This window comes from Mustelus asterias, chromosome 10, assembly GCF_964213995.1.
Source record: "Mustelus asterias chromosome 10, sMusAst1.hap1.1, whole genome shotgun sequence".
NCBI lineage: Eukaryota > Metazoa > Chordata > Chondrichthyes > Carcharhiniformes > Triakidae > Mustelus > Mustelus asterias.
In genome coordinates, this window is record NC_135810.1 from 1,689,767 (window position 1) to 1,759,778 (window position 70,012).

The 70,012-nt window shown below is 46.4% G+C and overlaps 1 protein-coding gene across 1 annotated transcript; it reads left to right on the top strand.

The window, feature by feature from the left end:
- Positions 1–4,886: 4,886 nt before the first annotated feature.
- Positions 4,887–60,553, top strand: cdc16 (cell division cycle 16 homolog (S. cerevisiae)). The gene is made up of 18 exons (XM_078221486.1): positions 4,887–5,016; positions 8,233–8,287; positions 12,290–12,387; positions 14,966–15,004; positions 15,893–16,033; positions 18,788–18,947; positions 22,548–22,642; positions 23,869–24,002; positions 24,558–24,637; positions 25,059–25,108; positions 26,072–26,145; positions 27,777–27,902; positions 34,635–34,787; positions 37,529–37,592; positions 53,114–53,175; positions 56,245–56,380; positions 57,700–57,790; positions 59,952–60,553. The coding sequence occupies exons 1-18, from the start codon at positions 4,951–4,953 to the stop codon at positions 60,239–60,241; spliced, it is 1,914 nt and encodes a 637-aa protein (XP_078077612.1). The 5' UTR covers positions 4,887–4,950; the 3' UTR covers positions 60,242–60,553.
- The last annotated feature ends 9,459 nt before the right edge of the window (positions 60,554–70,012 follow it).

Here is a 70,012-nt window from a genome sequence, read left to right on the forward strand (position 1 = left end):
ACTAGTTGGGGTGGGAGGCCTCAGTGTGCCAGGGGACACAGTGTGCTCCCTCACCAGGGACCCCACGCACAGACAAAGTGGGCAGTTAGGCCACACCCTTGACTGCCCTCCCAGTGCATCAGTTGGTTAATGGCCGCCTTACCAGGCCCAGGAGCAGCCCTGGTCTCCTGATCTACACCCTGCCCTCCCCCCACAAGTTCAGGAATAGGGGCAGCAGATCAGCAGCCAGGAATTGAGAAGCAGCTTAACACGACACACAGCTTCCTGCAGAATTGGCTGAACGGACTGACACTTGGTCCTTTGGCTGACAGCACCATCTTCTGCACGAATGTGGTAGTACAGGAGAAAATAGCGCTTTGCCCCATTCACTGAGCGGTCCAAAAGAGAAAATGCTGGAAAATCTCAGCGGGTCTGGCAGCATCTGTAAGGAGAGAAAAGAGCTGACGTTTCGAGTCCAGACGACCTTTTGTCAAAGCTAAAAGGCAGAGAAAGTGGGAGATATTTATACTGCAGGTGAGGGAATGAAAGATGAGTCATAGCCACAGAAACCAGGGGAAAGGCTGCTAATGGCAGCCCATAGAGAGAATAAAGGGTGTGAATGGCCAAACGGCAGAGAAACTGTAAACTGTGACAGATGAAGATGTTGGGGAAAGGGGAGGAATGGGACAGAGGTAGAATATAGAAAAGGGGAAGCGGGGGGGGGGAAGGTAAGGGAAGGGGGATGAAGTAGGGGGAAAGAGTGGGAGGGGGGAATGAAAAATGAAGAAAGACTAAAACGTAGAGAACAATAAAAAATTAAATAAAATAGAATGAAAACAAGGGGGTCGAGGTGGGGTCGAGCAAATCATCTGAAGTTGTTGAATTCGATGTTGAGACCGGAAGGTTGTAAAGTGCCATGCTGGAAGATGAGATGCTGTTCCTCCAGTTTGCGTTGAGCTTCACTGGAACATTGCAGCAGGCCAAGGACAGACATGTGGACATGGGAGCAGGATCGTGTGTTAAAATGGCAGCAGCCGGAAGGTCAGGGTCCTGGTTGCGCACAGACCGGAAGTGCTCAGCAAAGCGATCACCCAGTCTACGCTTGGTCTCTCCGATATAGAGGAGGCCACATTGGGAGCAGCGAATGTAATAGACCAAATTGAAAGGTGCAAGCGAAACGCTGCTTAACCTGGAATGAGTGTTTTGGGCCTTGGATGGGGAGCACGGAAGGGGTAAAGGGACAGGTGTTACACCCTCTGCCATTGCATGGGAAGGTGCCATGAGTGATGGGAGAGGTGTTGGGTATAGTGGAGGAGTGGACTAAGTTATCCCGGAGGGAACGGTCTCTGCGGAATGCTGACAGAGGGAGTGAAGGGAAGATGTGTTTGGTGGTGGCATCACACTTACCCCACACTGAGCGGTCCGCTTGTCTAACATTCTAGTGCGTTACTGAGGGGATGCTGCACTGTCGGAGGTGCTGCCTTTTAGATGAGATGTTAGGCTGTGGCATTGCTTGCTCTGTCTGATACGTGTGAAAGATCCCATTGCACTGTCCCGTGTCCCGTGTCCTGGACAATGTTTGTCCCTTAATGAATTTCACTGAAAAATACAGATGATTTTGTTATTTGTGTTGTTGTTTGTGGGATCTTGCTGTGTGCAAATCAGTTGCAGGTTTCTTACAACAGTTGCTGCACTTCAAAAGTAAGTTTAAGTTTATTTATTTGTGTCACAAGTAGGCTTACATTAACACTGCAATGAAGTTACTGTGAAAATCCCCTAGTCGCCACACTCTGTGCCTCTTCGGATACACTGAGGGAGAATTTAGCATGGCCAATGCACCCTAACCAGCACGTCTTTCGGACTGTGGGAGGAAACCGGAGCACCCGGAGGAAACCCATGCAGACACGGGGAGAACGTGCAGACTCCGCACAGACAGTGATCCAAGCCGGGAATCGAACCCGGGTCCCTGGCGCTGTGAGGCAGCAGCGCTAACCACTGTGTCACCGTGCAATGCATAAGTAGTTCATCGGGACGCTCTGAGAAGTGCTGAGGATGGGAAGGGTGCTATAGCCATGCAAGTTCTCTCTTTCTTGTTGTTTTTGAGAGGCTGTGACCACGCCAGTGTGTGCAGTCAGTGGGAGTATCAGGTTCCTAGGGCAGGTGGGTCCAGTCAGCACTGAGGGAACAATGCTGAGCTGTGAGGCATCTATTTGTCATGAGATGGCTGATTTCCCGAGCCTCAGCAGCCTCATGCCGCGAGCCAATCGAATATCGCTTTCCCCTGTCCTCTGGGCTTGGGGCTGGAGCCTGCTGTAAGGCCCAAGTCTCACATTGCCAAACCGGGAGCGGCAGTCACTCATTGGGAGCAAAAGAGAAACTTGCATTTATATAGCACCGTGAACAGACTCAGGATGTTCCAAAGTGCTGTCCAGCCAATGAAGGACTTTGTGAAGTGCGGTCACCATGGTAATGTAGGAAGTGAACACAGTAAGAAGTCTCACAACACCAGGTTAAAGTCCAACAGGTTTATTTGGTAGCAAATACCAGTCCAACGCCGGCATCTCCACATCATGTAGGAAGTGCACAGAGCAGCCAATTAGCATACAGCAAGATCCCACAAACAGCTCTGAGATAATGATCAGATAATCTGTGTTAGTTAAAAGATAAATACCGGCCTAGACCCTCCTGGGAGGGAAGGACCCTCCTTTCTTTAATAAAGCCATGGGATCCTGAGAGAGCCTGGGTTTAATCTGAAACACAAGCACTTGTCTCAGTGCAGTGTCATGGTGCTGTGCTAGTATTGGATGCTGAAGGGAGAATATTACCCACGGACCGGCCTGAGCCAGAGTAATGAGAGGCGGACTTTCATTGGCTCTCCATAGCGAGGTTTTTCTGGACCAGGTTGCTTGTCTGTCACCAGAGACTTATAGCTTGAGGGGGCGTCATTCCACATCAAGCGTGACTGACCAGGAGTCTCTCCCGTTCTTACTGCCAGCCATTGGTGTTGGAAGGATTTACAGATTGACACTCAACCTGTTTTTTGGCCGTGTTATGAACGCACCTTCCTCGGGCCGTCAAGTCCTGGGGTGGGACTCGAACCCGGAGCTTCTGGCTCAGAGATAGGGATGCTAACCCACCGCGCCACAAGACCTCCCCTATTAAAAGTGGCAAACACTAATTAGATGTTGTAATCAAGTCAACTAAACCCTAGTCATCTATAAATCCATGCAATCTATATTGAATTTATACCCCAGAAACAAGCCATTTGGCCCAAATAGAACAACAACTTATATTTATATAGTGCCTTTAACATCCCAAACTGCTTCACAGGCGAATTATAAAACAAAGTGTCATAAATTGACTCCACCAGTTAAGAACAAACTATAGACATTTATTCATGAACAACAACTATTTGCAGGGTATGAAGGTTAATTGTTTCCAGTTATGCCTCCAGGATCCAATTGCTGGGACAAGCCCAGACAGGTTAGAGTGAAGCCCCAACTCGGTTTCCGATTGGTCAGCCAGAACATTTGACCCCCTCAGAAGATTGGCCTTTAAAGGGGCCAGGCACCACACAAAGTGTGACACTGGGCCACATAGGGAGAATTCAGGTCTGATGACCAAAAGCTTGGCCAATGAGGTAGGTTTTAAGGAGAGTTTTAATGGAGGAAAGTGAGGTCTGGGTGGGGTATCGATCGATCGATGGTGGAGCAATTAAAATTGGGGATTTTAAAATCAAGACATTTATTAAAACGGGAGACACTGGAGGTCCCTGAGAACAGAGGCGATGGGGGAAGCAGTCCCCCACAGGAAGCGGTGTTTTGGTTGACCTCAATGGAAGGAAGGAGGCCAGCCAGGAGTGAGTTGGAATATATGTCCAGGGCAAACAAAGGCATGGATGAGACTTTCAGCAGCACAAGAACTGAGATAGGGGCAGAGAGCAACAATGTTGTAGAGATGGAATTTGCTTCTCTTTGTGATGGTGTGGATATGAGGCAACTCCTCCAATCACAGTGTCCAGTCATTAAAGGAGGGATTGAGATCAATCTCATAGAATTACATAGAACCCATTCAGTGCAGAAGGCGGCTGTTTGGCTCATCGAGTCTGAACCAAATCTCCAGCAGAGCAACCCACCCAAGTCCTATCCCCGTAACTCCACATAAGTACCCCACTAATCCCCCTAACCTCCACATCTTGGGACACTAATGGGCAATTTAGCATGGCCAAACCCCCAACCAGCACATCTTTGGACTGTGGGAGGAAACCGGAGCACCTGGAGGAAACCCATGCAGACATGGGGAGAATGTGCAGGCTCCCCACAGGCAGTGACCCAAGGCTGAAATTGAACTTGGGTCCCTGGCGCTGTGAGGTAGCAGTGCTAACCACTGTGCTACTGTGCCATCCCATAAATTTGCTAAAATCTGAATTTCTCTTCCATTGATGTGAAATACTCAGTAACCTGCAAAGTTCTCTTTACTAAGTATATCACTGTTCCTTCACTGTCACTGGGTCAAAATCCTGGAACTCCCTCCCTAACAGCACTGTGGGTGTACCTACACCAGGTGGACTGCAGTGGTTCAAGTGGCAACTAGGAATGGGCAATAAATGCTGGTCGAGCCAGAGACACCCACATCCCATGAATGAATAAAATAAACAGCAGCAATTGTGATTTAAGGCAAAATACTGTGATAATACTTGTGATTTTCTGGGATCAGCCTCTGGTCAAAGATGCTGCTGAGTGATTTCCAGCATCTATTTGAGTTGAATGTTAGTTTGATTTGACATTTGGGCAATGCTGGGGTAGTTTCTGTGGCTGAGGTTTGCAGGCTGGGACTCAGGGAGCTGAGCTGCTGTGTGAGCAGTGCTCGGGGGGGCCGCTTTGCCCGGGGCCGCGGGTTCCGGGGGAAGGATTTGGCAGCCGGACGGACGGGGACAGGAAGTGGCGGCGCGGGCGCGGATCGGCGGCGGGAATGAGTCAGAAACAGAAACCGGACCGAGAGCGGCTGCGGCGGCGGGTCCGACATTACCTGGACCAGGTACAGCACCGAGCCTCCGACAGAGCCGCGCCCCCTCAGCACCGAGCCTCCGACAGAGCCGCACCCCCTCAGCACCGAGCCTCCGACAGAGCCGCACCCCCTCAGCACCGAGCCTCCGACAGAGCCGCACCCCCTCAGCACCGAGCCTCCGACAGTGCGGCACCCCCTCAGCACCGAGCCTCCGACAGTGCGGCGCCCCCTCAGCACTGACCCTCTGACAGTGCGGCACTCCCTCAGTACTGACCCTCTGACAGTGCAGCACTCCCTCAGTACTGATCCTCTGACAGTGCGGCACTCCCTCAGTACTGACCCTCTGACAGTGCGGGACTCCCTCAGTACTGACCCTCTGACAGTGCGGCACTCCCTCAGTACTGACCCTCTGACAGTGCAGCACTCCCTCAGTACTGACCCTCTGACAGTGCGGCACTCCCTCAGTACTGACCCACTGACAGTGCGGCACTCCCTCAGTACTGACCCTCTGACAGTGCGGCACTCCCTCAGTACTGACCCTCTGACAGTGCAGCACTCCCTCAGTACTGACCCTCTGACAGTGTGGCACTCCCTCAGTACTGACCCTCTGACAGTGCGGCACTCCCTCAGTACTGACCCTCTGACAGTGCAGCACTCCCTCAGTACTGACCCTCTGACAGTGCAGCACTCCCTCAGTACTGACCCTCTGACAGTGCGGCACTCCCTCAGTACTGACCCACTGACAGTGCGGCACTCCCTCAGTACTGACCCACTGACAGTGCGGCACTCCCTCAGTACTGACCCTCTGACAGTGCGGCACTCCCTCAGTACTGACCCTCTGACAGTGCAGCACTCCCTCAGTACTGACCCTCTGACAGTGCGGCACTCCCTCAGTACTGACCCACTGACAGTGCGGCACTCCCTCAGTACTGACCCTCTGACAGTGCGGCACTCCCTCAGTACTGACCCTCTGACAGTGCGGCACTCCCTCAGTACTGACCCTCTGACAGTGCAGCACTCCCTCAGTACTGACCCTCTGACAGTGTGGCACTCCCTCAGTACTGACCCTCTGACAGTGCGGCACTCCCTCAGTACTGACCCTCTGACAGTGCAGCACTCCCTCAGTACTGACCCTCTGACAGTGCGGCACTCCCTCAGTACTGACCATGTGACAGTGATACACTCCCTCAGCACTGACCCTCTGACAGTGCGGCACTCCCTCAGTACTGACCCTCTGACAGTGCGGCACTCCCTCAGTACTGACCCTCTGACAGTGCGGCGCCCCCTCAGTACTGACACTCTGACAGTGCGGCACTCCCTCAGTACTGACACTCTGACAGTGCGGTACTCCCTCAGTACTGACACTCTGACAGTGCGGCACTCCCTCAGTACTGACCCTCTGACAGTGCAGCACTCCCTCAGTACTGACCCCCTGACAGTGCGGCGCCCCCTCAGTACTGACCCTCTGACAGTGCGGCACTCCCTCAGTACTGACCCTCTGACAGTGCGGCACTCCCTCAGTACTGACCCTCTGACAGTGCGGCGCCCCCTCAGTACTGACCCTCTGACAGTGCGGCACTCCCTCAGTACTGACCCTCTGACAGTGCGGCACTCCCTCAGTACTGACCCTCTGACAGTGCGGCACTCCCTCAGTACTGACCCTCTGACAGTGCGGCACTCCCTCAGTACTGACCCTCTGACAGTGCGGCACTCCCTCAGCACTGACCCTCTGACATTGCGGCACCCCCTCAGTACTGACCCTCTGACAGTGCGGCACTCCCTCAGCACTGACCCTCTGACAGTGCGGCACTCCCTCAGTACTGACCCTCTGACAGTGCGGCACTCCCTCAGTACTGACCCTCTGACAGTGCGGCACTCCCTCAGTACTGACCCCCTGACAGTGCGGCACTCCCTCAGCACTGACCCTCTGACAGTGCGGCACTCCCTCAGTACTGACCCTCTGACAGTGCGGCACTCCCTCAGTACTGACCCTCTGACAGTGCGGCACTCCCTCAGCACTGACCCTCTGACAGTGCGGCACTCCCTCAGTACTGACCCTCTGACAGTGCGGCACTCCCTCAGTACTGACCCTCTGACAGTGCGGCACTCCCTCAGTACTGACCCTCTGACAGTGCGGCACTCCCTCAGCACTGACCCTCTGACAGTGCGGCACTCCCTCAGTACTGACCCTCTGACAGTGCGGCACTCGCTCAGTACTGACCCTCTGACAGTGCGGCACTCCCTCAGTACTGACCCTCTGACAGTGCGGCACTCCCTCAGTACTGACCCTCTGACAGTGCGGCACTCCCTCAGTACTGACCCTCTGACAGTGCGGCACTCCCTCAGTACTGACCCTCTGACAGTGTGGCACCCCCTCAGTACTGACCCTCTGACAGTGCGGCACTCCCTCAGCACTGACCCTCTGACAGTGCGGCACTCCCTCAGCACTGACCCTCTGACAGTGCGGCACTCCCTCAGCACTGACTCTCTGACAGTGCGGCACTCCCTCAGTACTGACCCTCTGACAGTGCGGCACTCCCTCAGTACTGACCCTCTGACAGTGCGGCACTCCCTCAGTATTGACCCTCTGACAGTGCGGCACTCCCTCAGTATTGACCCTCTGACAGTGCGGCACTCCCTCAGTACTGACCCTCTGACAGTGCAGCACTCCCTCAGTACTGACCCTCTGACAGTGCGGCACTCCCTCAGTACTGACCCTCTGACAGTGCGGCACTCCCTCAGTACTGACCTTCTGACAGTGCGGCACTCCCTCAGTGCTGACTCTCTAACTGCGGATCCAGGCTGGGAATGACAGACTGGACATTGTGCTTCATTCTGTTTGGTGGGTCTCGCAACCACAGTTCCCACGCAGGTGGAGGTTTACCCATTGAGCCGTGTTGCTCGGACAGTGGCACAATGGTCAACACTGCAACCTCTCAGCACCAGGGACCCGGGTTCGATTCCCGGCTTGGGTCACTGTCTGTGCAGAGTCTGCGCGTTCTCCCCGTGTCTGCGTTGGTTCCTCTGGGCGCTCCGGTTTCCTCCTGCAGTCTGAAAGACGTGCTGGTTAGATGCATTGTCCCAAACAGGCGCCGGAGTGTGGCGACGAGGGGAATTTCACAGTAACTTCATTGCAGTGTTAATGTAAGCCCACTTGTGACAATAATAAATAAACTTTGTTTTGGACACTGATTCAGTTCTCTCAGTGAGCCGGGTAATGAAGTTCTTTGTTTTGTTTCCTTACAGCAACAGTATCAGAGTGCGCTGTTCTGGGCCGACAAAGTTGCTTCACTCTCACACGGTGAGCTCACTTATTAGTTTAGGTTTCGATTTGAAGGTTTAAAGATTAATTAACTTGATGTGAACAAGTTGTGAAAATGTCCTATGCCCTGGTCTTCTGCCTAGCTGGAGCTTCTGTCTCCCACTGATTTGCTGTGGCTGGGTGCTCCTTTTGGTCATCTTGTATTGATCCGTGGCCCTATCGTGGCCATAGCCTGTCTGATGCTCTGTTCCTTCCCATTGTTCTCTTGTTATCTATGTAGAAAGATGATGTATCAACTGGTGACCTTGAATCTGTGCTCTGTGGATTGGTATTCTGCTATTTCAGTTTCTGAAGGTTGGGAGATACATTTGCTGTTCTCCGGGTGCTGCTGTGAACATCTGTCAGTAACAGATTCAGGGCCGACTTGTTATATTAGTTTGAAATCAAGCAAGAGTAAAGTTCAAAGCAAAAGGGTCAGAAGAAGTGAGGGAGCAGAAATAGTTTATCATTTTGGATTTTAAATTTTGAATCGTCTTTCTCAGCTTTATGAAGTTATTGTAACTTATGAGGTAATAGAATCATAGAAACCCTGCAGTGCAGGAGGAGACCATTCGGCCCATCGAGTCTGCACCGACAACAGTCCCAGCCAGGCCCTATCCCCATAACCCCTCATATTCACCCCGCTAATACCTCTAGCCTATGCATCCTGGGACACTAAGGGGCAATTTAGCATGGCCAGTGCACCTAACCTGCACATCTTTCGACTGTAGGAGGAAACCGGAGCACCCGGAGGAAACCCACCCAGACACGGGGAGAACCTGCAAACTCCACACAGACAGTGAACCAAGCTGGGAATCCAACCCAGGTCCCTGGAGCGGTGAGGCAGCAGTGATAAACACTGTGTCACCATGCTGCCCCATGTGCTACCATGTCGCCCCTTTTATGATCATGATAGAATCATCGAGAGTTACCGTATAGAAAGACGCCACTTGACCCATCATGTCTACACTGGCCCAAAAATGAGCCATCCAGCCTAAACCCACTCTTCAGCATTTGGTCTGTAGCCCTCCAGGTTACAGTATATGAGGGGCAAATCCAGACACCTCTTCAATGAGGTGAGAGTTTCTGCCTCTACCACCCTTGTAGACAGAGAGTTCCAGACCCCCACTATCCCTTGGGTGAAAAATAAAATGTCCTCATCTCCCCATCTAATCTTTCTATCAATTGCTTTAAATCTATGTCCCCGAGTCACTGACTCTGCTGTAGTAATCAGGCCCTTCACTCTATACAAGCCCCTCAGAGTGTTGTACATCTCAATCAAATCTCCCCTCAGCCTCCCCTGTTCCAAGGAGAACAACCCCAGCCTATCCAATCTTTCCAATCATAGAATCTACAAGGAGGCCATTTGGCCCATCGATTCTGGACCGACAACAATCCCATCCAGGCCATAACCCCATATATTTACCCTCCTAATCTCCCTGACACTTAGGGGCAATTTATCATGGCATATCTTTGGACTGTGGGAGGAAATCAGAGCACCCGGAGGAAACCCACACAGACCGTGAGAAAGTGCAAACTCCACACACACAGTCACCCGAGGCCGGAATTGAATCTGGGTCCCTGGCGCTGTGAGGCAGCAGTGCTAACCACTGTGCTGCTCTGGAGTCCTGGAAACTTGCGTATCAGTCTCCTCCGTATCCTGTCTAATGCAATTACACCCTTGGGGCAGCACGGTGGCACAGTGGTTAGCACTGCCGCCTCAGTGCCAAGGACCCGGGTTCAATTCCCGGTTTGGGTCACCATCTGTGCGGAATCTGCACGTTCTCCCTGTGTCTGCATGGGCTTCCTCCGGGTGTTTCAGTTTCCTCCCACAGTCCAAAAGACATGCTGGTTACGTGCATTGGCCATGCTAAATTCTCCTGAACAGGTGCCGGGAGTGTGGTGACTAGAGGATTTTCACAGTAATTTAATTGCAGTGTTAATGTAAGCTTACTCGTGACACAAATAAATAAACTTTAAAACTTTAAACTTTTGTAATGAGGTGACCAGAACAGCGCACCAGACTCGTGACAAGATCAACAATGACTGAGCTTCCACAACCCTCCTGGGGTAGAGAATTCCAAAGGTTCACAACCTTCTGTGTAAAGACATTTCTCCTTATCTCAATCCTGGGGACTGAGAGTACTCTGAGACTCAGCCCCCGTATTTTAGATTCCCTGGCCGGGGGAAACAATCTGTGTTTACCATGTCGAACTCCTTCAGAGTGCTACCAACTGAGTCATAGCAGGTACCTATTGTCTGATAGATTAAGAGGTCCAAGCACACCTCAGTTCTATCCCAGGGCTTTATTATAAAAGTCAAGTCTGACACTGAGGGAGTGCTGCACTGTTGGAGGTGTTAGTATTCGAATGAATTGTTAAACCAAGACCCTATCTGTCTCGGATCGGTGTAATACATAGAACATAGAACAGTACAGCACAGAACAGGCCCTTCGGCCCACGATGTTGTGCCGAGCTTTATCTGAAACCAAGATCAAGCTATCCCACTTCCTATCATCCTGGTGTGCTCCATGTGCCTATCCAATAACCGCTTAAATGTTCCTAAAGTGTCTGACTCCACTATCACTGCAGGCAGTCCATTCCACATCCCAACCACTCTCTGCGTAAAGAACCTACCTCTGATATCCTTCCTATATCTCCCACCACGAACCCTGTAGTAATATATCTCTCAGAACTATTTTGGAAAAGATTTATCCCTCACTAAGTTTATCTCAGTAAAAATAAAATATTATCACCTGTGTTTATGTGAGTATGATGTGAGCAAATTGACTGCCACAAAAGAGTACCTGGATCTGCACCTTAAGTGCTGTAAGCTACAGAACTATGGGCCAGGTTCTAAGAGCACCAGGGTGTCCTCAGGCTGGCATGGGCAAGATGGGCCAAATGGCCTTCTCCTGTGCTGTAACTTTTCCATGGTGCTATGGATTCCTAAATTACTACAGTGACGACACTGGCTTCATTGGCCGTAAGGCACTTCAGAGATGTTCAATCGTGAAAGGCAATGCATAAATGCAAGTTTCGGCCTTTCTGTTTGATTACAAATGGGAAGAAGGAATGAAGCTGGGCAACAAATGGATTGACTCATTGGACATTGAGAGAATTTAATCAATTATACTAACCCCGAAGAAATCAATTCAAACTGGCATGGATTCTGGAACTAATCAGAATTCTTCAGAGGATCTCAGTACAATATAACTAAGAGCCATTTTTAATATCAAAAACCCAATAATCTGTGTTCTGGGGTCAGGCTGCAACACAAGCACAGAATCCCTACAGTGCAGAAGGAGACCATTCAGCCCCTCGAGTCTGTACTGACTCTCCGACAGAGCCTCTTACCCAGGCCCTATCCCCATAATTCCACATATCTACCCCACTAATTCCCCTAACCCATATTCATTATACATCTTGGGACACTAAGGGGCAATTTAGCATGGTCATTCAACCTAACCTGCACATCTTTGGAACATAGGAATTAGAAATGGGAGTGGGCGATTCAGCCCTTTGAACCCACTCCGCCATTTAACATCATCATGGCTGATTTTATCCTGGTCTTAACTCCACTTGGTCTGCTCCCCATCGCCCTTTATCCCACGTTTCATCAGTAACATATCTATCTATCTCTTGAATCTGTTGAATGATTCTGGCTCCACTGCATCTGGGGCAGTGAGTTCCACAGATGTGGGAGGAAACCGGAGCACCCGGAGGAAACCCACATAGACACGGGGAGAAAGTGCAGACTCCGCACAGACAAAAGTGACCCAAGGCCGGAATTGAACCCGGGTCCCTGGTGCTGAGGCAGCAGTGCTAGCCACTGCGCCGCCATAGTGATCATTCTGCAACCTGCACTTCCTTCATGTAAGCCTCTACTAAACACACTGAGTTCACAAAGGTCGCTGTGCGCTGGCCCTGCCTGTAAGACAGCCTGCATTTTGGTGCCCAATTGTTGATATGTTAAATGTTGTGATTCTGTTTTGTGTTGTAGAGGAGCCCCAGGATATCTACTGGCTGTCCCAGTGTCTTTACCTCACAGCCCAGTATCACAGGGCTGCCCATGCTATTCGATCTCGCAAACTCGATAAGGTACGATTTCTTTCCCACTGTCCACGCTGTAAGAAATTTCTGTATAATAACTTCAGAAAATCCTAAAGAAGTTAACTGAATATTCTAGGATTAGCTCTCTCCCTTTGAAAGAAAGGTTCTGTCGCAGCTTCCTGGCTGATAAACACAAGACAGTGAAAGCCAATACCTTGGCCAGGACCTGTCCCTCTAGCACAGACTCTGAAACAGTGGCTCTGTGATCCATAGGGAAACAACTGTCTGAAGGTTAAACAGAACATCCTAGCAAGTGATGAGCTTCAGTTAAACATCGTGAGCTTCTGTCGGAAATAGGAAGAAAATAATGAATAACTATTAAAAATAAAGTCTTGAAAGTAAAGATAATTTGTATGCATTTTTAAATAACAAACAGACAAAGCCACCTTGAATACCTGTCCCTTTCCGATGGACAATTGAATAAATGATTGACATAAGCTTCCCAGAAATAAGGTATTTAGACGGACTCTTGAGAAGGAAAAATCTCTTTGGACAGAAGCGAGCTTCTTGAGGTGGATCGATGCTGGCTCCAGCTGAACATCTTGGTTAGTCCAAGAAGACTTCAGACAGAGGAGAGCTTTTTGAAATGATCCGTATTGGCTCCAACACTATGGCTAGCTGAAGAAGACAGAGAACAGCAGAGACTGCCACTTGCTCCGCTGGAAATCAGCTTCATCCATTCATTTATCTCATCTGGGACCAATAAACCCTTCTGCAGAGACTGTCCCCAGCAACCCTGTGATCAGCCAACCCCTGCTTCCTTCACCACAACCAGTCACCCATTCTCACCTGTTATAGGTCGTAAAGAGTCGTATGTCTTTTCAGCTTATTTAAATTGTGTGTCACATCCATCGAAACTGCTGCTTCTTAATTAACTGCCTTAAAATCACTTACCAATTCTTGACACCTATTTGATTTGATTTGTTATTGTCCCATGTATTAGTATACAGTGAAAAGTATTGTTTCTTGCATGCTATACAGACAAAGCATACCGTTCATAGAGAAAGAGAGTACAGAGGGGAGAAGGAAAGGAGTGGATGCAGAATGTAGTGTCACATTCAAGGCGAGGGTGTAGAGAAAGATCAACTTAGTGCGAGGTAGGTCTGTTCAAAAGTCTGATGGCAGCAGGGAAGAAGCTGGTACGTGAGCTCAGACTTGTGTATCTTTTTCCTGATAGAAGAAGGCGGAAGAGAGGATGTCTGGGGTGTGAGGGGTCCTTGATTATGCTGGCTGCTTTGCCAAGGCAGCGGGCAGTGTAGACAGAGTCAATGGATGGGAGGTTGGTTTGCGTGATGGGTTGGGCTCCACTCGGGGCCCTTTGTAGTTCCTTGCGGTCTTGGGCAGAGCAGGAGCCCATACCAAGCTGTGATACAACCAGAAAGAATGCTTTCTATGGTGCATCTGTAAAGGTTGATGAGAGTCGTAGCTGACATGCCAAATTCTGGATAGTCTGAGACTCCCGAACTGTAAATCTTGGAATACTTATAATTATTCAGGTAACTTCAGATTGTGCAACAGTCCACTTGCTTTCTGTAGATCTTGCCCCTTTTGCTTTGTCTGCATGTACTGTAAAGGAATAAGATCGAATTTACTGCATAGAAACAGACCACTCACTCCACCTGCTCCATGTTAAAGAGAACAGTTTGGGTCCCCTTATCTAAAAAAGATGGACTGACCTTGGAGGCAGTCCAGAGAAGGTTCACAAGATTGATCCTGGGTATGGAGGGATTATCTTATGAGGAGAGGTTGAGTAGGTTGGGCCTGTACTCATTGGGGTTTAGAAGAATCAGAGGAGACCTTATTGAGACATATCGGATTCTCAGGGAGCTTGACAGGGTCGATGCTGAGAGGATGTTTCCTCTTGTGGGGGAATCTAGGACCAGAGGGGATATTCTCAGAGTAAGGGGTCGCCCATTTAACACAGAGAGGAGGAGGAGGAATTTCTTCTCTTAAAGGTTAGTGAACCGGTGGAATTCTTTACCGCAGAGGGCTGTAGAGGCCGGGTTGTTAAGCGTGTTCAAGACAGACGGATTTTTAATCAGTAAGGGAACGAGGGTTATGGGGATAAGGCGGGAAAGTGGAGTTGAGGATACTCAGATCAGTCACGATCTCATTGAATGGCGGAGCAGATTTGATGGGCTGAATGGCCTACTTCTTATGGTCTAATGCTTTGCATGGGCCTCTTCACACAATCTCATTCTATCAGCGCATCCTTCTATTATTTTCTCCCAAATACATTTATTCAGCTTCCTCTTCAGTGTATCTACACAATTCACTTCAACCTTTGGTACCAAGTTCCATATTCTCACCACTCTCCAGGTAAAGTTTCTCCTGAATTCTCTGGATTACTAGTGACTATCTGATATTTATAGCCTCCTAGTTCTTGACTCCCACAAATGGAAAGATAATCTCTTGTCTTTATTTCACTGAACTACTTCATAATTTTTAAAGACCTCTATTCGGTTATAATAATGAACTTGCTGCCTTTTCATTGGACAGTTTAATAACCGTTTAGAATATTCTGCAACTTGGTGCTGTAAGTATCTGTTGTTCCTCCTGCCCACAGATCTATGGAGCCTGTCGGTACTTTGCTGCCCAGTGTCATGTGAGTAAAATAAATTTTAACGCTTTTTTTAACTGTTGCTAACAGAATGTGAGGAGTGCTTTATTATTGACCCTTACATCTTTCTATTTTGTGTTCTTGTTCTGATTTATAAATGATATTTAGCTCGCTGTGAAACAAATGTTTGATTTGGAGTCTTGCTGAAGTAAGTTCATAAACCATAGAATCCCTATAGTGCAGATGGAGGCCATTCGTCCCATTGAGTCTGCACTGACCCCCCGAAAGAACATCTTACTCAGGCAATAAAGCAATCAAGTTAGTCCTGACACGGAAGATGCTTTTATGTAAAATGGTATGTTACCTGACCTCCTGTTTACATTTTGGCAACGGATTAATAATTCCCTTTTGTGCGAATGTTCAGTAACTAAAGCATCGGCTGACTGAATTGCAAGCAGGATATTTGAGTATTTACTTAAAGAAATGTTGGCCATGGCTCAGTCTCTGAGTGAGCTGGTTGTGGGGTTGAGTCCCAGTCCCAGTCCCAGTCCAGAGAACAGGTAACAGGAGATCTGGATTTAATGTCTCTTCCACAAGATGGATCCTTTGTTGGGGTAGAATTTAAATAGCTCGTTAGCATATGTTAGGAATGGGTTAACTGCAATCTTCCACTTTAGACCTAATTTGTATGTTAATTCTTTAATAGCACTCACCAGGATATATAAAGGGGTTACAGGTGGTGTTGGGTGTGTGTATGTGGAGTCATAAAAGAGAATAAAGTGAGTTTGTGAATAAGCTGGACTTGCGTCATCTCTTATTTCTGGACTGCAACTGAGAGGCTAAACAGCATGTCCCTATAGCCCATTAAATACACCTGATGACTAAAGCTGCATTGAAATCTTATTTCTCCTTTTATTTTTCTGTCACAAAAAGTATGCAGCCAAGGAATATCAGCAAGCCCTTGACATTCTGGATATGCAAGAACCAATCAACAAGATAATCGTGGAGAAGAATGCCAAAGTTGACAACAAGATCAAAGAAGCCTCTATTGACTGGGGATTGTCTCCTGCTGCAGTGAGTCACGTAGTTCTAGCACAGCCTCTGCTGCTCAATAGGAAGAATATAACCTCCTGTCCCTCCTGGTTAAAGGGTGCACAGTCCCCTTGTGGTTCTGAGATTTTATCTGATATTACTGAGCCCTCAGGCTGCAAGTGGTTCAAATTCAACCCCTACTCTGTGGAGAAGTAGCTGTGCTGAGCCCTGGGGCTGTAGCTGGCTTCAGCACCCTGGCGTTAATGAGAGGGAAAATCGGCCAGCGTTCCTGCCCTGCTCAGTGATTCCCTGCTGGTCCTAATTGATTCATCTTGGGGAAAGCTGCAGGCATCTGCAGAAGGTTGGAATAGGAATGGAAGAAATGAGGGAGTACGGTCAAAATGGAATTTCAAATGTGAAATTCAAATATTGATAAATGTGAGGTGATTAATTTTGGTAGGACTAATTTAAATGTGGATTACAGGGTCAAAGGTAGGATTCTGAAGGCTGTGGAGGAACAGAGAGATCTTGGGGTCCATATCCACAGATCTCTAAAGGTTGCCACTCAAGTGGATAGAGCTGTGAAGAAGGCCTATAGTGTGTTAGCTTTTATTAACAGGGGGTTGGAGTTTAAGAGCCGTGGGGTTATGCTGCAACTGTACAGGACCTTGGTGAGACCACATTTGGAATATTGTGTGCAGTTCTGGTCACACTATAAGAAGGATGTGGAAGCGCTGGAAAGAGTGCAGAGGAGATTTACCAGGATGCTGCCTGGTTTGGAGGGTAGGTCTTATGAGGAAAGGTTGAGGGAGCTAGGGCTGTTCTCTCTGGAGCGGAGGAGGCTGAGGGGAGACTTAATAGAGGTTTATAAAATGATGAAGGGGATAGATAGAGTGAACGTTCAAAGACTATTTCCTCGGGTGGATGGAGCTATTACAAGGGGGCATAACTATAGGGTTTATGGTGGGAGATATAGGAAGGATATCAGAGGTAGGTTCTTTACGCAGAGAGTGGTTGGAATGGACTGCCTGCAGTGATAGTGGAGTCAGACACTTTAGGAACATTTAAGCGGTTATTGGATAGGCACATGGAGCACACCTGGATGATAGGGAGTGGGATAGCTTGATCTTGGTTTCAGATAAAGCTCGGCACAACATCGTGGGCTGAAGGGCCTGTTCTGTGCTGTACTGTTCTATGTATTTCGAGATTATCAGCTCTTCACTATTTTGTTAAATTTGTGATAATTAATGAAAATAATGCAGGGTGGGGAGAAGGTTTCCTCTCTGACAGTTAATATATTCTTGCTAAGCTGCAACATAACGTTGATTTCCAAGTTAATTTATGCAAAATTCCTCGAGTTTTGTAAGCTCCAGACTGAAAAGTACTGATCATCCATGAATGGTTCTCAACGTATAACGCGGCAATTTAACTGGTGACCTGAATTATCTGATACAATGAGACTATCTTAATAGTTTCCCAGGTAAATATATTAGTCACTGCATACGAGAGGGAACATAGTCTAAAAACAAGTGAAGAGGGCACTCAGTAGAGTGCATATCTCCGCCTTGATGTGTTAACAGTATTACAATTATGCAGTTCTTCCTTGATCTTTTTTCCTGTCTGGTTGATGTTCTGTAACTACAAAGCCAAAAAGAGAAATAATTTTATTTAGAGTCTCCATGAGGAGGGTTCAGATCAATTTGTATCCAGCAACCTGCTCTGAAAACTCTGCTCATATTTTGGCCGATGTGACAAGTTGCACCACAGGTGCTGAGATATTCCACAACATTCAACATCGAACAATCCACAACATTCAACATCGAACAATCCACAACATTCAACATCGAACAATCCACAACATTCAACATCGAACAATCCACAACATTCAACATCGAACAATCCACAACATTCAACATCGAACAATCCACAACATTCAACATCGAACAATCCACAACATTCAACATCGAACAATCCACAACATTCAACATCGAACAATCCACAACATTCAACATCGAACAATCCACAACATTCAACATCGAACAATCCACAACATTCAACATCGAACAATCCACAACATTCAACATCGAACAATCCACAACATTCAACATCGAACAATCCACAACATTCTTTTTTTAAGAAATCAATCCTTCCTAACTCCCAATGTTATCAAATCCATTAAAAGAAAGTTTTAATATCTGGGTGCACATTGCCAAAAACTAATCAGTTTTCCCTTGGCTCATACCCCATCTCTGTACCAATTTCCATTGAAATCCATTTGTTGGTTTTGGAGATATATTTACACACGTACAAACTAATGGGCAAAACATTACTTCCGCCCACTGTCGGTAGCGACTATAATTAGGGCTAAACCATTTTGGAGCAAAATCAAGAAAGACTATTTCCACTTGAAGGGTAATATAAATCTGGAATTCTGTCCTCTAGAAGGCTATGGGTGTTGGGGAAGGCATGGGAAGCAGTTGGAGCTTTCAGGACTGGTTTAGATATGAGGCAAAGATAATAAAATGGAGTTGAAGTACAGATCAGCCATGATCTAATTGACATGAACAGACTCGAGGGGTTGAATGGCCTGTTCCCATCTTTCTAGGAGAAGGGACAGCAGTTAGTTCATTGAGTTGCGACTTTATATGGTACCGATTGTAGTTTAAAAATAATTTCTGCTGTGGATGGTGTAAAGTAGCTGATGTGAAGGTGATTTGGTTTGTTGTGCATTCGTTGACTTGTTATTTGTTGAATAATATCGATTGCATTTTAACCTCCTGGAATGTTTCCTGTCAGATCAAGAGCTCGATTTGCCTTTTGCGAGGGAAGATCTATGATGCTATGGATAACCGACCCTTGGCCACGAACAGCTACAGAGAAGCACTGAAGCTTGATGTGTGCTGCTTTGAAGCATTTGATCTGTTGACGTCACACCACATGCTGACAGCACAGGAAGGTTTGAGCATCTGTTGCTTTGCTACCGTTTGCTGCGGTCACTGGAACTTGTTGTGGTCAGATATCAAATTAGTGGGAAGTTAGTTTCATTCACATATATTTGTAATAAATTCTGTACATTGAGGCTCGGAGCCTGTCCCTCTCCAAGCCTTCAGGCTACTCAGAGAAACGTCTCTGCTACTCTCGTCTCATCAGGATTGGCCATGATCTTCATTGAAAAATGTTTAAAGCACAGATACAAGTCATTGAGAACAAGAGGCCTGAATGTTTCTGCTCCACCTGAACCTCAACTAATCCTAACATTTCTGATCCTTTCTCCTTATTCTTATCTGGTTTCACCTGAAGTGGATTTATTAGTTGAATGGTAAGACAGGCTTGAGGGGCTGAATGGCCTCTTCCTATCAATCTAGGAGAGGGGTGGTGGTTAGCTGACCTTTAGTGGCTGTGGTGCATGTCTTCCAGTGCAAAATTAAAATGAGGATAATGACTGGATTCGAGGCATGTAACCCGATTAAAGATTTAACCACAAAACAGAGCACTTTTACTCACAGGCTAAGTGTTCTAAGGTTAGCACTGCTGCCTCACAGTGCCAGAACAAAGAACAGTACAGCAAAGGAAACAGGCCCTTCGGCCCTCCAAGCCTGTGCCGCTCATTGGTCCAACTAGACCATTCGTTTGTATCCCTCCATTCCCAGGCTGCTCATGTGACTATCCAGGTAAGTCTTAAACGATGCCAGCGTGTCTGCCTCCACCACCCTACTTGGCAGCGCATTCCAGGCCCCCACCACTCTCTGTAAAAAAACGTCCCTCTAATATCTGAGTTATACCTCGCCCCTCTCACCTTGAGCCCGTGACCCCTCGTGATCGTCACCTCCGACCTGGGAAAAAGCTTCCCACTGTTCACCCTATCTACACCCTTCATAATTTTGTACACCTCTATTAGGTCTCCCCTCATTCTCCATCTTTCCAGGGAGAACAAGCCCAGTTTACCCAATCTCTCCTCACAGCTAAGACCCTCCATACCAGGCAACATCCTGGTAAACCTTCTCTGCACTCTCTCTAAAGCCTCCACGTCCTTCTGGTAGTGCGGCGACCAGAACTGGACGCAGTACTCCAAATGTGGCCTAACCAGCGTTCTATACAGCTGCAACATCAGACTCCAGCTTTTATACTCTATACCCAGTCCTATAAAGACAAGCATACCACATGCCTTCTTCACCACCTTCTCCACCTGTGCTGCCACCTTCAAGGATTTGTGGACTTGCACACCTTGGTCCCTCTGTGTTTCTATACTCTTGATGGCTCTGCCATTTATTGTATAATTCCCCCTACATTATTTCTTCCAAAATGCATCACTTCGCATTTATCCGGATTAAACTCCATCTGCCACCTCTCCGCCCAATTTTCCAGCCTATCTATATCCTGCTGTATTGTCCGACAATGTTCATCGCTATCCGCAAGTCCAGCCATCTTCGTGTCATCCGCAAACTTGCTGATAACACCAGTTACATCTTCTTCCAAATCATTTATATATATCACAAATAGCAGAGGTCCCAGTACAGAGCCCTGCGGAACACCACTGGTCACAGACCTCCAGCCGGAAAAAGACCCTTCGACCACTACCCTCTGTCTCCTGTGGCCAAGCCAGTTTTCTACCCATCTAGCCACCTCCTTGTATCCCATGAGCCTTAACCTTCTTAACCAACCTGCCATGAGGGACTTTGTCAAATGCCTTACTGAAATCCATATCGACGACATCCACGGCCCTTCCTTCGTCAACCGTTTTTGTCACTTCCTCAAAAAACTCCACCAAATTTGTAAGGCACGACCTCCCTCTTGCCGGGTTGGCACTGCTACCTCACAGCGCCGGGTTGGCACTGCTGGCTCACGGCGCCGGGTTGGCACTGCTACCTCACAGCGCCGGGTTGGCACTGCTGGCTCACAGTGCCGGGTTGGCACTGCTACCTCACGGCGCTGGGTTGGCGCTGCTGGCTCACAGTGCCGGGTTGGCACTGCTACCTCACGGCGCTGGGTTGGCACTGCTACCTCACGGCGCCGGGTTGGCGCTGCTACCTCACAGCGCTGGGTTGGCGCTGCTACCTCACAGCGCCGGGTTGGCACTGCTACCTCACAGCGCTGGGTTGGCGCTGCTACCTCACAGCGCCGGGTTGGCACTGCTACCTCACAGCGCCGGGTTGGCACTGCTACCTCACAGTGCCGGGTTGGCGCTGCTACCTCACAGTGCCGGGTTGGCACTGCTACCTCACGGCGCTGGGTTGGCGCTGCTACCTCACGGCGCTGGGTTGGCGCTGCTACCTCACGGCGCTGGGTTGGCGCTGCTACCTCACGGCGCTGGGTTGGCGCTGCTACCTCACGGCGCTGGGTTGGCGCTGCTACCTCACGGCGCTGGGTTGGCGCTGCTACCTCACGGCGCTGGGTTGGCGCTGCTACCTCACGGCGCTGGGTTGGCGCTGCTACCTCACGGCGCTGGGTTGGCGCTGCTACCTCACGGCGCTGGGTTGGCGCTGCTACCTCACGGCGCTGGGTTGGCGCTGCTACCTCACGGCGCTGGGTTGGCGCTGCTGGCTCACGGCGCCGGGTTGGCGCTGCTGGCTCACGGCGCCGGGTTGGCGCTGCTGGCTCACGGCGCCGGGTTGGCGCTGCTGGCTCACGGCGCCGGGTTGGCGCTGCTACCTCACGGCGCCGGGTTGGCACTGCTACCTCACGGCACCGGGGACCCGGGTTCAATTCTGGCCTTGGGTGAATGGCTGTGCACAGTTTGCACGTTCTTCCCATGTTTGCGTGGGTTTCCTCCGGGCGCTCCGGTTTCCTCCCACACTTCAAAGATGTGCAGGTTAGGTGGATTGGCCATGCCAAATTGCCCCTTCGTGTCTCAAAATATATAGATCGCGGGAATAGCGGGGTAAATACATGGGATTTACTGGGTAAGCCTTGGTAAGAATCAGTCCAGACTTGATGGGTTGAATGGTCTCCTGCACTGTCAGGATTCTATGGTCAGCTGTGCTTAAATATGGTGGTAAATTGACAACACTGCATGCTGTCCTTGCTGAATGGGAGCTTAAGGTCAGAACTGGAGCTAAAACTTTCATACAGCCAATTCTCCAACCTGTGCCGCTGACCCTACAGCCTCTGATCCCAATGAGACTCCACGGGCCACTTCTCCAACTCCCTGCTATCGAGGTTCTGTTTGTCCCAGAGAAACCTCACCAAGACATCCCTGTTTAATTTAGACTTTTTCCAGACTGGCTGAAACTTGAATCTTGGAAAAGGTTTTGCGTCAACAAATTCTGAGGTGATTGACGCAGCAGTCAAATGAGGGAGTGGTTGGAGGTTTTCCATTTGCAGTGTGTCTCTGTAAAGAAAAGCTTTGAAGTGAATGAAGACTGGATTCCAGTGTCCTGTCCTTCACTCTGCTGTCTGAAGTGTAACAGTGCATTGAGTTAAATAGCCAAGGGACAAAGCTGGGAGAATCCCATGGCCAAGCAGTCAGCGAATCTGAGAATGACCAGTTGCAATGATGAGAGATACTCTGGGGCTGTCTTAGTACTCGTGAGAATCACATTTCAAACTTTCTTTGCAGAAAAGGAACTACTTGAATCGTTGCCTTTTAATAAACAGTGCACTGAAGAAGAACGCGATTTGTTGTACTTTCTGTACAAAAATAAATTGAAAAAGGTAAGGGCATTATTTATTTTAATTAGTCAGATTTCTTTGGGAGAATAATATTCTTTGAATATTTGATTATTTGTTTTTAAAGGATATATTTACAAAATATTTGTTCATCTTGCTGCATATATTTGTTCATCTTGCTGTTCAGGTGAAGTGTAGACAGAGTGTAGGGGTAGTTAGACAGGGCACTCGGGTAATATCATTCCCATTTTAAAGTTGTATATTCAGTGTGAATTGTCTGAGCAAACTTTTCACACTGTAATGACATCCCTCAGCCAGTAGAGGTGCCGCTGTACCTCCACTGGCAAAAGCATGCGATCACAGCACAACAACAACTTGCAGTTTATGTGGCGTAGAAAAACCAGCAGAAGGCCCTTCGCAGAGAAGCAATTTGACAAAGAAAAATGAGCAAAAGAGAAAGAATTGGGGGATCCAAAATCAATGTCAGGGAGGGCCTTGCAGGAGAAAGGGGGAGATGGCAGGGTTTAATGAGGGAATTCTGGAGTACAAGGGACTGAGACAGGTGGGTCAGCAAGGACGGGGGGGGGGTGCACGGGACATTTACCTGCATGCTGTCAACATCATCCAAGAACACATCAGGTTCCACAGGTATGCTGATGTCTCACAACACCAGGTTAATTGGAATTTGGAATTAGTGATTCCAAATAAACCTGTTGGACTTTAATCTGGTGTTGTGAGACTTCTTACTGTGCCCATCCCAGTCCAACACCGGCATCTACACATCACAGGTATGCTGATTGCACTTACTTTATCTCATCCCTGCTCTCCCCATCACCACAGTCGCTGTGCTGTTTAAAGTGGTTGTCCAGCATCCGTTTTTGGATGAGCTGCAGTTTCCTTCTGTTCAAGGCTGGGAACTCCGTTTCCTCACACTTTCCACCAGTCCCTCACCTTGGTGCACTTTAGTTAGGTTGTATCAGACTGTTTTCAGCCTCTGTATTCTCAATAACCAGAATATGTCTCTGCAAAAAGCTCCTCTTCATAAATATTGAGAAATGTCGACAGAAAATGTGCAAAGACGATGCAAGATTTTAATACAGGCTGTGCGGAGGACATATTCAAAGTATATTTCTTTAGAACTAGGTATCAGTAGTTTCACATCCGTTTCTCCCTCAAGCTATACCATGTCTTCTGATAGCTTAAGTTTCTTCAGTAATATAAAATATCATCTTTGTTTTTACGCTCTCACCATTTTATTTTTGCTCCAACAGTATAATAAACCGAGTGAGACAGTAATTCCTGAGTCAATAGATGGGCTTCAGGATAATCTGGATGTTGTAGTGTCGGTCGCAGAGCGGAATTACTACAACTGTGATTTTAAGACATGTTACAAACTCACTTCAATGTAAGTACAGGCTGCATGTCATAAATAAAATGCTTTACAACCGATGAAAAGCTCTGGAGTATAGTCATCGTTGTGTGTATGTTTTACTGTTACAGTGTAGAATATGTGGCAGCCAAACTTGGACAACAAGGTCCCACAAACCGCAATCTGCTAACTAGATAATCTACTTTTGGTGATGTTGGTTGAAGGATAACTATTGGCCAGGGTAATGGATTGAATGCCCCTATTCCTGTAGAGGATGGTGGCATAGGATCTTGTATGTCCAACTGAGAAAGCAGGCAGGGCTTTGGTTTAACAGCTCATTTGAAAGACGGTCCCTCCAACTGTGCAGCACCCCCTCAGTACTGCGCTGGAGTGTCCGGCTGAATTATGGGCATAAGTCGCTGGGGTGGGACTTGAACCCACAAGGCGAGAATGATGCCCCCTGAGCCGTGGCTGACAATGCACGTGAAGCTGAAGAGTATTCACAGTTGTTTAAAAAGTAATTGTTTGTAGACGGGGGGTAATTTCAAAGGAACAGATGTGACGTTGATTTTGGTGCATGTTTCTTGACAGGGTGATGAATAAAGATCCCTACCACGCAGTGCTCCTTCCCGTCCATATTGGAACATTGGTGGAATTGAACAAAGCCAATGGTAGGAACTGAGTCCGTCCTTTTTCGTTCTGACATTCGTTTTTTTCCCCTAATTTACCTTGTTGAACTCCGAATCCCTGTCGACAGGTCCCACCAGTTTCACCTACATCCGCACCTACAACTTTCTTAAGCCTTATGCTCCCTCTGCCCCTCCCTCTCTGCCTATCTGCCCTGGTTTCCTTCTGTTCCAGCATTGGCGAAAGAGTCTTTTGCTGCCTCTGTCCTACTCGGTGTAACCCTCCTCTTTACTCCCTTTTTGAAATGTCCGTGGTAATTCCTGTATTTTATCAGCTTTACTTTAGAACGTGACGTCCTGTTGGTTCTGGTTTCTGTAATTTTTCTCACTAATTTCCCGAGGTGTAAAATAAAACATTTGCATATGCTTGATCTTTTATTTAACTGATTTTCTTTCTGATTTTCAGAACTGTTCTACCTTGCACACAAGTTGGTGGATTTATATCCCAATAATCCAGTAAGTAGCTGGTCTCATTATTAATTATTTCCTTTAATTCTTTCTCGTGCAGCTGCTAACTCCGAGCTGCAAAATGGTCTTCAAGGGTTCTATCCAAAATGGTCATTTATTCATCTTGATAATATCAGCAAGCGAACTGACTACCTGAGGCATCACAAGTCAGCCACATCCAATGTTTTCCTTGAGGGGTGTGCGACCCACGGGAATCGGGCCTGTATTGCACACTGCACTAAACTGGTCACACTGCAATGAAAGGGAATCTTGCTCACATCCTCCTCCTTAGTTGATTTCTGCACTCATGCATTTCCACCTTGGGGCCACTGGGCAGTTATTAGGGTGGGGATACCGCCGTTGTTTTCCCCCTTACTAATCTGGAGTTATTGAGGTCAGTTGAGCTCTTGTTGCCACCCAAACATGGACCAGGGGTCAATTCTGGGGTCTATCTACCCCCCCCTGCAGCTCATCTTCACACTGGGTGAGCATTTGTGAAATCACTTTCCGTGCCTTTTCAGTTACGCAGCGAGAGGAATTACTTGCATCGATTTCCCCGGGTTCTCAGTGCCGTGGGCTGCTGTCTGCATGGACAATGTGCGTTCTTCCTTGATGTCATTGAAAAACCCCCATGTGGCATTGTCTGTCCCCAGAGAATCAATACAAGTCTGCACTATAACAAATTTCTCCAGATTTCAGCACAGAAACAGGCCATTCGGCCCTACTGGTCACTGCTGGTGTTTATTGGGGTTCCACATGAGCTTCCTCCCATTCCTCTTCTGTCCCTATCAGCATACCCATCTACTCCTCGTGTGTTTATCCAGCATCCACTTAAACATATCTGTGCCATTCGCTTCAGCCTCTCCTTGTGCTGGAGAGTTCCACCTTCTCACCACTCTCTGGATAAAGAGGTTTCCACTCCTGTGTGTTTTATTAACTTTCTGGGCACTGATGGTTGTGATTTACCTGCAGGTGTCCTGGTTTGCTGTGGGCTGTTATTACCTCATGGTAGGCCACAAGAATGAACATGCCAGAAGGTATCTCAGGTGAGAATGTTAGTGGTGTTACCTGGGTTTATGGGGTAGTTTCCTGCATCTTTACAAAAAGCTATTTCTCATTTTCTTTCTTTGTGTTTTCAATTTTGTGTTAAAAATAGTTGCCCTTTGCTGATTTTCTATTTTCCAGTGAACGGTTCATTAAAATTAATGCTGGAAAATCTCAGCAGGTCTGACAGCATCTGTGGAGTGGGTATGGAGCCAACGTTTCAAATGTTGGCTCTGTTCTGTCCCCACAAATGTTGCCAAACCTGCTGAGATTTTCCAGCATTTGTTACAGATTCCAGCATCCGCAGTATTTTGCTTTTACATTAATATCAATGTTTTATAATCTCATTTTGTAGTTAGGTGTACAAATGTTTGCAATTTATTGAGAGTAACTTTAAAATGAGAGGCAAACCAGTCAGGAGTGAAATCAGGGAATGCTTTTTCACACACAAAAGATGGTAGAATTCTGGAACACGCTTCCCAAATAGGCAGAGGTTGAAGGTGGAGTCAAAATGCCAAGTCATTGAGTTTGGCTTTTTTCTTTGGGGTGGTTAGCACTCCTGCCTCACAGCGCCAGGGACCCAGGTTCGATTCCCAGCTTGGGTCACTGCCTGCGTGGAGTTTGCACGTTCTCCCCATGTCTGCGTGGGTTTCCTCCAGGTGCTCCGGTTTCCTCCCACAGTCTGAAAGACATGTTGGTTAGGGTGCATTGACCTGAACAGATGCCGGAGTGTGACGACTAGGGGATTTTCACAGTAACTTCATTGCAGTGTTAATGTAAACCTACTTATGACTAATAAATAAACTAACTTACTTAGATGTTTTTATGGGAAACAGAAGGATATGCTGAGGGGGTGAGATGCAGCTGATTGGGAACAGGCTTGGGTGACACAGAAGCGCAAATCTGGATTAGTTGGATTTAATGGCCTGTTTCCGTGTTGTAAATATTTGGTAATTCTATATTGATTTGTTCACATTTCCTATTGAAACTGCTTCCGTCAGTGAGAGGGTCTGCTGTGGTGAAAGGGAATGAGGAAAAGACAGAGTAAGGTCAACTTCATTGCAGTGTTAATGTAAGCCTACTTGTGACTAATAAATAAACTTTAAACTTCAATGACCTCTGCTAGACAGCAGTTATCACAACTAGAAACAATGTTCAGGATACTTAAGGGTCAGGACAATTTACACCCAAACAACGTGTTTGTTTTATGCCAAAAGTTCCAGAACTAGGGGCCTAGGATCAAGCCTAAATGTTCACAGCTAAGACACATTTTCAACGCCTAAGATTGACAGATTTTTGTGAGGCGGGGCTATCAAAGGATACAGGTGATAGAATTAAGGGATTGGGACAGGTTTGAGGGGCTGAATGGTCTCTTCCTGTTCTATTCACAGGACATGCAATGATTGAAGCTATTGACTGTTTGAATGTGATGGAATTGTGCTGAGCTGAAGTTGTGTGTGCTGACTCTCTGAGTAATCCTATTGGTTAAAATACTTCTTCAAAGTGCTTCTCTGATGATAAATCTTTTTCCTAATCTAACCCAATCTGATTCACTAATGATGTCTCTGATAAAGCCTACTCACTGGGATTTTCTTGCCTTGCTTTTCTAATCGGAGCTTTTCTAACCTTTCAGTAAAGCCACCACCCTCGAACGAACCTATGGGCCAGCGTGGATAGCCTATGGCCATTCCTTTGCAGTGGAAGGGGAGCATGACCAGGCAATGGCAGCTTATTTCACAGCGGCACAGCTAATGAAAGGGTAAGAGTTGGTTCTCCACTGGAATCGTCAAATCTCAGTCAGTATTTTAACACAAGTTAGATTACTCACCTCACTGTTGATCTCCATCAGTAACAAGCAGGGGTGGCACAGTGGTTAGCACTGCAGCCTCACAGCGCCAGGGACACGGGTTCGATTCCCGGCTTGGGTCACTGTCTGTGTGGAGTCTGCATGTTCTCTCCGTGTCTGTGTGGGTTTCCTCCGGGTGCTCCGGTTTCCTCTGAAAGACGTGCTGGTTAGGTGTATTAACCCAAACAGGCGCCGGAGTGTGGCGACTAGGGGAATTTCACAGTAACTTCATTGCAGTGTTAATGTAAGCCTTGCTTGTGACTAATAAATAAACTTTACTTTTTAACTTTTTTTTTGCCTTCAAATGCTTTGTTTCAACCTTGCTTGCTGGTGTAATCTGTGACCAACATGGTCTTCAAAGCTGATGTCAACACCCCCTCTTTTTTAAATAACAAGCCTACTCTTCACGCTGGTATTTTTCCAGCTCCTACCCATTTCCAATCTCCCAGCCACTCCAGCTCAGTTGATGGTACCCTGACCTCCAAGCCATAGATATGGATACAAGCCCCACTCTAGGATTTGAGTATATAATAAAGAACAATAAAAATTACAGCACAGGAACAGGCCCTTCGGCCCTCCAACCCTGCACCGACCATGCTGCCCGACTTAACTAAAACCCCCTACCCTTCTGGGGACCGTATCCCTCTATTCCCATCCTATTCATGCATTTGTCCAGACGCCCCTTAAAACTCACTATTGTATCTGCTTCCACTACCTCTCCTGGCAGCGAGTTCCAGGCACCCACCACCCTCTGTAAACCTTGCCCCTCGCACCTTAAACCTGTGCCTCCTAGTAATTGACTCTTCCACCCTGGGAAAAAGCTTCTGACTATCCACTCTCATGCCCCTCATAATCTTGTAAACTTCTATTAAGTCTTCCCTCAACCTCCGTCGTTCCAGTGAGAACAAACCAAGTTTCTCCAACCTCTCCTCATAGCTAATGCCCTTCCTACCAGGCAACATCCTGGTAAATCTTTTCTGTACCCTCTCCAAAGTCTCCACATCCTTCTGGTAGTGTGGCGACCAGAATTGAACACAATATTCCAAGTGCGGCTTAACCAACATTCTATAAAGCTGCAACATGACTTGCCAATTTCTAAACTCAATGCCCCGGCCAATAATCTAGGCTGACGCTTTGGTTCTGTACTGAGGGAGTGCTGCCTTGTTGGAGACCTCGGGACAATCTTACCAAAAACATTCTCAATGCTGAATGAGCGAGAAAACAACTGGGGAGTTTCAGACTGGTTTTTTTTTTTGGTGAGTTGAAAAATGCAATCTTATGGCACTTAGTCAAAAAAAAGTACCAGGATGCGATTCTCACCAGTAGGGGGCGCACGGAGCCTAATCTTGCTGGTGAACAAAGGACAGCACAGGAACAGGCCCTTCAGCCCACCAAGTCTGTGCTAACACAGATGCCTCTCTCATCTAATATTTTCCTGCCTCTACATGGTTCGCATCCCTGCCTATTCATGTATCTATCCAGGTGCCTCTTGAATGTTATAGAATCTGCTTCCACCACCTCTTCCGGCAGCGCGTTCCAGGCACTTCCCACCCGCTGTGTGAAAAACTTGCCCCTTGTATCTCTTTTAAACTTTTCCCCCTCTCACTTCCAACCTATGCCCCCGAGTAATTGAACCTTCGATCCTGGGAAAAAGACTCTGACTATCCACTCTATCCAAGCCTGTTATAATCTTGTAAACCTCTATCAGATCCCCCCTCATCCTTCTAAACTCCAACGAGTACAAACCCAATCTCCTCAGCCTCTCCTCATAATGCAAACCCCTCATCTCCGGTATCAACCTGGTGAACCTTCTCTGCACTCCCTCCAATGCCAATATATCCTTCCTCATATAAGGGGACCAATACTGCACACAGTATTCCAGCTGCGGCCTCACCAATGCCCTGTACAGGTGCATCAAGACATCCCTGCTTTTATATTCTATCCCCCTCGCAATATAGGCCAACATCCCATTTGCCTTCTTGATCACCTGTTGTACCTGCAGACTGGGCTTTTGCGTCTCATGCACAAGGACCCCCAGGTCCCTTTGCACGGTAGCATGTTTTTATCATGTCTGGTCCCCATTTGTGGTTCAGCTGTGATCCTTGTCGGTGAGGATCTCGACTGGTGAGCGGATAAGGGCAAGTGAGCCCGGACAATAGGGCCAGTAATATCGCAAGAGGCGAATAACTAGGAGCAAACCCGATTTTCCGCCTCTCGCCCGATCTTACTGGCTCGCCCGGCCGATTGGCCGGCGGAACGGGCCAGTAAGATTGCCCCCCCCCTTGTCTTTCAGGTGAGTGTTTAAACAGAGGGTCTGTCTGCCTGTTCTTGTGTAAGAAATCTTGTGACAACATCTTGAGAAGCGGGGGAGCCCACAAGTGTCAGCATAGCACTTCAAACTAATCAAAGTGCTTTGGGAAATTCCCAAATACAATTCTCAAATTTATTCATTTCTCAAGTCCTGGAATAAGTCATTTCCTTGCAGTCACATCCCAGCGTGCCCTGAAATGGTGGGTAGTCCAGCGGTAGTCACCTATATTTTACCGCATTTATTCAGAAACAGAACATTTAAAGGTTTATTTATTTATTCTTGGGATGTGGGCGTTACAGCCATGGCCAGTGTTTACTGCTCATCCCTAATTGCCGTTCTATCGAGTGGCTCGCTCAGCTATTTCAGAGGGCATTTAAAAGTCAACCACATTGCTGTGGCTCTGGAGTCACAGATGAGAAGGGGAGGCAGTTCTATTCACCAGAAACTATCGAATCCACTCCCACGCTCCAGCTTTTTCTTCTTAATCCTGTAAATTATTCCTCTTCAAATACATCTGATTTCTTTTTTGAAAGTTCTGATTCCAGCATCCTTGCCGATCGTGTGAATAATTTTATCCTCGTTTCCCCTCTCGTTCTTTTGCTAATTATTTTTAATCAGTGACTCTGGTTACTGACCCACTTGCCAAGGGAAACAGCTTCTCCTAATTTACTTCATCAATATCATGCATGATTTTGAACACCTCTATCAAATCCTAACCTCTGCTGCAAGGAGAACAATTCCAGGTTTTCCAATCTCTCTTCGTAACTGAACTCCCCCCTCTCTTGGTATTTTTGTGATAAATCTGCTCTGTACCTTCTCCAAGACCTTGACATTCTTATTAAAACGTGGCGCCCAGATCTGGCCACAGTAATCAAGCTGGTTATAATCAAGAGAATATAAAGACTGACAAATCCCCAGGGCCTGATGGAATCTATCCAAGGCTGCTCAGGGAGACGAGAGTTGAAATCGTTGGGCCTCTGACGCAAATCTTTGTCTCGTCACTGGACACAGGTGAGGTCCCAGAGGATTGGAGGATAGCCAATGTGGTCCCGTTATTTAAGAAGGGTAGGAAGGATAACCCGGGTAATTATAGGCCGGTGAGCTTGACGTCCGTGGTGGGGAAGTTGTTGGAGAAGATTCTTAAAGATAGGATGTATGCGCATTTAGAAAGGAATAAACTCATTAACGATAGTCAACATGGTTTTGTGAGAGGGAGGTCATGCCTCACTAACCTGGTGGTGTTTTTTGAAGAAGTGACCAAAATGGTTGACGAAGGAAGGGCCGTGGATGTTGTCTATATGGACTTTAGTAAAGCGTTTGACAAAGTCCCTCATGGTAGGCTAGTGAAACAGGTTGGATCCCATGGGATAAAGGGGGAGGTGGCTAGATGGGTGGAGAACTGGCTTGGTCATAGAAGACAGAGGGTGGTAGTGGAAGGGTCTTTTTCCGGCTGGAGGCCTGTGACTAGTGGTGTACCGCAGGGCTCTGTATTGGGACCTCTGCTGTTTGTGATTTATATAAATGATCTGGAAGAAGGAGTAACTGGGGTGATCAGTAAGTTTGCGGACGACACAAAACTGGCAGGACTTGCAGATAGTGAGGAACATTGTCAGAGGCTACAGAAGGATATAGATAGGCTGGAAATTTGGGCAAGGAAATGGCAGATGGAGTTCAATCCTGATAAATGCGAAGTGATGCATTTTGGTGGGAATAATGTTAGGAGGAGCTACACGATAAATGGAAGAAGCATAAAGGGTGTAGAGACGCAGAGGGACCTGGGTGTGCAAGTCCACAGATCTTTGAAGGTGACGTCACAGGTGGAGAAGGTGGTGAAGAAGGCATATGGCATGCTTGCCTTTATAGGACGGGGCATAGAGTATAAAAGTTGGGGTCTGATGTTGCAGATGTATAGAACGTTGGTTCGGCCGCATTTGGAATACTGCGTCCAGTTCTGGTCGCCACACTACCAGAAGGACGTGGAGGCTTTGGAGAGAGTACAGAGGAGGTTTACCAGGATGTTGCCTGGTATGGAGGGGCTTGGTTATGAGGAGAGATTGGGGAAACTGGGGTTGTTCTCCTTGGAAAGACGGAGGATGAGGGGAGACTTAATAGAGGTGTATAAAATTATGAAAGGCATAGATAGGGTGAACGGTGGGAAGCTTTTCCCCGGGTCGGTGGTGACGTTCACGAGGGGTCATAGGTTCAAGGTAAAGGGGGGGAGGTTTAACACAGATATCAGAAGGACATATTTCACACAGAGGGTCGTGGGGGCCTGGAATGTGTTGCCGGGCAAGGTGGTGGAGGCGGACACACTGGGAACATTTAAGACTTATCTAGACAGCTATATGAACGGAGTGGGAATGGAGGGATACAAAAGAGTGGTCTAGTTTGGACCAGGGAGCGGCGCGGGCTAATTGTTCCTTGTTTCTCGTTTCATGGCTTCATTCTATGATCATCTTGCTGGTGCCAGTACAGAGCGAGACTGCGGATAGTTGGGAACCTGTCTCGGGGGCAGGGAATTCATATGGTGTTCGTGGAAGTGGAAATGACTAGGGTTGGGAAGCATTTTCCGATCAGGGCCATTGTGATCTCCTGGACTCGTTTCGATCGCCTCAGGGGGTCGGAGAGGAATTTCCCAGATTTTTTTTCCCCATATTGGCCGTGGGGTTTTTCACTCTGGGTTTTCGCCTCTCCCTGGAGATCACATGGTCGGGAATGGGGGGGTGGGGGTGAGTTAATAGGTTGTAATGAACAAAGCATCGTAGCTGTGAGGGACAGCTCGGTGGATAGGATATTGGTATGTAGATAGGCTGGAAAATTGGGCGGGGATCCTGGATTCAGGATTCAATCCTGGACCGGGGAGCGGCGCGGGCTTGGAGGGCCGAAGGGCCTGTTCCTGTGCTGTATTGTTCTTTGTTCTTTGGTGCCTAGCTCTGGAGTTTGTGAAGGATTTGCGTTGTTTGTTATATTCAGTGCTCCTAATTACAAAACCAATATCTCGCACACATTCTTAATCAACTCACGAATTTTCCCCACCACCTTCAAAGATGTGTAGAGATGCGCTCCAACTGAAATTGGCCTTCTTGCCATTGAATACTTTCACTATTAGTTTTTCCTGTGTCTATTTTCATAACTCTGTGAAATGTATTGGTTATGATCACCGTCAGAAAGGTGCTTTCCCATTGCAACATCCATCACTTCCCCTCATCTAGATCCAGTTCCCGGAGAGAATTACTCAATCAGGAAATTCTTGTGCATATATTGTAAGAATTTCTTGCCCAACCTGTTTTTCTTAAATTCTCTTTTGCCCGCTCACAGGGTAATTGAAGCTTTCTTTGGTTACCACTTTATTATTTTAATGTATCTCTGCAATTTGTCAAAGGCTTGCTCCTCTTCTCCTCCTCACGATTTTTGGGGTCTGTAGTAACACCCAGCAGTGTAACAGCTCATTTTCACTGCCTTAATTCGAACCAAATAGATTCAGCCATTGAGCCGTCTGGTATGCTGTCACTTGGGTGGAACTGTAATGTTACCCTTGGTAAATACTGCCATGCACACCCCAATCCTATCCCCTTCCTCGGATTTTTTGCTGTCCTGAATCCATTCTAACCATGTTTAAGCTCAGTCTCTGGTGCATCCATTATCTCAGAATCCCCATGTGTAAGTTGTGCCTGTAGCTGGTTAAGCTTATTTTCCCCTCGTTTTAAGATGCATGCACTCCGACACCATGCTGGCCAGCTTTGCATTTTCCCTCTATCTTAATTCCTGCTTTTTGTTTGATTCTTTTTGATCCACCTTGTCTCCCCTTTCTTCTGCTGCATATTGGTGCCTCTCCTCTTCTCAAATTAGTTTAACCCCCTCCCAAGACATTGATTATCTCAGGTGCAATCCATCCGGCTGAACAAATCCCAAAGCCCCCAAAACCTGAGGCACTCCCTTCTGCCCCACCTTTCCAGCCACACATTCATTTGTGCTATCTTTCTGTATCTGTCCAAACTAGCATATGACACTGCGAGTAACTTGGAGGCTACTACCTTTTGAGGTCTTGTTCTTACCTATCTCCTGAAACTGTGTGAAGAATCTCACCTTTCTCCCTTAAGACATTGGTATTAAACCAATTGATTTGAGTCAGTGCTTGTCTAATATATTAAAAAAATTGATTCCAGTACCTATGTGGCAATGGGTTAGTTTTTGTGTGCAGAAAGCAAGGTTTGGTTGACAGCTATATCTGTGCCACGTCTGTAATGCCATTGTTGTATTCGCTGGTTTTGATTTTATTTACACCTTTCAAAGGACGGCAGTGTTACAGAAGTTTTACATTCTGTTACCCGCAGGTGTCACTTACCAATGTTGTATATTGGACTCGAGTACGGACTGACCAATAATTCCAAACTGGCGGAGAGATTCTTCAGTCAGGCCTTGAGCACTGCACCTGAGGACCCTTTTGTCCTTCATGAGATGGGTGTGGTGGCTTTTCAAAACGCAGAGTAAGTGGGTCAAAACTTTTCAATGTACACATATGCCAGCTTATAAATTACACAGCAAATCAACTTTCACTAAACCACATTCTTTCAGAAATTCTGGGTGTACAAATAGAAAGAATGTGTTGATCTTAAAAGAAATCCTTCAATAGCTACCAGCCGGAGACTTTTTAAAATTCTAAGTCAGGAAATGGAATTAGTGGAGTTGGGTTCAGGCACCAACATAGACACCACAAGTTAAATGGCCCCTTTCTATACTGAGCCTGATGTCTGGGTATCCAAGCCTTGTTCACTCTTTTGCACTTTTTCTCACAGATTCTGTGTCACACTGTCTCTCTCGCTCTTCTCTCTTTCTCACAAGCTGTGTCACACTGTGTCTCTCTCTCTCTCACATGTCACACTGATGGTGTCTCTCATTCTCTCGCACTGTTTTTCTCTTAAACTCTGTCACACTGTCTCTTTTACACACTTTTTCTCTCTGACTCTGTGTCACACTGTTTCGCACACTGTCATCCTGTTTCTCTCAGACTGTGTCACACTGTGTCTCTTTTGTTCTCTTGCACTGTCTCACACACTCTCTCTTTCTTTCTCAGACTCTGTGTTACACTGGCTGTTTCACACATCATCCCTCTCTAAATGGCTCTCACCATTTTATCTTTTTTGTCATGTTTGGTAGCTGCCTGCATTAATGCCCACAGGTCATGAAAAATGATCAAACATTTGTTGTGGGAAACACAAGACAGATCTGGGAGCCACGCAAGGTCAAAATCCTAATTTTATTATATACCCATACACATTGCCATTGAATTAAAAGGTCAGTGAGCATTTTTTTAATGACCTGGAATGTGATGCCTGAAGGGGCAGTAGAAACAGATTCAATAATTTGGACTGCAGCAGCTCAAGGAGGCGGCTCACGTCCACCTTCTCGAGTAATTGTGGAGGACCAACGAATGCTGGCCTTGCCAGCGAGGCTCCCATTCCACAAAAACCTAACTTTCAAAAGAGAATCGGATAAATCCTTCAAAAGGAAATACTTGCAGAGCTGTGGGAAAAGAGCAGGGTGATCAGGACTGATTGGAAAGCTCTTTCAAAGAGCTAGTATAGACATTCTGGGCTGAATGGACTCCCAGTGTTGTACAATTTTATGAGATGCTAGGTGAATATGTAAAAGTGTCCTGGATGTGGGCTTATAGTTACTTGAACTGTAAATCTGAAAGACAAGGTCAAATGATGATGTAGTTATCAGGTGAAGCAGGATCAGACGCTGGGGAAAACTGGGCCAAGGACTCTTAATTCAGTCATGTAGAGAGTCCAAAATCCCAGGCCATCAATATGAGAATAGCCCCTAATAAATCCAATGGGGAATTGAGATGAGAATAGCGAGAAGTGCCGGTTAGGTGCATTGTCCATGCTAAATTCTTCCTCAGTGTACCCGAACAGGTGCCGGAGTTGTGGCGACTAGGGGATTTTCACAGTTACTTCATTGCACTGTGAATGTAAGCCTACTTGTGACAAATAAATAAACTAACTTGCTTAGATGTTTTTATGGGAAATAGAAGGATATGCTGAGGGGGTGAGATGAAGTAGAGTGGGAGCAGGCTCATGTGACGCAGAAACACATCTGGATTAGTTGGATTTAATGGCCTGTTTCCGTGTCGTAAATATTTGGTAATTCTATATTGATTTGTTCACATTTCCTGTTGAAACTGCTTCCGTCAGTGAGAGGGTCTGCTGTGGTGAAAGGGAATGAGGAAAAGACAGAGTAAGGTGGAGCAGTCGTCAGGTAAACTAGGAGCAAGGAGAAGCAAAACACAGAGAATTAAGTTACACAAGTTTGAAACAAAAACTTTTAAATGTACTTATTTTCCCAGAAAGAATAATTTTGTACAAACAAACATGATGGCTGAACACAGCATGTGTGTTGGACTTATCAGCTATCTCTGAACTCATCAACCCTGGGGGGTCCATCAATCCCGGGGAGTCTGCTTAAAACAGACAGTTCAGGAGATTTCAGATGAGATTTGGAAAGGTAAAAAATGGCAAGAGAGGAGAGTGGGACAAATTGAATTGCTCTTTCCAAGAACCAGCATGGGCAGGATGGGCTGAGTGGCTTCCTATGCTGTATGATTCTATTAAAATTGGTACCCAGTAATCAGATGCACAATACATCAACAGAAGCTAAACAAACTCTTGACATAACAGGGACAGGGGAAAATCTCACTGAAAATGTGACAACAACAGAGAAGTCAACTGATGAATGGAGAAAGTATTTGCAAAAGTAAGGTCCTCAACATTTTAATGACTAGATAAACAATGGGTGGCACAATAGTTCGCACTGCTGCCTCACAGCGCCAGGGACCCAGGTTCAATTTGGCATCTGATCACTGTCTGTGTAGGGTTTACTCGTTCTCCCTGTGTCTGCGTGGGTTTCCTCCGGGTGCTCTGGTTTCCTCCCACACAGTCCAAAGGTGTGCAGGTTAGGTTGATTGGCCATGATAAATTGACCCTTAGTGTCGGGGGAGTTAGCAAGGTAAATGTGTGGGGTTACAGGGATAGGACTGGGTGGGATTGTGGTCAGTATAGACTTGACGGGCCGAATGGCCTCCTTCTGTATTGTAGGGATTCAGTGATTCTTCAATGATTCGATAGAAGGATATGTCATGCCAGAGAGTCTGAATTCACAGTTGGCTTCTAACTTGTCCATTTTTTTTTTGTTGCTGAAATGAGTTTAAACAATTTTGTTTCAGCTGGAAGGCAGCAGAGAAGTATTTTCTGGATGCATTAGATAAAGTGAGAGCAATTGGAAATGAGGTAAAGTGTATATTTTATGTTTCCAAATAAGAACTTTCGTAAGTTGTATTTCAGTGAGTCGCACCAAGCAGCTGGATGTAGCAATTCCTGTCATTGTGCTGGTACAGTGTGCTGCCTGGACCGAGCAGTGTCTCAGTCTGAATGTTTGATGGGCCTTTCTTTGAACTGCATTTGTTTTGAGGTGACTAAAATGTATGGATATAGAATACAAGTGTCATACCCATACCTGAAAAGTTTAGATGACATATTTGTATGACAATCCATCTTGGTTTCCTCCTGAGGTCCCTAGCATCAGAGATATCCAACTTCAGCCAATTTGATTCACTCTGTATGATACCAAGAAAGGGCTGAAAGCACTTCAACATCCTGGGGTTTCCTGTTGACCAGAAACTTAACTTGAGCAGCCGTGTAAGTACTGTAGTTACGAGAGCAGGTCAAAGGCTGGGAATTCAGTGGTAAGAATCGCCTCCTGACTCCCTGAAACCTGTCAACCATCTACAATAGTCATGATGTGGAGATGCCGGCGTTGGACTAGGGTAAACACAGTAAGAAGTTTAACAACACCAGGTTAAAGTCCAACAGGGATAGGAAACCTGTTGGACTTTAACCTGTTGGACTTTAACCTGGTGTTGTTAAACTTCTAACCATCTACAAGTCAGCAGTGTGATGGAATATTCTTCACTTGCCTGGATGGGTGCAGCTCCAATAACACTCAAGAAGCTCAACACCATCCAGGACAAAGCAGCCTGCTTGATTGACACTTCCTCCAACACCAAGGCACAGTAGCAGCAGTGTGTACTATCTACAAGATGCACTGCAGCAACTCGCCAAAGATAGCACCTTCCAAACTCGCAACCTCTATCGCCAGGAAGGACAAGGGCAGCGGACACATAGGAACACCACCACTCGCAAGTTCCCCTCCAAGTCATTCACCACCCTGACTTGGAAGTATTTTGCCGTTCCTTCACTGTCACTGAGTCAAAATCCCGGAGCTCCTTCTCTAACAGCACCGTGGGTTTGCCTACACAATGTGGACTTGAGCAATTGAAGAAGGTGGTTCACCAATACCTTCACAAAGGCAATCGGGGGGTTAGGCAATAAACTCTGACCTCGCCAGCGATATCCACAACCTTTCAAATAATAAAAACATTGTAATCTAAATGAAAGTTTAAACCACAACACTTGAAAATGATGTTAAATTTTTGAATACTGGATACTAGATACTACATTTCAAAGAGTATATCCAAAATATACCCTTCCTTTCCTCCTCTCTTCACGAATGTTTTTTCCCATTTCCGCACTGACTGTCATTCTACTTCATAAACTTTGTCACTCACGTGTTAAAGGGAAACCCTAAGATTTGTGTTTCTTTCTGCCACAGCAGGAAGATCTTGGAGGACATGATTGAAGTGTTGTGTATTTAAATTAGCCGCTGCAAATGTCTTGTGATTCTTATTATTCCCCACAGATCACAGACTAAAGTCTGATCTTAATAGTTCAGTTATTACATCAAAAGTATCTTTTATTGAATTGAGATTGAAAAGTGCCTCTCATGTTGGTATAAAAGCTGGAGTCTGATGATGCAGCTGTATAGAACGCTGGTTAGGCCGCATTTGGAGTACTGCGTCCAGTTCTGGTCGCCGCACTACCAGAAGGACGTGGAGGCATTGGAGAGAGTGCAGAGAAGGTTTACCAGGATGTTGCCTGGTATGGAGGGTCTTAGCTATGAGGAGAGATTGGGTAGACTGGGGTTGTTCTCCTTGGAAAGACGGAGAATGAGGGGAGATCTAATAGAGGTATACAAGATTATGAAGGGTATAGATAGGGTGAACAGTGGGAAGCTTTTTCCCAGGTCGGAGGTGACGATCACGAGGGGTCACGGGCTCAAGCTGAGAGGGGCGAAGTATAACTCAGACATCAGAGGGACGTTTTTTACACAGAGGGTGGTGGGGGCCTGGAATGCGCTGCCAAGTAGGGTGGTGGAGGCAGGCACGCTGACATCGTTTAAGACTTACCTGGATAGTCACATGAGCAGCCTGGGAATGGAGGGATACAAACGATTGGTCTAGTTGGACCAAGGAGCGGCACAGGCTTGGAGGGCCGAAGGGCCTGTTTCCTGTGCTGTACTGTTCTTTGTTCTTTGTTCCAATTGCTTCATTTAGACTAAAAGCCATTTGTATAGTTGTCACAGGAATATGGTGTACTCTTTATGAAACGACTGGATATATTCACTGGTGACATTTCTGCTGCATTAATCTTTGCTTCTGCAGAGTTGAATAATTAATTTGATTAATTGTACGAGTTAAGAAATGTCATTAGCTACTTGACACGGAACACTCGGATATGGTTACAGTAACACCTGTGCTAATGATCTGGCGTGGGATAACATTGAATATGATCTTGAGGCAGCAGCAGGGAAAGAGCAGATGGCTGAACCTTTGCTGAGGGGCCGTGAGAGGCAGTTGAAAGCTTGCTTGAAGCTTCCAAGGACGGCACAGTGGTGAAAGACCGTGCCTTTTACATAAAATAAATCAAAAAGAAGCAAACATTCCCATGGTTCATTCATTGAGAATTTAGATTTTTATGGCTGAACATATCCTTTATATTTCACCAGTGAAATAGTGAAAACCTCAAAGAGAAACAAAAAGTGCTAGAAAGGGAGGCACGGTGACAGTGCTTAGCACTGCTGCCTCACAGCGCCAGGGACCCAGGTTCAATTCCAGCCTCGGGTCACTGTCTGTGTGGAGTTTGCATGTTCTCCCTGTGTCTGCGTGGGTTTCCTCTGGGTGCTCATGTTTCCTACCACAGTCCTAAGATGTGCAGGTTAGGTAGATTGACCATGCTAAATTGCCCCTGGGTGTCAGAGGGATTAGCAGGCTAATTGGGATACATTGATTTTATTCTAAGTGTCACTTAAATAATACATGATTTGGCTGTTGATGCTGGGGGAGAGTTTTGTTGGGTGAGGGTCATTAAAAGTAAGGAGCCTAGGCAGGTAATAGGAACTCAAACAAGATCAATCATGGATGGTGGAACAGACTTGAGGGGTTAAATGGCCTCACCTTGTCATAAAATCTCTACAGTGTAGAAGGAGGCCATTTGGCCCATCGATGTATCCCGACTAATTTTCAACCATTCAACTTGCCCTTTCCTGGAACATGTCTCGAACTTCCATTTTACACTTCGATGAAAGCGGCAGGCTCCCATTTTAACTCTAAAATAGGAGCAGGAGTTTGTTCCTTCATTCAGTCATGTTATGGCTGACATGTTTCTTAACCCTGTAACCTTTAATATCCCCAAAAATATCCATCAATCTCCATTATAAAATTTTCAACCTCATTCTCAGCATTCACAGCTATTTGGAGGAAAGCAGTGAGGGCTCCGGAATTCCACTATCCTTTATGTGAAGTCGTGGTTCCTGATGGGCTGCACAGTGGTTAGCACAGCTGCCTCACAGTGCCAGGGACCCGGGTTCGATTCCAGTGTTGGGTGACTGTCTGTCTGTGTGGAACTTAGAACAGTACAGCACAGAACAAGCCCTTCGGCCCACGATGTTGTGCCGAGCTTTATCTGAAACCAAGATCAAGCTATCCTACACCCTATCATCCTGGTGTGCTCCATGTGCCTATCCAATAACCGCTTAAATGTTCCTAAAGTGTCTGACTCCACTATCACTGCAGGCAGTCCATTCCACACCCCAACCACTCTCTGCGTAAAGAACCTACCTCTGATATCCTTCCTATATCTCCCACCATGAACCCTATAGTTATGCCCCCTTGTAATAGCTCCATCCACCCGAGAAAATAGTCTTTGAACGTTCACTCTATCTATCCCCTTCATCATTTTATAAACCTCTATTAAGTCTCCCCTCAGCCTCCTCCGCTCCAGAGAGAACAGCCCTAGCTCCCTCAACCTTTCCGCATAAGACCTACCCTCCAAACCAGGCAGCATCCTGGTAAATCTCCTCTGCACTCTTTCCAGCGCTTCCACATCCTTCTTATAGTGAGGTGACCAGAACTGCACACAATATTCCAAATGTGGTCTCACCAAGGTCCTGTACAGTTGCAGCATAACCCCACGGCTCTTAAACTCCAACCCCCTGTTAATAAAAGCTAACACACTATAGGCCTTCTTCACAGCTCTATCCACTTGAGTGGCAACCTTTAGAGATCTGTGGATATGGACCCCAAGATCTCTCTGTTCCTCCACAGTCTTCAGAACCCTACCTTTGACCCTGTAATCCACATTTAAATTTGTCCTACCAAAATGAATCGCCTCACATTTATCAGGGTTAAACTCCATTTGCCATTTTTCAGCCCAGCTTTGCATCCTATCTATGTCTCTTTGCAGCCTACAACAGCCCTCCACCTCATCCACTACTCCACCAATCTTGGTGTCATCAGCAAATTTACTGATCCACCCTTCAGCCCCCTCCTCTAAGTCATTAATAAAAATCACAAAGAGCAGAGGACCAAGCACTGATCCCTGTGGCACTCTGCTAGCAACCTGCCTCCAATCCGAAAATTTTCCATCCACCATCACCCTCTGTCTTCGATCAGACAGCCAGTTACCTATCCAATCGGCCAACTTTCCCTCTATCCCACACCTCCTCACTTTCATCATAAGCTGACCATGGGGGACCTTATCAAACGCCTTACTAAAATCCATGTATATGACATCAACTGCCCTACCTTCATCAACACACTTAGTTTACCTCCTCAAAAAATTCAATCAAATTTGTGAGGCACGACTTGCCCTTCACGAATCCGTGCTGACTATCCCGGATTAATCCGCATCTTTCTAAATGGTCGTAAATCCCATCCCTAAGGACCTTTTCCATCAGTCTGCACGTTCTCCCCATGTCAGCGTGGGTTTCCTCCAGGTGCTCCGGTTTCCTCCCACAGTCCAAAGACGTGTGGGTTAGGTTGACTGGCTAAGGTAAATTGTTCCTTAGGGTCAGGCAATTAGCAGGGTAAGTACGTGCGTTATGGGGATAGGGTGTAGGTGGTTTCGTTGTCAGTGCAGACTCAATGGACTGAATGACCGCCTGCACTGTAGGATTCTTGATCAACTCCTGAATTAAATCAGCATAATTGTGGATGCTGGAAATCTGAAATCAAAGCAATAAATGGCCTGACCCTAATTTTGGTCTTTTTTCTGAACTCCCTGCCTGCTGTATCTACTCTTTTAACTCCCTTCAACCATCGTAAGCACCTGAATAGATACCCCCATTGGATTCTATTCCCCAGTGTATGAAAGATGATCAAATAGGAGTGAGGCAGTGGATTTGAGGACAGAGTCAGACTAAGGCAGTGAATGACTGTGTTTTGCGTATTGCTGAAAGAGGCATGCTGTCCACGTTTTTCAAATTGCACTCATCAGGGCAGACGCCTTAGCGTATTCTCCATGGCAGAATGTGCTAGGCAACATCTCAACCAATCATTCTTCATGGCAACACCTCAACCAATCAGAGTTGATTGCCAAACAGTCGGCGTCCTTTCCTCATGCAGTATGATTAGTTAGAATCATAGAATCCCTACAGTGCAGAAAGAGGCCATTCGGCCCATTGTGTCAGTCCTATCCCTGTAACCCCACACATTTACCCTGCTAATCCCTCTAGCCTATGCAACCTGGGACACTGAAGGAAAATTTAGCATGGCCAATGCACCTCACTTGCACATCTTTGGACTGTGGGGGGAAACCGGAGCACCCGGAAGAAACCCACGCAGACACAGGGAGAACATGCAAATTCCACACAGTGACCCAAGCCGGGGCTTGAACCCAGGTCCCTGGCGCTGTGAGGCAGCAGTGCTAACCACTGTGCCACCGTGCTGCCCCCTTTGAAACTTGCTCCCTTTAAAATGTGATATTCCAGCGTTTGAACTGATGTGAGTTCAAGAAGAAAAACGTTTATCATAGAATCATAGAATCCCTACAGTGCAGAAGGAGGCCATTCGGCCCACCGACCACAATCCCACCCAGGCCCTACCCCCAGACATCTACCCGCTAATCCCTCTAACCTACGCATCTCAGGGACAATTTTTAACCTGGCCAATCAACCTACCCCGCACATCTTTGGACTGTGGGAGGAAACTGGAGCACCCGGAGGAAACCCACGCAGACACGAGGAGAATGTGCAAACTCCACACAGACAGTGACCCGAGACGGGAATCGAACCCGGGACCCTGGAGCTGTGAAGCAGCAGTGCTAACCACTGTGCTACCGTGCTTGTCTCTATTTTCAGCTCTTTAATCACCAAATGGCAAAGATGATATTCTTCTCAGTAGAAAAGATTGTGGTGACTACACCACCAATTTTGTTCAGGGAAATGGGGAAGTTTTATTTATAAATTTAAAATGAAAATGTTTTAGTTTCCCCTCATTTTCTCGTGTTTTTCCATACTCATTTCCATACTCAAATCATGTGTGGAGGAAGTTGGATCAGGCACGTGGTTTCTCCCCCCCCCCCATCACCGCTAAACAGATTAATCAAATCTGTTTGTCACACCCATTCATTTTCAGGTTACAATTTTGCAATTCATCTCCACGTAATTATCATTGGAACATGTAAACACATTCCTATCACACAGGAAATTGCCAAATGTTTAAATCTTTTGTGATGAAGGTGTGGGTAGAATTTTGAGAATTAGTGCACCACACGCAGTAAGGTATACATGTTTGAAATACCATCACTCCTAACCGTACCTTTCTTAAATAAAAGCTAAAACTTTGGGAAAACTCAGCGTCAATGGAGAGGGAATCATTTTAGATTGATCACCTATCATTGGACCTGATGAGTATTTCTGCCATTTTTTTGTGTTTCTTCCCCCGAACCTGTCCGGTAGTCACCCATTCCCTTTTGCCATCATCTGTCGATGTGGGGTGACTGTCTCCTGGAATGGATGTTAGGGGGAAACTCTCAGAATCTCAGATACACTGGAACAGTATGTAGATAGCCCAACTAGCGAGGGGGCTATACTGGATCTAGTTCTGGGAAATTAGCCCGGTCAGGTCGTCAAAGTTTTGGTTGGGGAACATGTGGCAAATAGTGACCACAACTCTTGTTAACTTTAGGATAGTAATGGACAAGGACGAGTGTTGTCCTAAGGGTAGGGTGCTAAATTGGGGGAAGGCTAACTATAGCCGGATTAGGCAGGAATTGATGGCCGTTGATTGGGAGAGGCTGTTCGGGGGTAAGTCCACATCTTTTAAGGAACAGTTGATAAGGCTGCAGGACAGGCATGTGCCTGTAAAAAGGAAGGATAGGAAAGGTAGGATTCGAGAGCCGTGGATAACCAGGGAAATTGAGGATCTGATCAAAAAGAAAAGAGAGGTGGACGTTGGGTCCAGGTAACTGAAAACAGATGGAGCTCTGGAGGAATACAGAGAGAGTAGGAAAGAACTCAAACGGGAAGTTAGAAGGGCAAAAGAGGTCACGAGATGTTCTTGGCAGACAGGATTAAGGAGAATCCGAAGGCATTTTATTCATATATGTTAGGAACAAAAGAGTTGTCAGGGAAAAGGTCGGACCTCTCAGGGACAAAGGAGGGGAATTATGCTTAGAACCCAAGGGAATAGGGGAGATCCTAAATTAATACTTTGCATCGGTATTCACAAAGGAGAGGGACTTGTTGACTGGGAGTGTCTCAGAGGGAGGTGTTGACCCGTTAGACAGAATCTCCATTACAAGGGAGGAAGTGGTAGGTTTTTTAGGGAACATTAAAACTGACAAATCCCAAGGGCCTGATGGCATCTATCCTCGACTGCTCAGGGAGACAAGAGATGTAATTGCTGGGCCTCTGACGGAAATCTTTGTCTCTTCATTGGACACAGGTGAGGTCCCTGAGGATTGGAGGATAGCGAATGTGGTACCGTTATTTAAGAAGGGTAGCAGGGATAACTCGGGTAATTATAGGTCAGTGAGCTTGACGTCCGTGGTAGGGAAGTTGTTGGAGAGGATTTTTAGAGACAGGATGTATGTGCATTTAGAACGGAACAATCTCATTAGTGATAGACAGCATGGTTTTGTAAGAGGGAGGTCGTGCCTTACAAATTTGGTGGAGTTTTTTGAGGAAGTGACAAAAACGGTTGACGAAGGAAGGGCTGTGGATGTCGTCTATATGGATTTCAGTAAGGCATTTGACAAAGTCCCTCATGGCAGGTTGGTTAAGAAGGTTAAGGCTCATGGGATACAAGGAGAGGTGGCTAGATGGGTAGAAAACTGGCTTGGCCACAGGAGACGGAGGGTAGCAGTCGAAGGGTCTTTTTCCAGCTGGAGGTCTGTGACCAGTGGTGTTCCGCAGGGCTCTGTACTGGGACCTCTGCTATTTGTGATATGTATAAATTATTTGGAAGAAGGTGTAACTGGTGTTATCAGCAAGTTTGCAGATGACATGAAGATGGCTGGACTTGCGGATAGCGATGAACATTGTCGGACAATACAGCAGGATACAGATAGGCTGGAAAATTGGGCGGAGAAATGGCAGATGGAATTTAATCCAGATAAATGCGAAGTGATGCATTTTGGAAGAACTAATGTAGGGGGGAGTTATACAATAAATGGCAGAGCCATCAAGAGTATAGAAACACAGAGGGACCTAGGTGTGCAAGTCCACAAATCCTTGAAGGTGGCAGCACAGGTGGAGAAGGTGGTGAAGAAGGCATATGGTATGCTTGCCTTTATAGGACGGGGTGTAGAGTATAAAAGCTGGAGTCTGATGTTGCAGCTGTATAGAACGCTGGTTAGGCCACATTTGGAGTACTGCGTCCAGTTCTGGTCGCCGCACTACCAGAAGGACGTGGAGGCTTTAGAGAGAGTGCAGAGAAGGTTTACCAGGATGTTGCCTGGTATGGAGGGTCTTAGCTATGAGGAGAGATTAGGTAAACTGGGCTTGTTCTCCCTGGAAAGACGGAGAATGAGGGGAGACCTAATAGAGGTGTACAAAATTATGAAGGGTGTAGATAGGGTGAACAGTGGGAAGCTTTTTCCCAGGTCGGAGGTGACGATCACGAGGGGTCACGGGCTCAAGGTGAGAGGGGCGAGGTATAACTCAGATATCAGAGGGACATTTTTTACACAGAGAGTGGTGGGGGCCTGGAATGCGCTGCCAAGTAGGGTGGTGGAGGCAGACACGCTGGCTCATGTGACTATCCAGACTTACCTGGATAGTCACATGAGCAGTCTGGGAATGGAGGGATACAAACGAATGGTCTAGTTGGACCAATGAGCGGCACAGGCTTGGAGGGCCGAAGGGCCTGTTTCCTGTGCTGTACTGTTCTTTGTTCTTTGCAATGACTCCAGCAGCTTCTCAAACTCTGAGACTCAAAGCTTGAGCTCCAGCGACTGATGACACTTCCTCCACATGTGATTATCCAGAAAGCATGTAACATCCTGAGTTCCCACATTGAGCAGGATGAGCACGCAATGCAAAATCACTGGCCTGCCCTGTTGGTCAATCTGCTGAGTGCTGCATCACAAAGAGATTCGACACCTCACTCTGTGGATTAAGGGAAATTATGCTCTATATAGGCAGCCCTTTAGGACTGAGATGAGGAGGAATTTCTTCACTCAGCGGGTGGTGAATCTTTGGAATTCTCTACCCCGGAGGGCTGTGGAGTCTCAGTCATTGTGTGTTCATGATAGAGCGATAGAGTTCTGAATACTATAGACATCGAGGGATATGGGGAGAGTGTGGGAAAATGAGTTGGAATAAACGATCAATCATGATCTTGGTGAATGGCAACGAAGGCTCAAGGAGCTGAATGGCTTAATCCTCTTTCCCATGTTCAGGACACTGACCGATGAAAATCTTTAAACTGACCGCTGAAAGACTTGACATCCTAAAATAACAAAATATTTAACGAAAGACATTGAGGATCTGTGGAAGAATGCTTTTTACGCAGCCAATGGTAATGGTCTGGAACTTTGCTACGACAAAGGTGGAGGGTGTGGAAAGGATAAACAGTTTCAAAAAGGAAATTGGATAAGCCCTTGAGGGAAATAAACTTGCAGGGCCACGGGGATAGAATGGGGTATGGGACTGATTGGATTGCTGGGCAGAATGGCATCTCCTGTACTTCAATAACTCTGACTACATTTTAACAGCAATTCATGCTGGCTTTTATCACTAGCACCTGTAACCAGTGAACAGGAAACAATCGTCCCACAATCAACAATTTTTATTTCCTCATTTCCCCCCATCTGTATTCACTTGTAGAACAACTCTTATGAAAGCCAAGATTGAATCTGCCACCTCCACATTGCCGGGCACTGTGATTACTCACTATGTTTATCTTCATTTCTCTGGTTCTTTTGCCATCCACCTTAATTCAGTGCCGTCTGGTTCCCATCCCTTCTGCTGTTGGAAACAGTTTTCCTCCCAAATCTACTCTGCCCAGAACCTCCATGATTTTGAATGTTTCCGTGAATACCTTGATCAAATTTCCTCTAAACGGTTTCTACTTGAAGAACAGCCCCAGCCCTTCCAGTCTATCTATGTCAATGAAGTTCCTCATTCCTGAAATATTCTCATTAATCTTTTCTGCACCTCTCTAATGCCTTCACATCCTCAAGGGCTTGACCCAGAATTGGACACAATACTCCATAAAGGCTCAGTGTTCTTATACTCTCTGTTTATAAAGCCCGGAATCCTGTAAGTCTTAACCACTTTTTCAATCATTCCCTGCCATCTTTATCGACCTGTGCACATATAACCCTAGCTCCTTTGCTCCCGTGCCCTCTTTACAATAATGCCCTTTATTTTATATTGCCTATCATCATTCTTACTCCCAAAGTAGATCACTCCTGCACTAAATTGCATCTGCCTTGTGTCCACCTATTCACAGTAAGAAGTTTAACAACACCAGGTTAAAGTCCAACAGGTTTATTTGGTAGCAAAAGCCACCCATATCCACCTATTCCACCAGCCTATGTTCTCCTGAAGTCTATCACCAAACTTCTCACAGTTCACAATACCTCCACATTGCGTATTGTCCACAACTTTTGAAATTGTGCTTTGTACACCAAGACAGATCAAGCACTAATCCCAATACTGGCCTCTGGGGAGCTCCAGTCTGAAAAATGACTGTTCACCAACACTTTCTGTTTCCTGTCACTCAGACATTTTGGTATCCGTGTAACTGAAGTTTCATTCATTCAATGGGTTTTAACTTTGTTGACAAACCTGTTATCATAAACCTTTTGGAAATTTATGTACTGCTTAACCCCTTATAACATCATCAAAAGACTCTGCTTTTATCAAATCCTTGCTGTATTCCCTTAATTAATCTGCATTTGTCCAAGAGGTTGTACAAATAATCATTTCTAAAAGCCTTCCCACCAGCGAGGTTAAACTGACTGACCCGTAGTCACTAGGCTTGTCCTTGCACCTATTTTTGACAAAGGTGTAACATTTGTATTTCTCCTGTCCTCTGGCACCAACCCTGCATCTGAGGAGATGGTCACTAATAAATTCAATAAGGAATTCAGGAGAAAGATCTTTACCTGGAGAATGGTGGGAATGTGGAATTTACTCCCATGAGGAGCGGTTGATACAAAAGGCATAAACATTTGAGGGAGGGCTAGCTTCCATCTGTCTAATCTTTATATTGCGCAGTGTTCAAATAATTCTTGCTGTTGGAAGCTGTGTCCTGCTATGTGTTAAACTGGGGGTTCTCAACCTTGCTTTTGAGGGGCCCCATTCTTCCCGGTTATTAAAATAGTTGCATTTATTTGTGTTGCAAATGCCTGTGGATTGTAGCGTCAGTGTTTGTGACGTCTCAAAACAGCTACCCTGCTTTAAACCAACAGAGACAGTAAAGATAAACCCAACAATGTCTGATCCTGCTGACCCTCGCTGCTCCCATCAGCAAGAAGCAGGGCGATATAGGAGAGGCATTGAAAGCTTCTTTAAAGATACGTAAAAAGTTTATCGCTGATTGATTGCAAAATCTCCCACTTGGTTATAAGTGGGACACCCACTGACATTGTGCCTGATCAGTGTCTCTCTTTTTTGTTGACCCTCCTCAAAAGACAGGATTAGTGAAAAGATCTTCTTGAAGGATGTTGATTTGATGGATGCCGTGAAAACCTTTTGCATCATTTGCCATTCTTGACAACCCCTGTGTTAAAGTTTCACCTCTGGGACCCCAGTTAAAATTCACCACAAAATAACGAAACACAAGTTTCCTTTCAACTGGAGAGTTGATCCTATATCGGGCAGTTCTAAATGGGTCTAACACCACAGCAGAAAACATCTCTGTCTTCACACAGTTGTCAATCCATGAGGATAGTTGTCATGGGAAATGTCCTGAAGCTAGAAAAAGGCATATTGTTGGAGCAGAGGAGAGGACACTTTATTCATCATTTAGCTTATGACATGTCTCATCAAGATGTGCTTTCGACGTAAGTTTTAAACACAAATGGGTCCAACTACTCCGTGCTGCTGTTTATGCTCCACAGGAGTCTGCCCCCTTCCAACTCCATCTCATCCTATCAGCATATCCTGTCATTCCTTTTCCCTCATGTGTTTATCCAGCTTCCCCCTTAATATATCAATGCAGTTCACCCAGCCTACTCCCTGCGAGTGCCACATTCCCACCACACACTTGGTCAAGATGTTTCTCCTGAATTCTTTGTTGGAGTCATTAGTGTTTGTCGTATATTCACTGGGTCTAGTTTTCATAGAAACCCTACAGTGCAGAAGGAGGCCATTCGGCCCATCGAGTCTGCACCGACCACAATCCCACCCAGGCCCTACACCCTGCTGTCCTTCAGGAGTGGAAGCATCATTTACCTCATCAAACGTCTTTTAAAGACCTCTATTAGGTAACCTGTCAGCTTCTCTTTTCTAGAGAGTTCATTCACATCTGATAGTTGTTCCTTCTTAGTTCTAGTATCTTTGGGTTTGAAAGTGGAAAAATATTTCAATGACTGAGAGTCAAGATCCTTGCTTCCTTGAACACAGAAGTTAACAAAATATTAACATGACCAGCTTGTGTCACAACTTGTGTCAGTGCACAGTTAGTGTAGTTGAATCCTGTGTTACTGAGGACATGAGAAAGAAAGGAATAGAAGGATATGCTGAGATAAAGAGGGGAAGGGAGTAGACTTGTGTGGGGCATTCTTACTAGGATAGATCTGCTGGGCTGAATGGCCAGTTTTTATCCTGTAAATTCGCTGTAAAGCAGGCTGTGTGCTCAAAGAGCTTCTCAAAGGTACATTTAAAGGTCAGGTACATCTTTTGGTGTGTTTAGATCGACTTGTGTCCCAGTGATTGGATTTCCTGCAGTGGTTAATTATTTCTAGTGAAGTCTGCATTTCATAAAACATTAGCTATTGAATATATTGACCCTCACAGTGAAAGTTAGCATTTCAAACTTGTGTTTACAGTGGGCCCTCCTTTATATAGATGGTGGAAATTGATGGATAATTGAGAGGGCTAATTTTGTGGCTGTGTATGATGTGGTAAAAATGACCACTCTGGAGACAAAGAACAAAGAAAATTACAGCACAGGAACAGGCCCTTCGGCCCTCCAAGCCTGCACCGACCATGCTGCCCGTCTGAACTAAAACCCCCTATCCTTCCGGGGAGCATATCCCTCTATTCCCATCCTATTCGTGTATTTGTCAAGACGCTCCTTAAAAGTCACAAAAAGTCTGTGTGATTCAAGCAAGCAAAGACTTTATTACAAACATACACTGGGAGAAACACAACCTGATTCTACAGGCTCTCTCTCTGATAGAAAGACTCTGTAATTACTGCAACCTTCTGTTTTTATTGTTGCATACATTACATTTTCTGTTACCTCACCGGGAGGCTGTTAATGTTTTGAATCTAACACCCCTTGTCTATACCCTTATCGCTATTTTTGTTTATCCATTGAGTGAAGGGCATGAAGTTTTATGACTTGTAACTTTGCTAAGTTTTCACATTGGGTTCCCACAGTACTGGCTACCTATCCATTATACCTACAGTGTTGACTGCATGTCCCATCGTGCTGAGAAAGAGCTGTCACTATATTTGTCTATTCTGAAGCTGTTAATGCATGTCTTAATGTGAAATCATTTCAGTTATCCTCATTTAGTATAACTGCAACCTCTGGCACAGGACTAAAGATAAAATAACAGTAACCAAGGCATTTTCTTCAATAGGAGAAATATGACATTTTTGTGTTTAAAAAGATCTAGCAGTGAATCCGGGTATAGTGAACACTTACAGTAATTGAGATTCCTACTATTCAGTGACTGCGAAGGAACAACGATATATTTCCAAGTCAGGATGGTGAGTGGCTTGGAGGGGAAGTTGTAGGTGGTGGTGTTCCCATGTATCTGCTGCCCTTATCCTTCAAGATGGAAGTGGTCGTGGGTTTAGAAGATGCTGTGTAAGGATCTTTGGTGAATTGTTGCAGTGCAGCTTGTAGATGGTACACACTGCTGCTACTGAGCTTCGGTGGTGGAGAGAGTTGATGTTTGTGGATGTGGTGCCAATTAAGCAGGCTGCTTTGTCCTGGATGGTGTCAAGTGTTGTTGGAGCTGCACCCATCCAGGCAAGTTGGAAGTATTCCATCACACTCCTGACTTGTGTCTTGTAGATGGTGGATAGGCTTTGGGGAGTCAGGAGGTGAGTTGCTCGCTGCAGTATCCCTAGCCTCTGATCTGCTCTTGTAGCCACTCTGTTTACATGGCGAGTCCAGTTGAGCTTCTGGTTAATGGAAACCCCAAGAATGTCGACAGTGGGAGATTCAGCGATGGTTACACCATTGAATGTCAAGGGGCAATGGTTAGCGTGTCTATGTTAAATGTGCTATACAAATGTAATTGTTGTTAAGTGAATGAGCACAAAAGGGAAGGAATTGAATTTCTATAGCAACAGCTCAAAATGCTCTAAAGCCAGTAAAGTATTTTTTGAAGTGTAATCACTTGTAGAGAATTGTAAAGCAGAATAACATCTATAATAAATTTCAAAACACTCCAATCTAATTTTCTTATGAATCCTCAAAGGAAATAATTGTTACTCCCCACTGTCCCTTATAGCTAGTTAGTTTTCTGCTCAGCCTTTCCCCAGACCTTGTGTGATTCTATCTCGAGATGAATGCTCCAGCTGCAATTCTAGGTTTTCCTGAACCATCTATTAGTTCTCTAAGCTGGCCAGGAAAGCCTACAGCTGGACCGCTAACTGTGTCCAGACACCTGGATAGCTGGGAAAAAATATTAAGGCTTGCATTTGTATAGCATCTTTCTCAACCTTAGGACATTCTTAGATCTGGCAAACACGCAACATGTTGCTGCTAACACTGATGTGCTCCCTCCATGAGTTCCAAGTCTACACTGAAGCTATGCTCGTGATCTGACCATGGAAGCCTGGGTTCTTAGACCACACTCCCCTCAGTCCATGAGGTGTGAGCTGCATCCAGATTGGAAATTCAAGGCCAATGCCTACTCACCCGACATACCTGAGCATGCACCTTGATGTTGCAGAGTTTCAGATAATATCTTACGATTTGACTGATTTTGTTTTGCAGGTAACTGTTGATAAATGGGAACCGTTAATGAATAATCTGGGACATGTATGCAGAAAACTCAAGTAAGTACAGCGGAACCCCGATTTAACGCGCCCAATTTAGTGCGAATTCGGATATAACGCGATGAATCATTGGACCCTTTTTTTCCGCAAAAAATTGGCAAATTTAGCACGACCCCGATTTAGTGCGATCCCGCTTTTTTCGCGATAACATTTTATGGACCCCAACCATCGCGTTATAATGGGGCCGCACTGTATTGATCTTAGCCAAATAATAATGTTCCTGTAAGACTCCAGTCCTGACAAGTAAATATCCGCTTGCCTCTCATGTTCTGATGGTCTATTATCTGATTGTCATTCATGATAAAGAACTTGTATCCAGAGAATATGGTTGAGTTCCTTTGCTTCATATTATTGCAGAATAATTGTCATTGTATGGTGGGCGGCACGGTGGCACAGTGGTTAGCATAGCTGCCTCACAGCTCCAGGGCTTTGGGTTCGATTCCCAGCTTGGGTCACTGTCTGTGCGGAGTTTGCACATTCTCCCCGTGTCTGCGTGGGTTTCCTCCCACAGTCCACATATGTGCAGGTTAGGTTGATTTGCCATGCTAAATTGCCCCTTAGTGTCCGGGGATGTTTATGTTCGAGGGATTAGCAGGGTAAATATATGGGGTTTCAGGAATAGGGCCTAGGTGGGATTGTGGTTGGTGGGACTCGATGGGCCGAATGGCCTCCTCCTGCACTGTAGGGTTTCTATGATTCTATAATATTTTTAACTTTCAAACTGAACTTGGATATAAACTTAAAAAAGGGAAAAAGGAGAGTGAGGCTAATTGGATAACTCTTTCAAAGAGTGACGGGCACAGTGGACTGAAGGGTCTCCCCCTGTGCTCTATACAAACACGCACCTGCACCCGCACACACACATACCTTCACCTTTGAGGACTCTGAAAATATCTGTGTTTTAAGCCTTTCTGACCACAAATGGCAGAAGGGTTTGAGTGGGGATCGGATGGAAGCTTGGGAAATGAGGTGAACCTGAAGAGGCCAGCGAATCCATGAGTTGCGATTTGGGAAATCGGCTTTTGGACAGCAGTCGTGTAAAGTGCCATGGCTGATTTTTTTTTTTAGGTGAGGGAGCTTTCCTTGCAAGAGCACTCTTAGCCCACAGGCAGAGTGTTTTAGAGAAAGACTGTAGTCTTTGTCGCTGTTATCCAGGCCTGTCTGCTGCTTAGTGCTCGGTTTCTTCAATGACTCTGATCGGGTGTTGCGAGGTTAAAATAACATGAGAGTTCGACATCATCAATCTGTAACTTGAGAATCTCGCTGAGTCACTCGCACAATAGAGATTGTGCAGATATATTCACTGCCTCTATTTTAATATCCCGCCCCAACCCCACCATATACCAGGCACAAGGTAGTTAAAATCCAGGCCTGTTGCATCCAAAATAAGTCAGTATAAATTGGAGTTCCATAATCCTCATCAAAAGGCTTTGCACGTTGTCATATTGGTGATGTTGTCTGTCGTACATGCAGTCCAAGGGTAGGAAGCTCTGTGTGTCCGTTTAAGTTGTTAGATTGTGTTTTTCTGGATGGAGAAATTCACTGTGGCTGGTTATCAGTAAACATCGTACTCAATCTTTCACAGCTCCCAGTCCTCATCAGAGTGCAGTGATGGTCGTGACAGCTTGCTGCTGCTGCTTGATTGGATGATGTTGCTGTTTAACAGTAAGCACTTGGCACTAATTAGGATTTTTGCTAATTGCCAAGAGACACTCGAATGAGTTTGGTAATTAGCTGGTCTTTTATCAAGTGCTTCGCTATCAAGTGGTCTTATTATTCATTTGGGTCATTATGTTTCCAATTAAACCTCTCGAACATTACCTAGAAATGATGCTTCCTTTGAGAAACAGTGAATCGCTTGGCAGGAAAGTAGATTTATTTTTGTTTGAAACAACTGTATTTTTATCTCCCTCTGTCACGACTGAACTAAACCACAAAACCATTAGTTTACTTGAGCCACTTCCTTCACTGATGTACAATTGGCTCCACCGGCAGGTTTGGGATATTTGAATGGGCACCTGTGGAGTTTGGTGTCCAATTTTGTGACAGGTTGCTGCTGTTTGATTGGATGAAGTTGCTGTCCAGTTGTAAGGATTAGTAAGGATGTCAGGGCCTTGGAGAGGGTGCGGAGGAGATGAACTAGAATGGCACCAAGACCAAGGAAGTCCAGTTAATGTGGAGAGACTGTAGAGGCTGGGATTGTTCTCCTCCGAGCAGAGATGGTTAAGAGGAAATTTGATAAAGTAAAGGATTCCACCAGCAGGAAGCTCGGTAACCAGAGGAACCAGATTTAAGGTGATTGACAAACAGAGAAAAGACAAGTTTTCTTACGCAGTGAACGGTCGCAATCTAGAATGTGCAGCCTGAAAGAGCAATGAAGCAAATCCACTTATCCAGTTCTCTTTCAAAAGTTATATATGTTTGAAAATCGTTGGAGTTTAGAAGGATGAGGGGGGATCTTATGGAGACTTATAAGATAATGCGGGGGCTGGATAGGGTGGAGGCGGAGAGATTCTTTCCACTCAGTAAGGAAGTTAAAACTAGAGGACACAGCCTCAAAATAAAGGGGGGTCGGTTTAAGACAGAGTTGAGGAGGAACTTCTTCTCCCAGAGGGTGGTGAATCTCTGGAATTCTCTGCCCACTGAGGTGGTGGAGGCTACCTCGCTGAATATGTTTAAAGCGCGGATGGATGGATTCCTGATCGGTAAGGGAATTAAGGGTTATGGGGATCAGGCGGGTAAGTGGTACTGATCCACGTCAGATCAGCCATGATCTTATTGAATGGCGGGGCAGGCTCGAGGGGCTAGATGGCCTACTCCTGCTCCTATTTCTTATGTTCTTATGAAAATGAATATTACATGGCAAGAGTGGGAATGTACGATGAATTGTTAGCTCTTTCAATGATCCCTGTACAGGTATGATGGGCCAGCTGGCCTCCCGAGGCTTTAACATTCTGTGATGCTAACCTCTCCTCAGTTTCAGCATCAAATTAAGCATGTTCTGTGTGAGCAGGGCCATTCTTAACCTGAAACCCTGAATAATCAATGGAATCCTTACTTTCCTTTCAGGAAATATGATGAAGCGTTGGACTATCACCACCAGGCTCTCGTCCTCATTCCCCAGAATGCGTGCACCTATTCTGTTATTGGTTACGTGCTGAGTCTCATGGGCAACTTTGAGAGTGCCATCAACTATTTTCATACGGTATAGTTTTCCATTGATTGAATGAAACGCACAAACATTGAATTCATTCTAAGCTCCGTAATAGATGGATATGATATTTCCTCTGTATTTCTCACAAACATTGTTGAAGTGGGGAACTGGGTGGAGCTCTCCATTGGAGGGTGAAAGCTACCTTTGCCTGATGGTGGTAAAGTGTTCTCTTCTATGTCAGGCAGTTATCTAAACTGACTTTGACCCCCTTCTCTCTTAGCTTATCCAATTATTACACCAATGTTATGTACAATTTGAACCAGTAAATTACTGAAGCACCTTTCTAAGAAAAGAAAATGCATTTTCACTTCCATGAAAATTGATTTGATTTATTATTGTCACATGTATTGGGATACAGTGAAAAGTATTGTTTCTTGTGTACTTTACAGACAAAGCATACCGTTCATAGAGCACATTGGGGCGAAGGAAGGGAGAGGGTGCAGAATATAATGTTACAGTCATAGCTAGGGTGTAGAGAAAGATCAAGGTCCATTCAAAAGTCCGATGGCAGCAGGGAAGAAGCTGTTCTCGAGTCGGTTGGTACGTGTTTTCAGACTTTTGTATCTTTCTCCTGACGGAAGAAGGTGGAAGAGAAAATGTCCAGGATGCATGGGGTCCTTGATTATGCTGGCTGCTTTTCCGAGGAGCATGAAGTGTAGACAGGTTTGTGAAGGGTTTGTAGAACCATAGAAAATTACAGCTCAGAAACAGGCCTTTTGGCCCTTCTTGTCTGTGCCGAACCATTTTTTGCCTAGTCCCACTGACCTGCACTTGGACCATATCCCTCCACACCCCTCTCATCCATGAACCCGTCCAAGTTTTTCTTAAATGTTAAAAGTGACCCCGCATTTACCACTTTATCCGGTAGCTCATTCCACACTCCCACCACTCTCTGCGTGAAGAAGCCCCCCCTAATATTCCCTTTAAACTTTTCTCCTTTCACCCTTAACCCATGCCCTCTGGTTTTTTTCTCCCCTAGCCTCAGCGGAAAAAGCCTGCTTGCATTCACTCTATCTATACCCATCAAAATCTTATACACCTCTATCAAATCTCCCCTCAATCTTCTACGCTCCAGGGAATAAAGTCCCAACCTATTCAATCTCTCTCTGTAACTCAGCTTCTCAAGTCCCGGCAACATCCTTGTGAACCTTCTCTGCACTCTTTCAATCTTATTTACATCCTTCCTGTAACTAGGTGACCAAAACTGTACACAATACTCCAAATTTGGCCTCACCAATGCCTTATATAACCTTACCATAACACTCCAACTTTTATACTCAATGTTATGTGTTTGATGTTTGATGTTTCAGGCCCTGGGTCTTCGCAGAGATGATACCTTTTCTGTCACGATGCTTGGCCACTGCATAGAGATGTACATTGGCAATGCAGATGCCTACATTGGTGAGTGACATTCTTCACCTGTTTCTGTGAACCTTTTAAACCATTATCAAGGTTTGTTTTGCTGTTGATTCAGAGAGATTGGCATGAGGTGGTGTCCAGTGGATGATCTCTCAATTTTTTCTGGCAAGGCCCACGCATAATAGACCTGGAAAGGGTAGTGCAGTGTTCGGAACTGCAGCCTCAGTGAGCCCCAGTAAAGAAGCAGCTTTTGTGCCCAGTGAACCAAAGCGTTATTTTCCCTTTGGAGTTTGATCTCTCAGTGACGCCGAGTTCAGAAGTAAAGTGTTACATTTAAATGGAGTCTTTCACAATCTCACACCCCAAAGTGCGGTAAAAGCAATTATTTTTTAAAGTGTAGTCGCCACGGTGATGTAGAAAACACAACAGCCAGTCTGTGCACAGAAAGATCCCACAAACAACATTGTGATAAATGATGAGAATATCTGGGATGGTGGTTGTGGGACACTGCAGAATGTCCCTCAGCTCTTTAAATGCTGCCAACTCGGGGAGCAGATTAGACTTTGGTTTAATGTCAAATCAGAAATGCAGCACCTCTGATGGTCCCGGTCTGGCCGCCCTACCCCGGTCCGGCCCCCCGCCCCCTCCCCCCCGGTCTGGCCCCCCTACCCCGGGTCCGGACCCCTACCCCGGTCCGGCCCCCCTACCCCGGTCCGGCCCCCCTACCCCGGTCCGGCCCCCCTGCCCCGGTCCGGCCCCCCTGCCCCGGTCCGGCCCCCCTGCCCCGGTCCGGCCCCCCTGCCCCGGTCCGGCCCCCCTGCCCCGGTCCGGCCCCCCTGCCCCGGTCCGGCCCCCCTGCCCCGGTCCGGCCCCCCTACCCCGGTCCGGCCCCCCTACCCCGGTCCGGCCCCCCTACCCCGGTCCGGCCCCCCTACCCCGGGTCCGGCCCCCCGCCCCCTCCCCCCGGTCCGGCCCCCCTACCCCGGGTCCGGCCCCCGGTCCGGCCCCCCGCCCCCTCTCCCCCGGGTCCGGCCCCCCGCCCCCTCTCCCCGGTCCGGCCCCCCTACCCCGGTCCGGCCCCCCGCCCCCTCCCCCCGGTCCGGCCCCCCGCCCCCTCCCCCCGGTCCGGCCCCCCTACCCCGGGTCCGGCCCCCCGCCCCCTCCCCCCCGGTCCGGCCCCCCTACCCCGGGTCCGGCCCCCCGCCCCCTCTCCCCCGGGTCCGGCCCCCCCGCCCCCTCTCCCCCGGGTCCGGCCCCCCGCCCCCTCTCCCCCGGTCCGGCCCCCTCTCCCCCGGGTCCGGCCCCCCGCCCCCTCTCCCCCGGGTCCGGCCCCCCGCCCCCTCTCCCCCGGGTCCGGCCCCCCGCCCCCTCTCCCCCGGGTCCGGCCCCCCGCCCCCTCTCCCCCGGGTCCGGCCCTCCGTCCTGCGGGTATGTCGGTCAAGATTATAGGTTCAAACCTCTAGAATGGGGCTTGAACTTGCAACCTTCTTGAGACTGAATGCAACGCACTGTGCTATTGATGGGACCTGGTAACAAGATCATATTTCTCTCGAAACAGGGGTTGTGGTAAATGGCTGGGTGATACCGATATTGTAGCATGTGCAGGATAAGGGGGAAAAGATAAGGCAGGATATCAGATGTCAGTTCCACCTGGTTCTGGGTAAACTCCAAGAACACAATGTGGGATTGAGAAGGTACAGATTAAAAAGGCAAAATCAGTGTGAAGCTCTGGTTGGAAGGTTAGGTGTTTCTGCCACATAAAACTTGTGATGTTTAAAGCAAAGAAATTCCGTTGGAATTTGTTGAGGAATAATGTTGACCAGGATACTGAGAGAATCTCAAACTCTTCCTCAAATAATGCCATGGGAACATTTACCTGATTAGACAGACAGTTCCTGGTGCACTAGCTCACTTCATATCCACTTGAGTTGTGGGTGTTAATGGCAAAACCAATATTTATTGCCCATCAATAGTTTCCCTAAAAGAGAGCTGAGGTTTCTGACACAACAGCCAAAGCTGTTGTTTAATATTCACATTAAGCTTCGTAGTGAAGTAGAAAGTGTTTAAATAGTAGAACCCACAAACCCACGCAAAGCAAACAGGAGGAGGCCATTCAGCCTATCGTGCCTGTACTGGCTTGAGCTATTCAAATAATGCGTGTTTTATTTTACTGCCTCATCGGAAAATGTTCCATTCATTGCAGGGACGGAGTTAAAGGAGAAACTCGGCTGTTATGAGCTCGACATGTCTGCAATGAAGGCACCAGTGATTAGAAAAATGATTTACCCCTCTTGGGAGGAGAGGGAGTGTGACACTGAGTTGGAAAGACAGCCCCTTGAAGAGAGTGGTGTCATGGCCCTTGATGCTTCCCCCCAGCAGGGCAAATTAGCCAACGCTGGAGCTCCTCCCGAAGACTCCTCACTCTTCACAGAGATGGAAATGAATGAAAGTGACATGATTTTAGAGGCATCCTTGTCTGACCACAGCACCTGAGCACCTTTTAACCAGGAACTCCGCGACCTTCCTCACATCTTTGGCAAGTTTATTAATCTGAGTGGTGCCAATATTCTGTGTTGTCTGTCGCTGAGTTAGAACTGACAGCAACACTGGTGCGACAGCCCATTCAGCAGACAGCGAGCTACACTTTCTTCACCAATATTTCAGTAGCAGTAAACAAATAAAAGGGGTGGTTTCCTGGAGGTTAAATGACCTGATGGTGACCTGCAGAGTAAGAGGTGATTGTGATATTTTGAAACATTGCCATTCATTGTATTAAAATCTCAAATAATCTTGGACTCTACATTATTCCATCCTTGTACACGATTTGTTCGATTCTGGAAAGGTTCCAGTAGAAAGTCGCAAATGTGACGACTCTATTCAAGAATGGAGGGAGATGGAAAACCACAGGCCAGTGAACTTGACGCCTGTCATGGGGAAGGTGTTAGAATCAATCATCAAGAAAGCTTTGGTTAGCACTTACACAAAACCACGCTGATGAGTTTTTCTAACATTTGAAATGTTTAACCAATTTGTTAGAGTTCTTTGAAGGAGTAAACATGCGTGTGGATAAAGGGGAACCTGTTGATTTGCTGAAACTTGGATTTTCAGAAGGCATTTGATAAGGTGCCACATCAAAGGTTTTTTAGTTGTTCATGGGATGTAGGTGTCACTGGCTGGGCCAGCATTTAGTGCCCATCCCTAATTGCCCTTGAACCGAGTGGCCATTTCAGTGGGCAGTTATGAGTCAATGTGGGGTCACGTGTAGGCCAGACCAGGTAAGGACAGTAGATTTCCTTCCTTAAAGGACATTAGTGAACCAGATTGGTTTTTACAACAATCGACAATGGTTTCATGGTCATTAGACCTTTAATTCCACCATCTGCTGTGATGAGATTTGAACCTGGATCCCCAGAGCAATATCCTGGGTGTCTGGATTACTAACCCAGTGACAATACCACTATACCCCTGCCTCCCACTAATTATGGAAAATAAAAGCTCATGGTGTAGTGGGTAACATATTAGCCTGGGTAGAAGATTGGCTGTCTGGCAGGAAACAGTGTATGCATAAATGAGTCTTTATCTGATTGGCAGGACATGAGGAATGGTGTTCCAACGGTTCCTGTGCTGGAACCTCAACTTTTTACAATGTTTTTCAGTGACCTGAGGTGAGGGGAGTGAAGGCACGGTAGCTAAATTTGCAGATGAGACATAGGTAGGAAAATGTGTTGTGAAGAGGATATTAGGAGGTTGCAGGTGGATATCGATAGGCTGAGCGAGTGGATAAAAATCTGGCAGTTGAAGTATGTTGTGGGAAAATGTGAAATTGTTCACTTTGACAAGAAGAATAAAAAGACAGAATATTATTTAAAATGGCTGCAGAATTCTGAAGTGCGAAGGGATCTGGGTGTTCTAGTGCATGAGTCACAAAACGTTAGTATGTAGGTACAGCAAGTAATTAAATCTAATGGAATGCTATCCCCTTATTACAAGAGAAATTAAATATAAAAGTAAAAATGTTATGCTTCAGTTATACTGGGCGTTGGTGAGACCACATCTCAAATATTCTGTGCAGTTTTGGTCTCTTTGTTTAGCAAAGGCTATAAATGCATTGGAGGCAGTTCCGAGGAGGTTCACTACATTGATACCTGGAATGAGTGGGATGTCCAATGAGGAAAGGTTGGGCAGATTCTGAATGGTTCAATTCCCGGCTTGAGTCACTGTCTGTGTGGAGTTTGCACATTCTCCCCGTGTCTGTGTGGGTTTTCTCCGGGTGCTCCGGTTTCCTCCCACAGTCTGAAATGTTAAATTCTCCCTCTGTGTGCCTGAACAGGTGGCGATTTGGGGATTTTCACAGTAACTTCATTGCCGTGTTCATTTAAGACTACTTGTGACACTAATAAAGTAAAATTTTAAAAAATTAGGGATGGGCAATAAATGCTGGCCTGGCCAAGCAGTGCTTGCATCCCATAAACAAACAAAACTAATTAGGAAGTGATCTCTCTTGCTATGAAGAATCTGCTGCCTCTGTACTGTCTGCTGTGCAGATTCCTTCTGCACCTGGGTTCACGTTTCTATTGGATCAAATGTATATTTCTTCAAAAATGCTTCAGCTTAAGACCAGTGCAGTAAGTATGAGCTGCAGGAACACCGGCATCTCCACATCATGTACACAAAATGGCCAGGGTTAGAAGCAGAGCATGTTGTGGTGGGGATATAGTGCAGAAATAGGGTGAGAGATATGGGATTGCAAGGTGATGTGGAGATGCCGGCGTTGGACTGGGGTAAACACAGTAAGAAGTCTCACAACACCAGGTTAAATTCCAGCATGTTTATTTGGTAGCAAAAGCCACTAGCTTTCGGAGTGCTGCCCCTTCATCAGGTGAGTGGGAGTTCTGTTCACAAACAGGGCATATAAAGACACAAACTCAATTTACAAAATAATGGTTGGGATGCGAGTCTTTACAGGTAATCAAGTCTTAAAGGTACAGACAATGTGAGTGGAGAGAGGGTTAAGCACAGGTTAAAGAGATGTGTATTGTCTCCAGCCAGGACAGTTAGTGAGACTTTGCAAGCCCACGCAAGTCGTGGGGGTTACAGATAGTGTGACATGAACTCAAGATCCCAGTTGAGGCCGTCCTCGTGTGTGGAACTTGGCTATCAGTCTCTGCTCAGCGACTCTGCGCTGTCGTGTGTCGTGAAGAGAGAACGCTTACCCGAAGATCAGAGGCCGAATGCCCTTGGCCGCTGAAGTGTTCCCCAACAGGAAGAGAACACTCCTGCCTGGTGATTGTCGAGTGGTGTTCATTCATTCATCGTCGTAGCATCTGCATAGTCTCCCCAATGTACCATGCCTCGGGACATCCTTTCCTGCAGCGTATCAGGGAGACAACATTGGTCGAGTTGCAAGTGTATGTACCGTGTACCTGGTGGATGGTGTTCTCACATGAGATGATGGCATCCGTGTCGATGATCCGGCACGTCTTGCAGAGGTTGCTGTGGCAGGGTTGTGTGGTGTCGTGGTCACTGTTCTCCTGAAGGCTGGGTAGTTTGCTGCGGACAATGGTCTGTTTGAGGTTGTGTGGTTGTTTGAAGGCAAGAAGTGGGAGAGGGGGGATGGCCTTGGCGAGATGTTCGTCTTCATCAATGACATGTTGAAGGCTCCGGAGGAGATGCCGTAGCTTCTCCGCTCCGGGGAAGGACTGGATGATGAAGGGTACTCTGTCCGCCGTATCCCGTGTTTGTCTTCTGAGGAGGTCGGTGCGGTTTTTCGCTATGGCGCATCGGAACAGTCGAGCGCCATATCCTGTTCTTATGAGGGCATCTTTCAGCGCCTGGAGGTGTCCGTTGCGATCCTCCTCATCTGAGCAGAACCTGTGTATACGGAGGGCTTGCCCGTCGGGGATGGCTTTTTTAACATGCCAGATCATCGACTTGGATGCCATCATCTCATGTGAGAACACCATCCACCAGGTACACGGTACATACACTTGCAACTCAGCCAACGTTGTCTACCTGATACGCTGCAGGAAAGGATATCCCGAGGCATGGTACATTGGGGAGACCATGCAGACACTACAACAACGGAAGAATGAACACCGCTCAACAATCACCAGGCAAAAGTGTTCTCTTCCAGTCGGGGAACACTTCAGCGGTCATGGGCATTCGGCCTCTGATCTTTGAGTAAGCATTCTCCAAGGCGGCCTTCACGACACATGACAATGCAGAGTCGCTGAACAGAGACTGATAGCCAAGTTCCACACACATGAGGACGGCCTCAACTGGGATCTTGGGTTCATGTCACCCTATCTGTAACTCCCACGACTTGCCTGGGCTTACAAAATCTCACTAACTGTCCTGGCTGGAGACAATACACATCTCTTTAACCTGTGCTTAACCCTCTCTCCACTCACATTGTCTGTACCTTTAAGACTTGATTACCTGTAAAGACTCGCATTCCAACCATTATCTTGTAAATTGAGTGTGTGTCTTATATGCCCTGTTTGTGAACAGAACTCCCACTTACCTGATGAAGGAGCAGCACTCCAAAAGCTAATGGCTTTTGCTACCAAATAAACCTGTTGGACTTTAACCTGGTGTTGTGAGACTTCTTATTGCAAGTGAGGCAGGGCACGTATCATAGAATCATCATAGAAACCCTACAGTGCAGAAGGAGGCCATTCGGCCCATCGAGTCTGCACCGACCACAATCCCACCCCACATATTTTACCCACTAATCCCTCTAACCTACGCATCCCAGGACACTAAGGGGCAATTTTTAACCTGGCCAATCAACCTAACCCGCACATCTTTGGACTGTGGGAGGAAACCGGAGCACCCGGAGGAAACCCACGCAGACACGAGGAGAATGTGCAAACTCCACACAGACAGTGACCCGAGCCGGGAATCGAACCTGGGACCATGGAGCTGTGAAGCAGCAGTGCTAACCACTGTGCTACCGTGCCGCAATGTATGTACATTGTTGCTAAAAGTTGGATTCAATTAGCCATGCATGTTAAAAACTCAGTGCAAATAATGAATTATTTATATCAGCATCAATCACTGCAGGATGTTTTAAACATTCTTCTGCAAACATTACAAATCTCTAAATGACACAATTGAGCTGTCACCTATCTCACAGAAACATGCCATTCCTGTTAGCTTGTAACTGAGGTTTCTTTGAATCAGTGATGGATTTGGAATTTGTAAAATTTTATTTTCTGGCAGAAGGAGGAAGCAGATGGGTAAATGCAATGGGGCAAACACACTCAACCTGTTTGTCAAGGAAGCCTGGAGGATATGCTGTTAGTCTAGTGACGTGGAATATTTTGTTAGTTCTCTGCGACCCACCTCACCCCCGATCTCTTCTAGATTCAGGGAAAGCTTCCCATTGTAGATCAGCTGAAGCCTCACAACTAAAGTCTTTGGTACCCAATTCTTACCTTACATGTTAGATCATGAGCCAGATGTGTGAAGTGTAACATTGCTCAGCATTCAGCCTGGCGGTGTGGCTGATCTCAGTTTAAACTCCTGACCACTGACTTCAGTTTCCTGTCTCAGATCTCAGTGCTGTCTGTGTCTGGCATGAACACTACTGCTGAGGATTTCTGAAGTGTTTATATATATTTGCTCTTTGACACTAATCTCAGGGCCTCTTCTTTCAAATGCTATCCTTTTGATTTGGTGATCTAATGTCCCATTCTGTTTGTTCTGTTGATGGCCCCACTCCAGGAACTGCCTGTGTTAGCATTGAATCTTAATGCCCCTCCATCGTCACACACACTGAGTTCAAACCAAACCTGGAATATGTGCAGCTTCTGAGGTCATTTTATTTTCAGTTGGTCCAAAACAAATGATTGAAGATGAGCACGGTTACATCATATTACCACTGTGATTTCAACTTGAAACTAAACTCCAGGGCGCAGCTTGCTGAGATAGGGTACATCCAGATGAATAAAATCTGTCCGTGGCAGAATAAGCAATTTTTTGAGTTTAAATATTTCTGTATAAACAATATCATAATCCATTATGAAACACCCAACTCATAAAAGTCACATTGACACAAGTGGAACCAAAATTTTCAGATGACACAAAACTTGGAGATATTGTGAACAGAGGTGGATAGTGAAAAACTTCAAGCGAACGCAGTGAGGTTAGTGGACAAGTGTCAGATTAAATTTAAAGTCAAGAATTGTGAAGTAATTCAGTTTGGTAGGAAGAACAAAGAGAGACAATATAAAATAAAGGGTACAATTCTAAAAGGGGTGCAGAAGCAGTGGGACCTGAGTCTGTGCATAAATCATTGAAGGTGGCAGGTCAGATTGTCAAAATGGTTAATAAAGAACAGAGTATCCTGCTCTTTATCAAGCGGGGCATTGAGTATAAAAGCAAGGAAATTACTATAGACCTGTATAAAATGCTGGTTCAACCTCAACTCTGTCCAGTTGTGGGCACCACATTTTAGGAAGGATGTGTAGAGAAGGAGGCCATTCGGCCCATCGAGCCTGCACCAACAACAATTTCATCTAGGCCCTATCCCTGTAACACCATATATTTACCTTGCTAATCCCCCTGACACTAATGGACAATTTATCATGGCCAATCCACCAAACTCACACATCTTTGGACTGTGGGAGGAAACTGGAGCACCCAGAGGAAACCCACACAGACATGGGGAGAATGTGCAAACTCCACACAGACAATGACCCAAGCTGGGAATCGAACCCAGGACCTTGGCATTGTGAGGCAGCAGTGCTAACCATTAGAGAGGATGGAGAAAAGATAAGGGTTCCAGGGATGAGGAACTTCAGTTACATGGATAGAATGAATGGACAGAGTAGAGAAGGCGAGACTTCCCATTGGCAGAAAGGCCGTGAATCCGAGGACACTGATTTAAGATGTTTGGTTAAAAAAAACAATGGCGACATGAAGAAAGACATTTTTATTCCGTGAATGGTTAGCGTCTGGAATGCACTGCCTGACTCTGGTGAGGGCAAATTCAAACAAGGTTTTCAAAAGGAAATTGGATCATTACATAAACATAAGAACTAGGAGCAGGAGTAGGCCATCTGGCCCCTCGAGCCTGCTCCGCCATTCAATAAGATCATGGCTGATCTTTTTGTGGACTCAGCTCCACTTACCCGCCCGCTCACCATAACCCTTAATTCCTTTACTGTTCAAAAATGTATCTATCCTTGCCTTAAAAACATTCAACGAGGTAGCCTCAACTGCTTCACTGGGCAGGGAATTCCACAGATTCGCAACCCATTGTGTGAAGAAGTTCCTCCTCAACTCAATCCTAAATCTGCTCCCCCTTATTTTGAGGCTATGCCCCCTAGTTCTAGTTTCACCCGCCAGTGGAAACAACTTCTCTGCTTCTATCTTATCTATTCCTTCATAATCTTATATGTTTCTATAAGATCTCCCCTCATTCTTCTGAATTCCAATGAGTATAGCTAAAAAGATGGTATTACCTAAAAAGAATTAAATGTTGAGGAGCACGGGGAAAGGCAGGGGAGTGAGGCTGACTGAGTGGCTTCAACAACAATCCTATATAAACATGAACAGGTTGAGTGACCTCCATTAGCATTCTATAATTGAGATTTGCAGTGTTTTATTGTTCCATTAGGCTGTTGTTGCACTAATAGCACATGTTGTTAAGGGATACAAATTGGAAGAATGGAACTTCTTTGGAATGAATTTATATATTTAACAGTCATTTCACTTTGTGCTACAGTTGTATCTTTGATTTTTGGCACTTGTGGATTTCTGATGCAGTGAAGATTTCGGCAGTATTGAGTTTGGATGATTTAGAGAAAGTGTTTGAATGGCCCAGGTGGAGGAAAGTTTGACAAGGTTAATTTAGAAAGCAACGTGGATGAAGCCTCGGAAAAGTTCAGAAGAATGTGAGGTTACCGTCCAGGATTTCCCCGGGGTCTTCGGGTATTGAAAAGTGGTCTCTGGAACTTTGCTGTAAGCAAGACCCGGAGACAAATCTGGGCCATAGAACAAGTGTGCGGTTCAAAACATTTTCTTTTGAACACTTTCATTGTCCAACTACCAAAAAAAAGTGATTGGGGAGAAAACGCTGTCTGTCTGACTGACAACAATCATCCAAGGCGGCATTGAGGAGTCTGTTTGGTTCACAGTTGGGTTGAGGTGGGTGGGAGTGGGCAGGCAGGTGAGCAATTTGGGATGGGCCCTTGTGATGGTGGATTAAAACTTTAAACTTTAAATAAGTTTTTTGTGTCGGTCTTCACGGTGGAGGACACAAATAGTTTACCGAATATTAACGATAGAGGGTTGGTAGGAGGAGAGGTACTCAATACAATTAATGTTACCAGGGAGGCAGTGCTTGGTAGACTAACGGGACTGAAGGTGGACAAGTCCCCGGGCCCGGATGGAATGCATCCCAGGGTACTGAAAGAAATGTCAGAGGTAATAGCGGATCCGTTAGTGGTTATTTATCAAAATTCGTTGTATTCTGGGGTAGTGCCGGCGGATTGGAAAATGGCTAATGTTACGCCGCTGTTCAAAAAAGGAAATAGACAAAAGGCGGGTAACTACAGGCCGGTTAGCTTAACGTCTGTAGTTGGGAAAATGCTGGAATCCATCATTAAAGAAGAAATAGCAGGCCATCTGGATAAGAATGGTTTGATTAATCAGACGCAGCACGGATTCATGAGGGGAAAGTCGTGCTTGACGAACTTGTTGGATTTTTATGAAGATGTGACTAGTGCGGTTGACGGAGGGGAACCGGTGGATGCGGTGTTTTTGGATTTCCAAAAGGCGTTTGATAAGGTGCCTCACAAAAGGTTGCTGAAGAAGATTGGGTCACACGGAGTCGGGGGTAGGGCGTTAGCGTGGATTGGGGATTGGCTATCCGACAGGAAGCAGAGAGTCGGAATAAATGGGTGCTTTTCTGGTTGGCAGATGGTAACTAGTGGCGTGCCGCAGGGATCAGTACTGGGGCCTCAACTATTTACCATTTATATAGACAATCTGGAGGAGGGGACTGAGTGTAGGGTAACAAAGTTTGCAGACGACACAAAGATAAGTGGAAAAGTGAATCGTGTGGAGGGCGTAGAAGGTCTGCAGAGAGATTTGGACAGGCTGAGTGAGTGGGCGAGGACCTGGCAGATGGAGTATAACGTTAACAAATGCGAGGTTATTCACTTTGGAAGAAATAATAGCAAATTGGATTATTATCTAAATGGAAAGAAATTACAACATGCTGCTGTGCAGAGGGACCTGGGGGTCCTTGTGCATGAGACGCAAAAACCCAGTCTGCAGGTGCAACAGGTGATCAAGAAGGCAAATGGGATGTTGGCCTATATCGCAAGGGGGATAGAATATAAAAGCAGAGATGTCTTGCTGCATCTGTACAGGGCATTGTTGAGGCTGCAGCTGGAATACTGTGTGCAGTATTGGTCCCCTTATTTGCGGAAGGATATATTGGCCTTGGAGGGAGTGCAGAGAAGGTTCACCAGGTTGATACCAGAGATGAGGGGTGTTGATTATGAGGAGAGACTGAGCAGATTGGGTTTGTATTCGTTGGAATTTAGAAGGCCGAGGGGGGATCTTATAGAGACCTATAAGATAATGAAGGGGCTGGATAGGGTAGAGATGGAGAGATTCTTTCCACTTAGAAAGGAAACTAGAACTAGAGGGCACAGCCTCAAAATAAAGGGGGGTCAGTTTAGGACAGAGTTGAGGAGGAACTTCTTCTCTCAGGGGGTGGTGAATCTCTGGAATTCTCTGCCCACTGAAGTGGTGGAGGCTACCTCATTGAATATGTTTAAATCACGGATAGATGGATTCCTGATCGGTAAGGGAATTAGGGGTTATGGGGATCAGGCGGGTAAGTGGAACTGATCCACGTCAGATCAGCCATGATCTTATTGAATGGCGGGGCAGGCTCGAGGGGGTAGATGGCCTACTCCTGCTCCTATTTCTTATGTTCTTATTAGCAGAATGTCTAATGCCAGAGGGCAAGGAAATCATTGCTGTGAAACTTCCAGGATTCTGGCCAACCACAATTAGCAAAGGGAAGGGAGTTTACGGGAGAAAGTGATTTAAAAGACAGAGGAAAGAAAAAAGGGGAAGGAACTGATGGGAGGCTGGCTTCAAAAACAAGATGTCAGTGGGAAAATTGTTAAATGGCAAAATGGCGGTAACAGAATTACAAACTGCAGACACTGTGTAAAAGAAGCAAAAATCATTGACCGCGTTTCCCCACAGATGCTGCCTGACCTGCTGATTATTTCA

Coding starts and splice junctions, on each gene's coding strand:
- cdc16 (XM_078221486.1), top strand. CDS start 4,951: ATGAGTCAGAAACAGAAACCGGACCGAGAGCGGCTGCGGCGGCGGGTC. Junction 5,017..8,232: donor TCCGACATTACCTGGACCAG/GTACAGCACCGA, acceptor GTTTCCTTACAG/CAACAGTATCAGAGTGCGCT. Junction 15,005..15,892: donor ACTTTGCTGCCCAGTGTCAT/GTGAGTAAAATA, acceptor TGTCACAAAAAG/TATGCAGCCAAGGAATATCA.